Raw genomic sequence first — 72,089 nt, 5'->3', positions numbered from 1 at the left:
TGCTTAGGGTCATTGGGCTCCTGAGTGGCGCAGTGGTCTAAGGCACTGCATCGCAGTGCAAACTGTGCCACTAGAGATCCTGGTTCGAATCCAGGCTCTGTCGCAGCCGGCCGCGACCGGGAGACTCATGGGCGGCGCACAATTGGCCCAGCGTTGTCCAGGGTAGGGGAGGGAATGGCCGGCAGGGATGTAGCTCAGTTGATAGAGCATGGCGTTTGCAACACCAGGGTTGTGGGTTTGATTCCCACGGGGGGCCAGTATAAAAAAATATGTATTCAGTAACTGTAAGTTGCTCTGGATAAGAGCGTCTGCTAAATGACTAAAATGTAAATGTAATGTAAATGTCATTGTCCTGTTGGAAGGTGAACCTTCGCCTCAGTCTGAGGTCCTGAGCACTCTGGAGCAGGTTTTCATCAAGGATCTCTCTGTACTTTGCTCCGTTCACCTTTCCCTCGATCCTGACTAGTCTCCCAGTCCCTGCCGCAGAAAAACATCCCCACAGCATGCTAATGCCACCACCATGCTTCACCGTAGGGATGGTGCCAGGTTTCCTCCAGACGTGACGCTTGGCATTCAGGCCAAATAGTTCAATCTTGGTTTCATCAGACCAGAGTATCTTGTTTCTCATGGTCTGAGTCCTTTAGGTGCCTTTTGGCAAACTCCAAGCGGGCTGTCATGTGGCTTCCATCTGGCCACTCTACTGTAAAGGCCTGATTGGCGGAGTGCTGCAGACATGGTTGTCCTTCTGGAAGGTTCTCCCATCTCCACAGAGGAACTCTGGAGCTCTGTCAGAGTGACTATTGGGTTCTTGGTCATCTCCCTGACAAAGGCCCTTCTCCCCTGATTGCTCAGTTTGGCCGTGCGGCCAGCTCTAGGAAGAGTCTTGATGGTTCCAAACTTCTTCCATTTAAGAAGGATGGAGGCCACTGTGTTCTTGGGGGCCTTCAATGCTGCAGAATGTTTTTGGTACCCTTCCGCAGATCTGTGTCTCGACACAATCCTGTCTCGGAGCTCTACGGATAATTCCTTTGACCTCATGGCTTGGTTTTTGCTCTGACATGCACTGTTAACTGTGGGACCTTATGTAGACAGGTGTGTGCCTTTCCAAATCATGTCCAATCAATTGAATTTATCACAGGTGGACTCCAATCAAGTTGTAGAAACATTTCAAGGATGATAAATGGAAACCGGATGCACCTGGGCTAAATTTCGAGTCTCATAGTAAAGTGTCTGAATACTTATGTAAATAAGGTATTTCTGTTTTAGTTTTTTTAAATAAATTTGCGACGATATCTGCAAACCTGTTTTCACTTTGTCATTATGGGGTATTGTATGTAGATTGAGGATTAAAAAAAAATACATTTACATTTTTGTCATTTAGCAGACGCTCTTATCCAGAGCGACTTAGTTAGTGAGTGCATACATTTTTATTTAGATTTTTTTTCCATACTATTTAATCAATTTTAGAATAAGGCTGTAACGTTACAAAATGTGGAAAAAGTAAAGGGGTCTGAATACTTTCCGAATGCAATATCTATACTGTGTTTGTTGTCTGTCTGTACACCTGTGTGATGGCCCAGATCAAAAAGAAGCAACAGGATGTGCTTGGATTCCTGGAGGCCCTGAAAGTGGACTACGCTCCATTGGACATTGCCTGCAATGAGGACAACCGCATGTGGATGAGGGAAAATGTCCCTGTGGAGAAAAAGCCCACCAACGGGATCCCCCTACCCCCTCAGATCTTCAACGAAGAGAGCTACTGTGGGGTGAGCAAAACAAGATAATGTAGAAGGTGTGGTAACTAATAGGCCAGGTAGAGGGGGAACATTTCCATTAAAATGCTGAGAGAACGATTGGAGTGTCTCATTTGTCTTTTACCACAGGACTACGAGACATTCTTTGACGCCAAAGAAGACAATGCGGTATATGCCTTCCTGGGTCTGCCACCTCCTCCAGGATCCAAGGTTGGAATTCAACTTTCACTTACTTTTCTAAAATGAAAATGATGTTTATATAGCTTTTGAGCTTTAGATTACAACCACACAACCCTTTTTTCCACTCAATGGATTTTATAATGCAAATAAATGGTTTACTTCCATGTCAGGCTGTTTTAATGTTTATTTAGCTGAAATGCTAGTTTGTTTTTGCTCAGACATGGCTAAGTGCACTCCATACAGTGGGGGAAAAAAACGATTTAGTCAGCCACCAATTGTGCAAGTTCTCCCACTTAAAAAGATGAGAGAGGCCTGTAATTTTCATCATAGGTACACGTCAACTATGACAGACAAATTGAGATTTTTTTTCTCCAGAAAATCACATTGTAGGATTTTTTATGAATTTATTTGCAAATTATGGTGGAAAATAAGTATTTGGTCACCTACAAACAAGCAAGATTTCTGGCTCTCACAGACCTGTAACTTCTTCTTTAAGAGGCTCCTCTGTCCTCCACTCGTTACCTGTATTAATGGCACCTGTTTGAACTTGTTATCAGTATAAAAGACACCTGTCCACAACCTCAAACAGTCACACTCCAAACTCCACTATGGCCAAGACCAAAGAGCTGTCAAAGGACACCAGAAACACAATTGTAGACCTGCACCAGGCTGGGAAGACTGAATCTGCAATAGGTAAGCAGCTTGGTTTGAAGAAATCAACTGTGGGAGCAAATATTAGGAAATGGAAGACATACAAGACCACTGATAATCTCCCTCGATCTGGGGCTCCACGCAAGATCTCACCCCGTGGGGTCAAAATGATCACAAGAACGGTGAGCAAAAATCCCAGAACCACACGGGGGGACCTAGTGAATGACCTGCAGAGAGCTGGGACCAAAGTAACAAAACCTACCATCAGTAACACACTACGCCGCCAGGGACTCAAATCCTGCAGTGCCAGACGTGTCCCCCTGCTTAAGCCAGTACATGTCCAGGCCCGTTTGAAGTTTGCTAGAGTGCATTTGGATGATCCAGAAGAGGATTGGGAGAATGTCATATGGTCAGATGAAACCAAAATATAACTTTTTGGTAAAAACTCAACTCGTCGTGTTTGGAGGACAAAGAACGCTGAGTTGAATCCAAAGAACACCATACCTACTGTGAAGCATGGGGGTGGAAACATCATGCTTTGGGGCTGTTTTTCTGCAAAGGGACCAGGACGACTGATCCGTGTAAAGGAAAGAATGAATGGGGCCATGTATCGTGAGATTTTGAGTGAAAACCTCCTTCCATCAGCAAGGGCATTGAAGATGAAACGTGGCTGGGTCTTTCAGCATGACAATGATCCCAAACACACCTCCCGGGCAACGAAGGAGTGGCTTCGTAAGAAGCATTTCAAGGTCCTGGAGGGGCCTAGCCAGTCTCCAGATCTCAACCCCATAGAAAATCTTTGGAGGGAGTTGAAAGTCCATGTTGCCCAGCGACAGCCCCAAAACATCACTGCTCTAGAGGAGATCTGCATGGAGGAATGGGCCAAAATACCAGCAACAGTGTGTGAAAACCTTGTGAAGACTTACAGAAAACGTTTGACCTGTGTCATTGCCAACAAAGGGTATATAACAAAGTATTGAGAAACTTTTGTTATTGACCAAATACTTATTTTCCACCATAATTTGCAAATAAATTCATTAAAAATCCTACAATGTGATTTTCTGGATTTTTTTCTCTCATTCTGTCTGTCATAGTTGACGTGTACCTATGATGAAAATTACAGGCCTCTCTCATCTTTTTAAGTGGGAGAACTTGCACAATTGGTGGCTGACTAAATACTTTTTCCCCCCACTGTATATCATATTCCTTTGTAGGGCAAGCAGGGGTTAGTGATGTTAATTGTGTGAGAGGGATACGATGTGACATGTATGCTAAGCTAGTTGAGGATGATGCAACTGTGTTAAACAACCTGCCAATTGTCCTTGGTGCAGGAAGCGAAAGAGGCGGAAAAGGCATTTATCCTTGAAAATGGGACTGTTGAGAGTGAGACCATTGAGAACGGAACTGATGATGCTGAAGATGAAGAGAACCTTGAAGCTGAGGAGGTTGAGGAGGAGAACCTTGATGATGACTCACTAGTAATGCCTTTCTCTTATCCCCTCAGTCCCTGTCTCACCTTTACCATTTCTCCCCCGGTTTCTTCCTATCCAGCGTAATCTTAACCATTTCTCCAGTTAACTCCTGTTGGTTTCATTTTCCAGTTACCCAGTTAACTCTTGTTGGTTACATTTTCCATGGATGATTACCAAGTAACCAGTAATGTTGCTAATCCTCTCATTGCATGGATGAGTGTCAATTTAGAGTTTAAAAACAATTTAGAGTTTAAAAACAGTGTAACCATCTCTCATTAATTAACATGTGTACATTTCTCCCTTTAATAGTGTGTCATTATCTGTAGTTTTTACAAAGCATATAAAGTATTTATAATCATTCTAGATATTATATATGATTTCTATTCAATAGAAAGCAGATGATTGGGAATCAGTTCATTCTTTTTCAAATTAATAATTTGTATAATAGGACTGTTCTTACAGAAGAGCATGCTGATGCTGTTGTAAAAAATGGTGATATGAACGTTTATATGGAGATATATTAAGAAAAAAGTACATTAGGCAAACGTAAACTTCTCAGCTCACTTTGGGATGCTGCCAAACCGGAGAGATTGACCTGGTGCATGAGCATCACAGAGAAATGAATTGTATCTTTTTTTCAAGGAGGTGGCCAGGGACAGCAGAGAAATATTGCCCAGTGGAACCTGTGATTTTCCTCTTATAAATCCCACAGGCTTTTAGAGGGTGCTGTTTCGAGAAGAGTGCAAATTGAGTTATTTTTACTGGACCAGCTTCATGGGTATTTCTGGGAAATGAGTTCAGCCGCCCCCTGCTTTCGTTGTTCTCCAGAGTACCAGGCCGGTTTATTTTCCATTTAAGCTGCAATGTTGTGGGAATGACAGTTATTTTATTGATACTGTTGACTGTACTGATTTAGCTGGCTTCCGGCAGAGGGATAATATGCAGTCTTCCTCGCTACACCATACACCAATGCAAACCTCTCATTTCTCTCCACAGCACCAATATGCTGCTATTCATCACCTTGTAACCATATGTAATTTCCCTTCATTTATTCATGCATTTTCCTTTACTCAGAGGAGCTGCTGATGCTGATGCCTTACTCTGTGATGTCTTTGAACATGTGACTCCAGCATTAGGGCTGCTCCCCTCCTGGTGTTTGTGTGCCCATGACAGCTGCTGTGTCATTACTATTCTAATACATAGTTTTTTCCCCCTTGATGGCACATTGTTGATTCACTCTAGAAAAGAGAGGTTCCGATGGAGGAGTTCAATGGAGATGAACACACAGAGGAGGTGGGAGGAGAAACAGGAGAGGAGGCAGCAGAAAAGGCTGCAGAAGAAGACGTCGCCGCAGAAGAGAAGGTGGCAGAGGAGGAGGAGGCGGTCGAAGACACAGAGGAAGCCAGTGAAGACACTGTAATTGGCTCCCAGAATCCCGTGCTGTGTCCTCCCGTGGCATCTCCTCTCCTCCATCTCTTTAATGTTGTCTTTTCCTCTACCTCAGGGTTTTGTTTCCCTCAAGGTCCTGTTGTCCTCGTCTCCTTCTCAACTCTGGACCATACTAACCCACCTGTATACTGTTTCTATTGACTCTTCTGTAACTGTTTCTATTGACTGTTCTGTAACTGTTTCTATTGACTGTTCTGTAACTGTTTCCGTTGACTGTTCTGTAACTGTTTCTGTTGACTGTTCTATTTGTTCCTCAGATCGGTTGGATGTTTAACCACTTCTCTGTTCTGTAGCAGATAACTGTAATCTCTTTGTATGCTGTTTAGTTTTTTAGTTTTTATTGACTCCATTTGCAGCCTTTGTGTCATCTCAATGACTACATAATCATTGGTCTTGATTTTCCTTGATATGTACTATGTCCTTTGTTCCACAACAATGTCTAGGTGTGTATGTGTAGTATGTGTCTCCATGTCTAGGTGTGTATGTGTAGTTCCACTGTCCATCCATGTCTAGGTGTGTATGTGTAGTTCCACTGTCCATCCATGTCTAGGTGTGTATGTGTAGTTCCACTGTCCATCCATGTCTAGGTGTGCATGTGTTGGTGTGGGTCCTCTGGAAATCCCCACATGTTGTTGTTCAATGTGCCTGATCTGTGAGATCTGTTCAAGTTGCACGACCTCCAATGTAGAAGTGTCTCATCCATTTTTGAGGAGAGGTTCTCTGTTAGCCTCCTTGAGGTAATGCTGTCATTGTAAAGATACTGATACACAATATTTTCTATTTTCTCCCCTTTCTGTCAAAGGCCCCCGTGAAGGAGGAAGAAGCCCAGGTAAAGTGTTTTTACATTTCTGAAAAGTATTGAAATCAAATAGAAATGTGGGAGTCATGTCTCAGTCTCACAGTTTTTCTCTCTTATCCTAAACAGGAAGAACTAGAGGATGAGGAGGCTAAGGTAACAGGCGACACTGTGTCCACCGGAGTAATGCCTGATATGAAGGGCATTGTCATTAATAATAACTGCCACTGGTCTCTGCATTGTGCCATCTGCCCCACTAAGAAAGCCCTTAGCCTGGATCCAATAGACCTGGCACATGGTTCCATACTACATTGTGCCTTTATTTGACTCTCTAATATTCTAGAATTAAGTAAATTATTAACTTGTAGATATTTTAGTCATTCAACTATTCTAAACAAAGCATATACATGTAGGTCTAAAAGGGAAATACGTATGTTAGGTCTAAGTATTCCTGGCCATAGTCACTGATTTATAAATCAGTACTATGAAGTTTCTCTGCCAATGCCCAGGCCCAGCTATGTCTGCTAGCCATTGTAACAAAACATGATTACATCATACATGCTTAATAACATGCTATCTATATACACTTGCAAAGTTTCCCAACTCACCAGCAGCTTAATTCATTAATAAATACTTTTATTGTGACTTGAAAGCTGTATTGAGAATGGTAAAGGTCAAATATCACATTGTTTTAATGTCTCATACCACTGTTGTGTTCTGTTGGGCTCAGAAGTGCCTCAGAAGCCAGTGCTGGTATTGAATACAATGTGCTGTGGCACAAACAAACAGACGCAGAGTAAACCGAGACGTGTTAGTGTTACCCAGGGCACTGTTGTTCACTACAGAGTAAACCATTATAAACTTGTTATTGATAAGATATAAAGTTATATGCTGTTGAACAAGTTCAACTGAATATATCCATCAGTATTTATGTGCAATGTGTCAATAGATATCAAAGCACTTGTGATGTTATTGTATTGTAGTAATAATCAATTGTCACGATCGTCGTAAGCAACGGACCAAGGCGCAGCGTGATATGCGTACATCTTTTAATGAGTACTTAATGACACTACAACAAAACGATACGTGAAGTCCTAAGGTTAACAAACACAAACTTCTCCGGAACAAGATCCCACAAATAACTAGTGCCAACAGGCTGCCTAAGTATGGTTCCCAATCAGAGACAACGAGAATCAGCTGCCTCTGATTGGGAACCACCCTGGCCAACATAGATATAAATGATCTAGAACAAAACATAGAAAACTATAACATAGAACCTACACACCCTGGCTCAACATAAAAGAGTCCCCAGAGCCAGGGCGTGACAGTACCCCCCCCCCCCAAAGGCGCGGACTGCGACCGCGCCAACCAAAACCAACAGGGGACGGGCCGGGTGGGCATTCCGCCTCGGAGGCGGATCCGGCTCCGGGCGTGACCACCACTCTCTTTCTACCCCCCCGTAGCGCCCCTGGTCTGGTCTGGCCCCGCTGGCCGGAGCTGGACTGGACACCGGTGGAGCGGATTGCTCTGGCTCCGGAGTGGAGCAGCTGACCGGTGCCGAACCAGGCACGGGCCGTGCCGGACTGACGACGTGCACCACTGGCTTGGTGCGGGGAGCAGGAACGGGCCGGACCGGGCTGACGACGTGCACCACTGGCTTGGTGCGGGGAGCAGGAACGGGCCGGACAAGGCTGACGACGCGCACCACTGGCTTGGTGCGGGGAGCAGGAACAGGCCGGACCGGGCTGGCGACGCGCACCACTGGCTTGGTGCGGGGAGCAGGAACGGGCCGGACCGGGCTGACGACGCGCACCACTGGCTTGGTGCGGGGAGCAGGAACGGGCCGGACCGGGCTGACGACGCGCACTACTGGCTTGGTGCGGGGAGCAGGAACGGGCCGGACCGGGCTGACGACGCGCACTACTGGCTTGGTGCGGGGAGCAGGAACAGGCCGGACCGGGCTGGCGACGCGCACCACTGGCTTGGTGCGGGGAGCAGGAACGGGCCGGACCGGGCTGACGACGCGCACCACTGGCTTGGTGCGGGGAGCAGGAACAGGCCGGACCGGGCTGGCGACGCGCACCACTGGCTTGGTGCGGGGAGCAGGAACAGGCTGGACCGGGCTGGCGACGCGCACCACTGGCTTGGTGCGGGGAGCAGGAACGGGCCGGACCGGGCTGACGACGCGCACCACTGGCTTGGTGCGGGGAGCAGGAACAGGCCGGACCGGGCTGACGACGCGCACTACTGGCTTGGTGCGGGGAGCAGGAACGGGCCGGACCGGGCTGGCGACGCGCACCACTGGCTTGGTGCGGGGAGCAGGAACGGGCCGGACCGGGCTGGCGACGCGCACCACTGGCTTGGTGCGGGGAGCAGGAACGGGCCGGACCGGGCTGACGACGCGCACCACTGGCTTGGTGCGGGGAGCAGGAACAGGCCGGACCGGGCTGGCGACGCGCACCACAGGCTTGGTGCGGGGAGCAGGAACAGGCCGGACCGGGCTGGGAACACGCACCATTGGCTTGGTGCGGGGAGCAGGAACAGGCCGGGCTGGACTGGGAACACGCACCATAGGCTTGGTGCGGGGAGCCGGAACGGGCCGGGCTGGGAACACGCACCATAGGCTTGGTGCGGGGAGCCGGAACGGGCCGGGCCGGACTGTAGAGGCGGACTGGAGGTCTGGAGCGGAGAGCTGACACAACCCGTCCTGGCTGAATGCCTACTTCCACACAATATGTGTGAGGCATCAGCACAGGACGTACAGGGCTGTGCACTCGTACTGGCGCTACAGCACGTGGCACTGGCGCAGGATATACGGGACGGAGGAGGGGTACTGGAGGCCACGAGCGTTGAGCCGGCACACTCCGTCCTGGCTGCATGCCCACCTTAGCACGACACGTGCGTGGTGCTAGCACAGGACGTACAGGACTGTGCCGGAACACTCGCGGCACAGTACGTGGCTCCGCATAACACGGAGCCTGCCCTTTTAGCCCCCCCCCAACATTTTCTTGGGGCTGTCTCTCGGGCTTCCTCCTCGGCCGGTACCCACTGCGTTGCCGCTGCTCCTCTCTGTAGCGCGCCTCCACAGTCTCCTCCCAAGGACGGCGATCCATTCCGGCCTGGATCTCTTCCCAAGTCCAGGATCCCTTCCCGTCCAGGATCTCCTCCCAAGTCCAGGCTGTCTGTTCCTGGACACGCTGCTTGGTCCTCCTTTGGTGGGATCTTCTGTCACGATCGTCGTAAGCAACGGACCAAGGCGCAGCGTGATATGCGTACATCTTTTAATGAGTACTTAATGACACTACAACAAAACGATACGTGAAGTCCTAAGGTTAACAAACACAAACCTCTCCGGAACAAGATCCCACAAATAACTAGTGCCAACAGGCTGCCTAAGTATGGTTCCCAATCAGAGACAACGAGAATCAGCTGCCTCTGATTGGGAACCACCCTGGCCAACATAGATATAAATGATCTAGAACAAAACATAGAAAACTATAACATAGAACCTACACACCCTGGCTCAACATAAAAGAGTCCCCAGAAACAGGGCGTGACATCAATTTGTTAAAATCTATATTTCCTGGTTACAGTAACCTGGTGAAAGCTAGCGAGTTGATCCAAAGCTAATCATTGCTATTTGTTGTTTTAGGGAGAAGACGATCAGCAGGTTTCTGAGGTAGATCTACTTTGAATGTTCTATAGCTATAATGTTCAGTCCTTAAATCAAATTCATTATATATTGTAGTCTCAATTTCTGTGCTAAGGGCCTTGGGTGTTCAGTTTTAATGTAGTTTGTTTGCATCCTTGTGATTGTGATCTGTGTCTGACATCCAGACAACTAACCTCACATTCTTCTTTGTTGTAGCTTTTCTTGTGCAATATTGAATGCTTGAAATCCGTCTTCCTTCGTAGTCCCATGATTTGCAACTCCAGATCCACTTTTGTTGTTTTTGCCCCCTTCCCATTTTCCAGAGGCCTCCTGTGGAGAGATTGCTGTATGTTTGGATGCATTTCATCTTAATCCTTGACACAGTTTTGAACACTACTGATCTTTTCTATGACATGCCACCTTAGAGATATAATCATTAGATACCCAGGTCAATAACATTCATATTTGTCATTTGATAAGATTGTTTGATGATTTTATTTAGAAATATGTCATGCTCCTTTAGCTGCTACTCTGTTTAGTGTCTACATTTAAAGAGATCTTGTATAATAGTTAATACAGTAATACAGATACAGTAACAAGGATCGTATGTCTAAATAAATCCAACAAAGTCACAGAAAGATAATTAAGTTTAACTAAATATTTTAGGGCTCCAGCTTGGTTCATGTTGAATCATGCATGTAAAGCTATCTGCAAGAGGGTCTCCTCCTCCAGAAACTCCTTGTACCTCCTCCACACATTGACCCCTCCCCCCTTTGCCCTTTTCCCCATCTCTTGGTTTGGTTTTCCAGGGAGAAGAGGATTTGGGGTCGGAGGTAACTGGGCATCTGCGACTGTCAATTTATCTGGTTGTTCCCCTAGTTACCAGCTGTGTGGGTTTGTCTGGCGGAGATCAGAAGGCTTTGTGTTGTAGGACGGAAGAGCTTGCCTTGTGTGATCTGTCTGCTGTTTGTTCCCTCATCAGTAGCCCGTGTTCACTCCCTCCGAACCTCTTGTCTGTCTGTCTCCCCTCTCTTTTAGCTTTCCTCTTCCTCATTTCTTCCCTAGTCCTGTAGCTGCTTCCTTCCTTCCAGCCTGATCTATCCCTGTAGATTCCATTTTTTTTAAACAGACTTTTCCTATAGCGCATGCCTCTGGTGTCACCTCTGACCTCCATCCACACCACTGACACTTAATCTCATCCTTTCTAGGAGGAAGAAGAGCTGCGACAGCTTGAGGTAGATTGATGTGTTTTTTTTTTTTTCCAACTACATTCGTCCCCCCTCTACCTCTCCACCATTCTATCAATGCTGCTTTTCTTGCTTCCACATCTTGCTGTTTATTCAGCATTCCTTCAATTTCCTCCTTCACTACTTTCTATGTAGATTAAACAGACCCTATCTCACCTATGGCATCTGAACAGACTGTAGCCCTTACTATATGTCTTTATCCCTCTCACTCATGCCAGATAATGATATCTCAATCGTTGGATGAGCAACATGGTAACTCTGGTAGCCATCAGAACACAGACCATGATAGAGAAACCCAGCACTGTCATTCATACTGATTTTAGAATATTCCTCACTCACTCTCTCTCTCACACACACACACACACACACACACACACACACACACACACACACACACACACACACACACACACACACACACACACACACACACACACACACACACACACACACACAGAGAGAGCCTCTCCAACATTCCAAACTGCCACTGCCTGCCCTCCCTCCTTTTCCACACAAGCTTCACTGCCTTTGCTCTCTCTCTCCCTCTCTGCTCTCTTCGTCCTCCCCTCTCTTGCTCTCCTCCACCTCCTCCACCCCCTCCTATACCTTCATTGCAGGAGCAAGAAGAGGCAGTCAGTGAAGTTGAGATAGTTTCCTCTTGTTGTAATTTGTGACATCTTCTGTGGATCTTAGATTGGAAACACCCTCTCTCTGTATCTCTCTATCTCTCTATTTCTGTCTGTGCTGCTGCTTGGGTTGTGGTCTCTGTGGTACGGATAACTGATGGTGTGCAGCATGACAGACACAACAGTCATTTGGTATACTTATGGTAATAATAATAATGGGAACATTAAGTAACAAAGGGCTTTCCACCCTCTTGTAGTCTCCTTAGTGACATGCCGTTTCACTTATCTCAAATATAGCCTGTTGTATCTCTTGCCATTGTTCCCTCTTTGACATTGAAATGCTCAAAACCCCTGATATCCCCATCCTTAGGAAGAAGAAGAGGCCCCAGAGGTAACAGAGGTATATTCTGGCTGTGCTCCCAGCCCATTGCATGGTGTGGCCCCTGACGTGGAGTAAATGGATCTTATGCATGACCCTACTCCTTCATATGTGGATTTAGTGTGGGGTTGTGAAGAGCTCTCTACCCTCTTATTCTCCAAGGCTGCCAGCATCACTCCTGTGCTATGCTGTCTATAATGTTTGGAAATTATTGGACTCTCTCTGGACTCTGGTTGTGGTTTTGATGCAGTGTGACTGGGATGAGGTCATTGCCCGTTGGTTTATGTGGAGGCTTGAGTATTCTGCAGCATTGTGCCAGTGGATGTTTCATAACAGGTGACATGCATCGTTTGGTGTCAAGATCTGCCTCTGCGCACATGAGCATAAGTTTGACACCTAGATGTGCTTGTGAATTGGATCTTACAGTGTTTCATAGGGATCCCTAGTGACTTGACCAGAACTTGATGACAACCGGGATGTTTAAAAAGCCATTGGCATGGCTTCTCTTTGCAAGGAGTGTGTGGACAGTGTGGACAGGACAAGCACATCAGAAGATTAATGGACTGTTTGTTATTGTGCAATGCTCCTCCACAACAAGATCTTGGCAGTGTCAGATATGTTGCACCAGACTACGCTGCTTTAAATAATTTGTTACCGTGGACATCATTTATCAAATCTTGAATACACAGCAAGCACTATATCCACAAGCAAGTTGTCCGTTACTTAGTTATTAAAAACAGTGAATTACTTGGTCACAGGACTAAATATTTTTAATTTATTTAACCCATAGGCTATTTACATTTGTAGAAATGTAGCTAATTGTATTAGCGCAACACCATGATCAACCCAACAGATGCACCTTGGAGTGAATGTGGTCTGATGATTTGTGAAGTGTGCAGTGCCTTGCAGTTTCACGTCATATGACACCACCTCATAGAGGGCCTTGCTTAAAGGCCCACACTACTCTTACTACTTCACTAGCAGTTAAGGGAATGATGCCTTATCCCTGTGGATAACTTGTTCCCTTGGCCTAAGTAGTGGATATATTCCTAGTGTTCCTAGTGTCTTCCCATCCTCACCTCTCCTACCTGTTTTCTTGATGCCTCCCCTGGTTTGTAATATGGTTTTACTCCCTTTTAACCCAACTGGACCCTTCCCTTAAAAAAAAAACAACGACAACATATGTTTTTGTATTTTTTGTTATGCCAAGGATGAAGAAGAAAAAGTGACAGAGGTAGAGGAAGCAGAGGTAGTATAGCAACCTGCAAACACACTGATGTTCCCACCAGTGTTCACCTTGGTGCAAATACTCTTGTACCACTTTGAGAAGGATCTGAGCATTCTACTGAATATTCTAGTGAATCTTTCTTATGGTTATTGATGATGATGACTGCCTTATCTGAATTAAATCCGTTTCTCCGCTTCTCAGTAATCCTGTTAAACTGTAATCAAGCACAGCTGAGCGATATCACTTAATTGGAGAGGGAAGCTTTGTTCGGGCTGCTCTCTTTGTTAAACTAGCACTTTAAGATGAGTCATCTGTGCTCTTTAAAAAAAAAGAAACTAAAATGGAGTTAAACTACAGTTTGGCTCATATATTGATATTACTGAGTGGGATATCAAATTCAAATGTTATTTGTCACATGCCCCCGAATACAACAGGTGTAGACCTTACAGTGAGGGGGGACAATGCAAATAGTCCGGGTAGCCATTTGATTAGCTGTTCAGGAGTCTTATGGCTTGGGGGTAGAAGCTGTTAAGAAGCCTTTTGGACCTAGACTTGGTGCTCCGGTACTGCTTGCCGTGCGGTAGCAGAGAGAACAGTTTATGACTAGGGTGGCTGGAGTCTTTGGCAATTTTTAGGGTCTTCCTTGGATATCTTGGTTCTCCTCTCTTCTGATGTCTTGCTTTACCTTGTCATCAACGTTGTCATTACTCAGTTTTCTTTTCTCAGCAGGAAGAAGAGGACGAGTAGTTACAGCCAGGAAAGGTTTAGGATGTGGTTTACTACTGCCCAGGTAAAATACACTACTTTATTACTTAATCAGAATTCTCTTGTCTGCCACTGGGTGGCAGTATGAGAGTATGTAGTTTGCAGTGAACCGATGGCTGCATCGTATACCTCATAAACATTTCTTCTTGTTACTGAATGTCTTTCTAGAGTAATTTAAAAAGAAAACTATTCAGTACATGTATTACTCTGTGCCTTTTTGACCCTTTTATCAAATGGCTCTTCTTACTGGCATTATTAAACCATTGTATTGTATTATTTATTGCCCTAAAAATAGCTGTGTGTTTTCATAAGTGTTCTGTCAGAGAAGCTAGAGAGAACAGAGCATTGGGCTATTTAACAGGGACTGTCATCAGTTTTTTTACACAAAAAGCTTCATTGAGCACAGAATGCCTGAAGGATCCAAAGAACAGCCATATAAAACGATATCTCATGAATTCTCTTTTCTTTTCCTGCGGCAGTAATGAAGATAATAATAATAATAATCGTAATCTACAAAGCCGCACTCATCGCCCCTCTCCAGTAGTGTAGGAAATGGCTCTGCTCTCTCCAGGAGATATTTGGGTTGAGGAGAGGGAACAGCCTGAGACTTTGATTGGATGGCACAGACCACCGCACCCCCTCCCCGAAAAACCCCAAACCTGTCACGCCCAGTTAGAGAAAGCCGTTAAGTGAGCTTCTGAAGAGCCTCGGGAGGGACTGGCACTCAGGGAGGCATGGGCAGTTTGGGCACAGTGGTGATTGAAAGCTTAGGACCCACAGCCTATAGCAACGACGCATTGGTGACCTCTTTTTGTTGTCTTCCAGCCTAGAGAGACCCCCTGTTCCGGCCCTTCCTGACCCCTCAGACAATCCCCCACCCATCCCACTACCCACGATGCCCTCAACTGCTCACTGGGAATGCACATGTCCCCCTGCTAGACCCTGCCGGCTGAAACCTGCCAATCACACACTGTCTGTACGGCCCACCCATACTCCAGAGATAACCCCCTGTTTTACCAGATGTTTATATTGCGTAGGGGACTAGGACTAGAGAAGATGTATTGCTGTACTTCATTTGTATAACATTGTTAGTTTATGGTAGCTTCCATCCAGTGCGTAGCTCAATGACATAGTGTTATCAGTTTGTTGTTATTAGCAATTTTTCTAAGTGTACATACACAGTCATATGTTAAGCGTTTTAAAGATTTCAGACATACTTCATGTTGCCAATTGAAAATTGTAGTTTTATATCACAGTTTGTATAGGATGATGAGCATGTCACCACTGATATCTTAGCAGTCAATGACTGACAGCTATAACCCTGTGAGTATCTGAGTGAAGATCACTACTGTGAACTGCAACCAGTGAATGGACTTATAATCTCAGACTGAAACAGATCTATCAATGCAGTGCCTCTCACTCGATGCCGGCAAAGATGTTAGATCTACGTGTGTGAATGCAACCCAGTGACTATCTATGCCTCAGTCCAACATGAGAAAGACCCTTGTGTAGGCTTTCCACTAGCTTCCATAGCCACAAAGTCAGATTCCACAAATTGTTTTTTGATCTTATTCTAAGGTTAGGGTTAAGCATAATGTTAGCAGTGTGGTTAGCAGTGTGGTTAGGGTTAGGTTTAAAATCAAATTTTAAGAAGATCAATTGTAGAAATGGGTGGGGTTTAGCCAACATTATGACTTTGTGGCTGTGGAAACTAGTGACGACCCTCATGTAGCGTGCCTTATGACTGTGTTTGCAGCTACTGGACACCATTCACTGAACATTACTGTCTGCTGATCTACTGTGCACTTTGTTGAATGTAAAAGGAAGTAGATGACTGAGATCCCCCTAGATGTAAGAGAAGTGAAATGCCAATAAAGTAGAGTGGTGTAAACAGCTCCCCATGGCCTATTATGCTCTATTTTCAATTCATTGTGTTTTATTTATAGATCAATGTACAATGTTAGGGCTGGGCAGTGCAAGCTCAAGTCAACAGGATGTAGCTCAGTGTAAAGCCTATCTCTGGGGACTCCAGAAAGAGGTATGGAGGAGGGTATTGCACAGTGAGAAGAATTCGGTGGAAAAGAAAACCAAGAACACATTTATGTCTACATTTGTATTATAAGTGCGAGTTTTGTGAATTTGTCCTAGAAATTTGATATTTGGTGCTCTCTTTTGAAGACATAACTTTATTGAAAGTTATATGCATTTGAATGGAAGAGACCTGACAAATCAAAATCGGCTGAGGTCTCAGAGGCCTTAACAGATGTGCTCTCCCTTGGAACACAGCATACTTTTGGTCGGTTGGCATTACAGTGATCAATGTTCTCCCTCTAAATTCACACAAAGGTCATCATGTCTGTCCTGACCCATTCTCCTGAAGAGGGAGGGGAGCTGCCATGAAGCCTCTGTAGACTGGGGGAATTTCAATGGCATTGTTCTCACTGGGACTGTGGGAGTGAGTCATGATGTATGTTTGCCGCCATTTGTTCGAAGCAGGGAGCAAAGTTCGCATTCGTCTGTGGTAATGTTTAACAGGCTGGTTTTGGGTGATATGGTAGCTACAGTACACAACTGCCATACTGGAGGAGATAGCAGCAGCATTGTCAATAGTGTTCCTTAGCTCACAGCCTGTGGTGCAGAAATCCACAAAGTCACACTGAGGTAAGTGAGATAAATACTGTAAAAAATATGTATTTTGTTCAACAATACATTTACCCAGTCAACATATTTCTGTGGGAGATAACAGCTCTGTGGTATCTAGCATATACAATAGGAGGACAAACATAGCATATTACCATAAAGATCCTAGAATTAATGAATTATAGGACATCTATGATTATTACAACATATACGTTTGTTGCATCACGATTACAGTTGCATCACGATTACATGATAAAAATGTTATAGTACAAATTTGTGTGTATCTCTTCAGTATATTTTTGGGACTTACTGTACTTATTTTACTGAGTTCTTCTCGAGCTATACCGTAAGGAAATGTTTGTTTAATCCTTGTAAGTACACTTAAATTCAGGTTGGTTGAAATTGAACTATTCAAAGGAACAATTAGAAAACAAACTTTAGGGATGTGTTTTTCTTATTTTAGATAATTAAGTCAATTTCATTTATATGTGAAGAACGTACTCTGAAGTAGAAAAACTTTTTTTAGATTTATTTTTTGGTACATTTAATCAGAGGTAGTAGGTGTTTACATTTCAATTACAAATTCATTACAGAAAAGAAATTCTGTTTTTCCTGCCAATTTAGAAAAGAAAGCAATCAAGATTACTGCTTTTGACTGCCAAAAATGGTGTGCATAATTGTATCTGTAACTCACTGCCACATCCAATTCTGAAATGAATTAAGGTTTACCATCAACACACATTCATTAATGTCGTTTTTATCTCACTCTCTTGTCTCTGTGTCCATTCAGCTTGGAACAATGGTTTGACTGTTCCCTGGGCAGTATGGGCAACCTCATCCCCTTGATACTTCTGGCCTGTGTGGCTCAGGGTAAGACTGCCATACCAACAAGGGCTCCACTTGGGTTAGAATCTTATATCAGAAGCCAGTAATTTGCCTGTGTATCCCCCCTACCACAATGTGCTTGATCATTGAACCCCTTGATATTAAACCCACAGGCACACTAATTAACTTCCTAATGATATATGTGCTCTGCATAATTAATTTCCTCAAAATGCTGGTGTTTCTTGTTAGTGGGAAGATATAGTGGTGAGGGACAAGAGTGTCACTGAATCCCATCTCAAATTAGAGCATGAAAATGTTCATTACTTAAATCATTCTCCCATTCGGTGGAAAAGTATGAGCTATATAAGCTGCCCTAGATATTTCTCAGACCTAATTTCCCAAACGGATACATCATTTATGACTCCACACAGGCCATATCGGCTAACACATTTAGCACTGCACAAACAATTTATACATCACCCAGATTACTTGGAAAGAGCATATTATTTCATATTCCAAAGTTGCACCAGACCCTGTCACGCCCTGACTCAGGGGACGCTTAAATGTTGAGTCAGGGTGTGTATATTCTTTGTTGTGTGTTTTCTATGTTTCTATCTATTATGTGTAGATCTATGTTGGCCGGTGTGGTTCCCAATCAGAGGCAGCTGTAGCTCGTTGTCTCTGATTGGGGATCATACTTAGGCAGCCTATTGGCACTAGTGGGTTGTGGGATCTTGTTCCTTGTAAGGTATGTTGTGTGTGCGCTACCTTGGACTTCACGTTTCGTTTCCTTTGTCGTGTGTTTAATAGTTAAAATAAACATGTACGTATATCACGCTGCGCCTTGGTCTGACCCGTCCTTAGACGAACGTGAGAGACCCATTCATATTTTCCCCTTTACACCTCCATTTATCAATGGAATTAAGTTGTGAAGCACCACTGAAATTCAATTGGGGGATGACTTTTCTAAAGGAGGAGAGCAACGAAAATGCCTCACAGCAAGGTATAGAGCTTCTCTCCTCACAGACTATACAGTCTATCTATTCTTAATCAGGTACACGGTCTTGTGGGTAATTAAATCTAACATGGCACTTCAGCTGTTAATGTGTTTGTTTACCCATCCTAACGTAGTGCTACTTATAGAGTGCCCATCCACTGCCTGCTGCTGCTATGGGCCCTAATTTACACTGTCCTTTTTGTCTGTACTCTACTCTGTAAATTCTGGTTGCCCGAGTCAAATCCTGCTCGCCATCTGGACAGCTCGGCACAGATTTAGAGTCGCTCTCCTCATTTGGACCCACTGGTTTAACATGTGTTTGTCTGGAGCCGACAAGCATGTGACTAATGTATTTTTTTTATTTTTTTTAAATAAATATATTTTTTTGGGGGGGGGTTGTTGTTTGGGGGTAGATCAGCTTTAATATTGCAGGTAGATTGTAACTTCCATCAATGTAATTGTCTGAATCACTTCCAATCCCCCATGTTTTCTTTTTCTTGCAAAAAAATATATATATATACAGTGGGGAGAACAAGTATTTGATACACTGACGATTTTGCAGGTTTTCCTACTTACAAAGCATGTAGAGGTCTGTAATTTTTATCACAGGTACACTTCAACTTCGAGAGACGGAATCTAAAACAAAAATCCAGAAAATCACATTCTATGATTTTTAAGTAATTAATTTGCATTGTATTGCATGACATAAGTATTTGATCACCTACCAACCAGTAAGAATTCCGGCTCTCACAGACCTGTTAGTTTTTCTTTAAGAAGCCCTCCTGTTCTCCACTCATTACCTGTATTAACTGCACCTGTTTGAACTCGTTACCTGTATAAAAGACACCTGTCCACACACTCAATCAAACAGACTCCAACCTTTCCACAATGGCCAAGACCAGAGAGCTGTGTAAGGACATCAGGGATAAAATTGTAGACCTGCACAAGGCTGGGATGGGCTACAGGACAATAGGCAAGCAGCTTGGTGAGAAGGCAACAACTGTTGGCGCAATTATTAGAAAATGGAAGTAGTTCAAGGTAACGGTCAATCACCCTCGGTCTGGGGCTCCATGCAAGATCTCACCTCGTGGGGCATCAATGATCATGAGGAAGGTGAGGGATCAGCCCAGAACTACACGGCAGGACCTGGTCAATGACCTGAAGAGAGCTGGGACCACAGTCTCAAAGAAAACCATTAGTAACACACTACGCCGTCATGGATTAAAATCCTGCAGCGCACGCAAGGTCCCCCTGCTCAAGCCAGCGCATGTCCAGGCCCGTCTGAAGTTTGCCAATGACCATCTGGATGATCCAGAGGAGGAATGGGAGAAGGTCATGTGGTCTGATGAGACAAAAGTAGAGCTTTTTGGTCTAAACTCCACTCGCCGTGTTTGGAGGAAGAAGAAGGATGAGTACAACCCCAAGAACACCATCCCAACCGTGAAGCATGGAGGTGGAAACATCATTCTTTGGGGATGCTTTTCTGCAAAGGGGACAGGACGACTGCACCGTATTGAGGGGAGGATGGATGGGGCCATGTATCGCGAGATCTTGGCCAACAACCTCCTTCCCTCAGTAAGAGCATTGAAGATGGGTCGTGGCTGTGTCTTCCAGCATGACAACGACCCGAAACACACAGCCAGGGCAACTAATGAGTGGCTCCGTAAGAAGCATCTCAAGGTCCTGGAGTGGCCTAGCCATTCTCCAGACCTGAACCCAATAGAACATCTTTGGAGGGAGCTGAAAGTCCGTATTGCCCAGCGAAAGCCCCGAAACCTGAAGGATCTGGAGAAGGTCTGAATGGAGGAGTGGGCCAAAATCCCTGCTGCAGTGTGTGCAAACCTGGTCAAGACCTACAGGAAACGTATGATCTCTGTAATTGCAAACAAAGGTTTCTGTACCAAATATTAAGTTCTGCTTTTCTGATGTGTAAAATACTTATGTCATGCAATAAAATGCAAATTAATTACTTAAAAATCATACAATGTGATTTTCTGGATTTTTGTTTTAGATTCCGTCTCTCACAGTTGAAGTGTACCTATGATAAAAATTACAGACCTCTAGATGCTTTGTAAGTAGGAAAACCTGCTAAATCGGAAGTGTATCAAATACTTGTTCTCCCCACTGTATATATATATATACATATCCTTAAAAATATATATATTTCCCTTTATTACTTTCCAACCCCACCACCCCTTCCCTAATTGGAGTAAACTAGTGAACAACAACGCTTAGGCCTCTACTTCCAGCTAATACATACTATACATTTTATGGACACAGTCAATTTTACAATAATTCTATTTTGTAATTTTTTTACTCCTGAACTTCCTCTACCCTCAACCTCTCCGATAATTTTCATGATGTCCATCCGGTTTGCTTCTATATGCCATATCTTTCTAACTGTGCTCTTTCACATAAGCTCTCAACCTATATACAGTGGGGGGAAAAAAGTATTTGGTCAGCCACCAATTGTGCAAGTTCTCCCACTTAAAAAGATGAGAGAGGCCTGTAATTTTCATCATAGGTACACGTCAACTATGACAGACAAAATGAGAATTTTTTTCTCCAGAAAATCACATTGTAGGATTTTTAATGAATTTATTTGCATATTATGGTGGAAAATAAGTATTTGGTCAATAACAAAAGTTTCTCAATACTTTGTTATATACCCTTTGTTGGCAATGACACAGGTCAAACGTTTTCTGTAAGTCTTCACAAGGTTTTCACACACTGTTGCTGGTATTTTGGCCCATTCCTCCATGCAGATCTCCTCTAGAGCAGTGATGTTTTGGGGCTGTCGCTGGGCAACACGGACTTTCAACTCCCTCCAAAGATTTTCTATGGGGTTGAGATCTGGAGACTGGCTAGGCCACTCCAGGACCTTGAAATGCTTCTTACGAAGCCACTCCTTCGTTGCCTGGGAGGTGTGTTTGGGATCATTGTCATGCTGAAAGACCCAGCCACGTTTCATCTTCAATGCCCTTGCTGATGGAAGGAGGTTTTCACTCAAAATCTCACGATACATGGCCCCATTCATTCTTTCCTTTACACGGATCAGTCGTCCTGGTCCCTTTGCAGAAAAACAGCCCCAAAGCATGATGTTTCCACCCCCATGCTTCACAGTAGGTATGGTGTTCTTTGGATGCAACTCAGCATTCTTTGTCCTCCAAACACGACGAGTTGAGTTTTTACCAAAAAGTTCTATTTTGGTTTCATCTGACCATATGACATTCTCCCAATCCTCTTCTGGATCATCCAAATGCACTCTAGCAAACTTCAAACGGGCTTGGACATGTACTGGCTTAAGCAGGGGGACACGTCTGGTACTGCAGGATTTGAGTCCCTGGCGGCGTAGTGTGTTACTGATGGTAGGCTTTGTTACTTTGGTCCCAGCTCTCTGCAGGTCATTCACTAGGTCCCCCCGTGTGGTTCTGGGATTTTTGCTCACCGTTCTTGTGATCATTTTGACCCCACGGGGTGAGATCTTGCGTGGAGCCCCAGATCGAGGGAGATTATCAGTGGTCTTGTATGTCTTCCATTTCCTAATAATTGCTCCCACTGTTGATTTCTTCAAACCAAGCTGCTTACCTATTGCAGATTCAGTCTTCCCAGCCTGGTGCAGGTCTACAATTTTGTTTCTGGTGTCCTTTGACAGCTCTTTGGTCTTGGCCATAGTGGAGTTTGGAGTGTGACTGTTTGAGGTTGTGGACAGGTGTCTTTTATACTGATAACAAGTTCAAACAGGTGCCATTAATACAGGTAACGAGTGGAGGACAGAGGAGCCTCTTAAAGAAGAAGTTACAGGTCTGTGAGAGCCAGAAATCTTGCTTGTTTGTAGGTGACCAAATACTTATTTTCCACCATAATTTGCAAATAAATTCATTAAAAATCCTACAATGTGATTTTCTGGAAAAAAAATTCTCAATTTGTCTGTCATAGTTGACGTGTACCTATGATGAAAATTACAGGCCTCTCTCATCTTTTTAAGTGGGAGAACTTGCACAATTGGTGGCTGACTAAATACTTTTTTTCCCCACTGTAGCTGTACTATGATATTTGCATTGCTACTAAGTAACCCTCCAATTGTTCTCCACTATTCCCCCCGCTAAAGCCCCTCCCCATCCCAAGTTGGGTTGTCATCCCAGTGATCGGCATACCACCCCTGTCCCCCCGGATCCCTAGGCCCCCCGAGAGGCCACAGGACCCATCCTTCGAAAACAGCACACAGTGCCACCCAGAAAACAGAAGCAGGTCAACCGCCAAAAGCATTTCCAATACTCTCACCTCAATATATATATATATATATATATATATATATATATATATATAGCTATTAAAAATATATATCTATTCAAATATCTTGCATATCTTAATTTCCATCATTATCAATTAATATGCGTAATAATGTCGGCAGCATGCGAAGGATTGTTACCTATAACCCGGATTGCCATTGTATTACATTACATTTTTGTCAAGCAATTATTATTTTAGCAAACAATTATTGTGGTTCATCTTATATTCTCCCTAACATCCTTACCCCCTTGCAACAGATGTGGGATACACACACACGCACATACTCTAACACACTCAATCCCTTTCCTCCACAATCAACCATAAGCTCAGATGCTCAACGGTTGTTACAACCCAGAGGCCAACTCAAGAAAGGACCTGATTTACGAATGCATATACAGTTACAATGGGGAGAACAAGTATTTGATACACTGCCGATTTTGCAGGTTTTCCTACTTACAAAGCATGTAGAGGTCTGTAATTTTTATCATAGGTACACTTCAACTGTAAGAGACGGAATCTAAAACAAAAATCCAGAAAATCACATTGTATGATTTTTAAGTAATTAATTTGCATTTTATTGCATGACATAAGTATTTGATACATAAGAAAAGCAGAACTTAATATTTGGTACAGAAACCTTTGTTTGCAATTACAGAGATCATATGTTTCCTGTAGGTCTTGACCAGGTTTGCACACACTGCAGCAGGGATTTTGGCTCACTCCTCCATACAGACCTTCTCCAGATCCTTCAGGTTTCGGGGCTGTCGCTGGGCAATACGGACTTTCAGCTCCCTCCAAAGATTTTCTATTGGGTTCAGGTCTGGAGACTGGCTAGGCCACTCCAGGACCTTGAGATGCTTCTTACGGAGCCACTCCTTAGTTGCCCTGGCTGTGTGTTTCAGGTCGTTTTCATGCTGGAAGACCCAGCCACGACCCATCTTCAATGCTCTTACTGAGGGAAGGAGGTTGTTGGCCAAGATCTCGCGATACATGGCCCCATCCATCCTCCCCTCAATACGGTGCAGTCGTCCTGTCCCCTTTGCAGAAAAGCATCCCCAAAGAATGATGTTTCCACCTCCATGCTTCACGGTTGGGATGGTGTTCTTGGGGTTGTACTCATCATTCTTCTTCCTCCAAACACGGCGAGTGGAGTTTAGACCAAAAAGCTCTACTTTTGTCTCATCAGACCACATGACCTTCTCCCATTCCTCCTCTGGATCATCCAGATGGTCATTGGCAAACTTCAGACGGGCCTGGACATGCGCTGGCTTGAGCAGAGGGACCTTGCGTGCCCTGCAGGATTTTAATCCATGACGGCGTGGTGTGTTACTAATGGTTTTCTTTGAGACTGTGGTCCCAGCTCTCTTCAGGTCATTGACCAGGTCCTGCCGTGTAGTTCTTGGCTGATCCCTCACCTTCCTCATGATCATTGATGCCCCACGAGGTGAGATCTTGCATGGAGCCCCAGACCGAGGGTGATTGACCGTCATCTTGAACTTCTTCCATTTTCAAATAATTGCGCCAACAGTTGTTGCCTTCTCACCAAGCTGCTTGCCTATTGTCCTGTAGCCCATCCCAGCCTTGTGCAGGTCTACAATTTTATCCCTTATGTCCTTACACAGCTCTCTGGTCTTGGCCATTGTGGAGAGGTTGGAGTCTGTTTGATTGAGTGTGTGGACAGGTGTCTTTTATACAGGTAACGAGTTCAAACAGGTGCAGTTAATACAGGTAATGAGTGGAGAACAGGAGGGCTTCTTAAAGAAAAACTAACAGGTCTGTGAGAGCCGGAATTCTTACTGGTTGGTAGGTGATCAAATACTTATGTCATGCAATAAAATGCAAATTAATTACTTAAAAATCATACAATGTGATTTTCTAGATTTTTGTTTTAGATTCCGTCTCTCACAGTTGAAGTGTACTTATGATAAAAATTACAGACCTCTACATGCTTTGTAAGTAGGAAAACCTGCAAAATCGGCAGTGTATCAAATACTTGTTCTCCCCACTGTATAGCTGTTTGAGAAAGCATGCAAGATTGAGCAAAAATTGACAAACATTTTAGATTTGATTAACCTATGTCAAATCCTAGGTGATGGAGATCAGATACACCCTCTTCCCCTGAGACACAAACACTCTGGTCCCCCGTTGTAACCATTTTTCCCAAGCATCTCCGTGCAGTCAGACCTTTGATTATTTTGTGCCACCAGGGCCACAATAATATGCCCCCTCTATGATTGTCCGAGTGTGACCCCCTCCCCATGGGTTACTGCAGCCAGTGTTGCCAGCACTGCCACTACCTGGGTGGGGGTACCCCACTGGAATCCCCACCGGCTAGGTACAAGGTCTTCAAGGTTCTCATTAGCAGCTTTGAGAATTTCCTTGTATATTATGCTCTCCCACCAGGGTGCTCTGGCTTTGTAGGACCAACCCTGCCAGGCAGGCTCAGAATCTTGAGGGTCTCTGACCGCATTTATCTTTCTGTTTTGGCTGCATATAGGCAACTAACAGCAGGGCCATAAAACAGATGGGGATTTCTCTTTGGTGTATGGGTCACTCAGGTGGGTGTCTAGGATATAGGGTTGGGGACAGTTCCATCATGATAGGACAATAAAAAAATAGATTAGATGTATAATAATAATAAATAATGTATACTTTATTTTAAAATGTATATCCCTCATCTGCACAAAATTGAAAGCTCTCTCTCATAACCCCTGCTCACAGATACACGTTGGTTCTGGGATATGCAACCATTTCCTTTCTCCCTCACTTAACGCCACACTTTTCCAAACACAAAAACGCACACCACACCTTCTATCACAATACATCCACACATACCCACATACTATGCCTTCTATGTCTAATGTTTTACCTCTGTCTGCATTCAAAAGATTTATACGCAAATTTGGGGTAAGAAAGAGAGAGATAAGTTTGTGTAGGTCACATTTCAAAAGTCTTCTCGACTCAGTTTTACGCAATGTTTTTTTGAGGATGAGTTTTATAGTCAGATCTTGCATGTTTCTAACAGCCTTACAATCAACCAAGACAGTCACACCTCATGTACCATATCAGAGAGTGATTCAGTGGGATTCAAATGTGTTATTGGTTTCCATTATAACTCAATCATGATTATATCACAACACCCCAATGTCACCCACATTTTCCGTGCACCATGCTTCTGACGCCCATGTCTCTGTCTGTCCCTGTTAGTGCTGGAGGCCCGGATGCAGCTGGAGCCCAGAACCATCACTGTGCTGCGAGGTGACACGGCCCGGCTGATCTGCAGCACGGCTGAGCCCTGGCAGGTCATGGTGTGGATCCTCAACGGTGGCTCTGTGTTGACCATCTCAGCCCAGTACGGTATTCTCTCAAACAACCCCAATGTGACCGCCATGAACCGCTCCACCAATCAGCTCTCCAGCTGGGAATTTGCACTGAAGAGAGTCCAGCGCAGCCACCAGGGAGAGGTGACCTGTGACCTCCAAAACATCCAGAGGCAAACTGCCGATCTGTTTGTTCAAGGTTTGTGTGCTTTTCTCATTTGGCTGTCCTTGAGGTGGCTGTCTACTGGCAGGCTGACAATATTCAGTATGGCAGAGAAACAAAGGAGCCACGGTTACTGTACGGCAAAGGTTTTTCAAGAGAGGATTTCAAAAGCCAGCTGTGAAGTGGGATTTTCTATTCTTATGGATTCTCTCTCTCTCTCCTTGTCTCTCACACATGTACGCACACTCACGTGTACACGTTCATACACACACAAAGAAAACGAAACAGATGGAACCCCTTTTGAAAACAATGGCAGAATGAAAGAAGACAGAAAGGGGAATTTAACCTTGACTAGGAGAACAAAAAGTTGAACCTCATCCTTGATGATGCCACCCACACACTCCCTGACACAAGAGACAAAAACTAAATGTTTTCCTAAGCCATATTGGCTTGTTGTTTTAATTGAATGCTTTTGTTTTAACTTGTTTGGGGTTTCATGCATGCAGCAGATTTTCTCCAGTTTTTCTCAAAGCAGCTGATTTGGTTGTTGGGCATCGATCCAGGTGTATATCAATGGAGGGAATTTATTTGGGGCCTGTCTTAGAGTAAGACTGCTGCAGTGGCTGTATGACATTGTTGATGCCAGGGTTGGAGGGTGTGGGATGGAAATCGATTGGGCCAGTTATAAATACAGGGTGGAGGGCACTCTCCTGAGCGCCAGTCATACACCAGCCGGGATTTAGAGTATGTCATCCCTCACCTGATACGCCCTCCCTCTATCCCTGTATTCCTCTATTGCTCTATCCATCTTTTCCTGTTTCCCTCTTTCCCTGTTTCCCTTTTCCCCCCTCTATCTCTCTTTCCATATGTTTCTCCATCTCTGTTTCTTGACTTGGATGCCGATTAAGGCAGCCCCCCGCACCTCTCTGATTCAGAGGGGTTGGGTTAAATGCGGAAGACACATTTCGGTTGAATGCATTCAGTTGTACTGTCACGGTTTCGGCCGAGGCTGCCTCTCTCCCTTGTTCGGGCAGGTTTCGGCGTTCGTCGTCTCCGGAATTCTAGCTGCCACCGTTGCATGTTCCATGTTTCCTGTTTGATTAGTTTTGTCTGTTAGCCACACCTGTCTTGTGTTATGTCTCATTAAGCACCCTATTTAGTTTCCTTGTTGTTAGTGTAGTGTTGTGTGTAATTGTTTCGTGTCAGGTGTTTGTGCGTTACCCGTGTTTCGGTACGCCAGTTACGATTTATCTTCCTCCTCGGTTGAGGAGAGTTTTTGCGCCCTGTGTTTGTGCGCTCGTGTTTGACGCCTGTGTGCGTCTGTTGGCCTCTGGCCGTGTTTGGATTATTTTGCACTCGCTAGTAAAGTCTTGTTGGACTGTACATCTGCTTCTGCGCCTGATTCCACACCTCACCATTTCTAACACCGTGACAGAATTACACACCTTTGACATGGAATCAGCATGAGCCGAAGCAGCCCCGACGAGACTGGAGGTCCAGGTTCGGGAACAACAGGACCAGATACAGCAGATGGGGACCGCCCTGCAGGAGGTGATCACCACGCTCCGAGGCTGGGGAGCGCCTCCACCACCTCCCTCCCTGCCAGCACCATCGGCCAGTCCGCCCATTCCAGCGCCAGAACCCCGAGGAATCCGACTCTCTCTCCCGAGGGCCTACGACGGAACCGCGGCTGGGTGTCAGGGATTCCTCCTCCAGGTGGAGCTGTACCTGGCCACCGTACACCCGGCACCCTCGGGGCATGAGAGCGTGTCCGCCCTGATCTCCTGCCTGTCCGGGAAGGCGTTGGAATGGGCCAACGCGGAGTGGAGGAAGATCGACGCCGAGACTATCACCTACAACGAGTTCTCCCGCTGCTTCAAGGCGGTGTTTGACCATCCCCCGGAGGGGAAAGCGGCGGGGGAGCGTCTGGTCTTCCTCCGGCAGGGGAGGAGGAGTGCCCAAGAATTCGCTCTCGAATTCCGTACTCTAGCGGCAGATGCAGGGTGGAATGAGCAGGCCCTCGTCGATCTATACAGATGTAGCCTACGAGAGGACGTCCGTCGGGAGCTGGCTTGTAGGGACACCAGTCTCTCTTTCGACCAGCTGGTCGACATGTCCATCAGGCTGGAGAACCTATTGGCCACCCGCGGACGTCCTGAGGGGGGTCCGTCCATTTCACCCTCCAGCGCCTCCGAGCCGTGTCCTATGGAGCTCGGGGGCGCTGGCGCTAGAGAGAGGAGGAGTCGGTTGGTTAGGGGGTCCATCCACTGCACCAACTGTGGTCGGGGAGGACACACCGCGGCTAGGTGCTGGGGATGGCCTCCTAGGGAGGATGACGACAGGTCCCGCACTGGGGATTCCCTCCAGGTGAGTAGGCGCCCCACTCACCCAGAGCTCACTGTTGCCCATTTTTGGATGCATGTGCGTTCACCACAGGTAGCACCTCATTCCCAGCATAAGGCGCTGGTAGATTCAGGCGCGGCTGGGAATTTTATTGATAAAAAGTTTTGTTTAGCGTTAGGGATTCCCCTTATTCCTGTTGATGTTCCTTTCCCCGTTCATGCCCTAGATAGTCGTCCGTTGGGTACGGGCTTAATCAGGGAGGTCACGGCGCCACTTAGGATGTGTGCGCAGGGGGATCATCAGGAGATGATTCAGCTGTTCCTGATTGACTCTCCTGCGTATCCGGTGGTGCTGGGCATGCCCTGGTTGAGTACCCATAACCCAGCTATTTCGTGGCAGGAGAGGGCTCTGATGGAGTGGTCTGCTCAGTGTGTGGGTAGATGTTTGGGCGTTTCCGTAGGGGCTACCTCGGTGGAGAGTCCAAACCAGGTGCCCGCATTGCACGTTCCCCCTGAGTATGGGGATTTGGCTATTGCGTTTAGTAAGGCGAGGGCGACGCGGTTGCCACCCCATAGGCAGGGAGATTGTGCGATAGACCTCCAGGCAGGAGCTGCGCTCCCACGGAGCCATGTGTATCCTCTGTCTCAGGAGGAGAAGAAAGCTATGGAGATTTACATAGACGAATCTCTGAGACAAGGATACATACGGCCTTCCACTTCCCCTGCGTCCTCGAGTTTCTTTTTTGTGAAGAAAAAGGATGGTGGTTTGCGCCCGTGCATCGATTACCGTGGTCTCAATCAGATTACGGTGAAGTACAGTTATCCACTCCCGCTGATTGCGACCATGACTGAGTCGTTGCATGGGGCGCGTTTCTTCACTAAATTAGATCTCCGGAGCGCGTACAACTTGGTGCGCATCAGGGAGGGTGATGAATGGAAGACAGCCTTTAATACCACCTCGGGCCATTACAAGTATCTGGTCATGCCATACGGGTTGATGAACGCTCCGTCAGTTTTCCAATCATTCGTGGATGAGATCTTCAGGGACATGCAGGGGCAGGGGGTGGTTGTGTACATTGATGACAATCTCGTGTACTCGCCTACCCGTGTCGAGCATGTGGCCCTGGTGCGTAGAGTGTTGCGGAGGCTGGTGGAGCACGACCTGTATGTGAAGGCAGAGAAGTGTCTGTTTTTCCAGGAGTCGGTCTCCTTTTTGGGTTATCAGTTGTCTGCGTCAGGGGTGAAGATGGAGGTAGACCGGGTGTCGGCCGTGCGTAATTGGCAAACACCAACCACTGTGAAGGAGGTGCAGCAGTTTTTGGGGTTTGCAAATTACTACAGGAGGTTTATCCGGGGTTTTGGACAGGTGGCAGCTCCCATCACGTCTCTTTTGAAGGGGGGTCCGGTGCGTCTGCAGTGGTCGGCCGAGGCGGACAGGGCGTTTGGGAGGCTGAAGGACCTGTTTACCTCGGCCCCGGTGCTGGCGCATCCGGATCCCTCTTTGCCGTTCCAGGTAGAGGTGGACGCGTCAGAGGCCGGTTTAGGAGCCGTGCTTTCACAACGGTCTGGCGCGCCACCTAAACTCCGCCCCTGTGCTTTTTATTCTAAGAAGCTCAGTCCGGCGGAGCGGAACTATGACGTAGGGGACAGGGAGCTGTTAGCCGTGGTACAGGCTCTAAAGGTATGGAGGCACTGGCTTGAGGGGGCTCAACACCCTTTCCTCATTTTGACGGACCACCGTAACCTGGAGTACATCCGGGCGGCGAGGAGGCTGAACCCTCGCCAGGCAAGATGGAGTATGTTCTTGACCAGGTTCACTTTTAAGATCACGTACATCCCTGGGTCACAGAATGGTAAGGCAGATGCGCTGTCTCGGCGGTATGACACGGAGGAGAGGTCCGTGGAGCCCACTCCCATACTGCCTGAGTCGTGTCTGGTGGCACCGGTAGTGTGGGAGGTCGATGCTGAACTCGAGCGGGCGTTACGCACCGACCCTAGTCCACCACAGTGCCCGGAGGGTCGGAAGTACGTTCCGCTCGAGGTTCGGGATCGATTGATCTATTGGGCTCACACGTCACCCTCCTCTGGACATCCGGGTATCGGCCGGACAGTGCACTGTCTTAGTGCCATGTACTGGTGGCCCACGTTGGCAAGGGATGTGAGGGTTTATGTTTCCTCCTGCTCGGTGTGCGCCCAGTGTAAGGCGCCTAGACATCTGCCTAGGGGTAAGTTGCTACCCCTGCCCGTTCCACAACGACCATGGTCCCACCTCTCTGTGGACTTTATAACAGACCTTCCCCTCTCCCAAGGGAATACTACCATCCTGGTCGTTGTGGACCGGTTCTCTAAGGCCTGTCGTTTGCTCCCCATGCCGGGTCTTCCTACTGCCCTACAAACTGCCGAGGCACTGTTCACCCATGTGTTCCGGCACTACGGGGTACCCGAGGACATTGTGGCTGATCGGGGTCCCCAATTCACCTCCAGAGTCTGGAGAGCGTTTATGGAGCGGTTGGGGGTCTCGGTGAGCCTCACCTCGGGGTACCACCCGGAGAGTAATGGGCAGGTGGAACGCGTAAACCAGGATGTGGGTAGGTTTCTCAGAACATACTGCCAGGACCGGCCGGAGGAGTGGTCAAGGTACGTTCCCTGGGCCGAGATGGCCCAGAATTCCCTACGCCATTCCTCCACTAACCTAACTCCATTTCAATGTGTGTTAGGTTACCAGCCGGTTCTGGCACCCTGGCAGCAGAGCCAGATCGAGGCTCCTGCGGTGGATGAGTGGGCGCGGCGCTCTGAGGAGACTTGGAACGCTGCACACGTCCACCTGCAGCGGGCCCTCCGACGTCAGAAGGCGAGCGCTGATCTCCACCGCAGTGAGGGACCGGTGTACGCACCTGGTGATCGAGTCTGGCTCTCTACCAGAAACCTGCCCCTCCGCCTGCCCTGTCGGAAACTGGGTCGGCGGTTTGTAGGGCCATTTAAAGTCCTGAGAAGGTTGAACGAGGTATGTTATAGATTACAGCTACCTGTGGAGTATAAGTGTATTAACCCCTCGTTCCATGTGTCCCTTCTCAGGCCGGTGGTAGCAGGCCCGCTCCAAGAAAATGAGATAGGGGAGTCTCCCCCGCCCCCATTGGACATTGAGGGGGCACCGGCGTACTCCGTGAGGTCCATCTTGGATTCGAGACGTCGGATGGGGGGTCTCCAGTATCTAGTGGAGTGGGAGGGGTACGGTCCGGAGGAGCGGTGCTGGGTGCCGAGGAGAGACATTTTGGACCCGTCGCTCCTGACGGAATTCCATTGGGGGTATCCGACGCGCCCTGCTCCACGTCCTCCGGGTCGTCCCCGAGGCCGGAGTCGGCGCACGTCTGGAGCCGCGCGTCAAGGGGGGGGTACTGTCACGGTTTCGGCCGAGGCTGCCTCTCTCCCTTGTTCGGGCAGGTTTCGGCGTTCGTCGTCTCCGGAATTCTAGCTGCCACCGTTGCATGTTCCATGTTTCCTGTTTGATTAGTTTTGTCTGTTAGCCACACCTGTCTTGTGTTATGTCTCATTAAGCACCCTATTTAGTTTCCTTGTTGTTAGTGTAGTGTTGTGTGTAATTGTTTCGTGTCAGGTGTTTGTGCGTTACCCGTGTTTCGGTACGCCAGTTACGATTTATCTTCCTCCTCGGTTGAGGAGAGTTTTTGCGCCCTGTGTTTGTGCGCTCGTGTTTGACGCCTGTGTGCGTCTGTTGGCCTCTGGCCGTGTTTGGATTATTTTGCACTCGCTAGTAAAGTCTTGTTGGACTGTACATCTGCTTCTGCGCCTGATTCCACACCTCACCATTTCTAACACCGTGACATGTACAACTGACTAGGTATCCCCTTTCCTTTTCCCCTCTGTCCCTGTTTCCCTCTATCCTTCTGTTTCCCTCTATCCCTCTGTCCCTGTTTCCCTCTATCCCTCTCTCTGTTTCCCTCTATCCCTCTGTCCCTGTTTCCCTCTATCCTTCTGTTTCCCTCTATCCCTCTGTCCCAGTTTCCCTCTATCCTTCTGTTTCCCTCTATCCCTCTCTCTGTTTCCCTCTATCCCTCTGTCTCGGTTTCCCTCTATCCCTCTCTCTGTTTCCCTCTATCCCTCTCTCTGTTTCCCTCTATCCCTCTCTCTGTTTCCCTCTATCCCTCTGGCCCTGTTTCCCTCTATCCCTCCCTCTGTTTCCCTCTATCCCTCTGTCCCTGTCTCCCTCTATCCTTCTGTTTCCCTCTATCCTTCTGTTTCCCTCTATCCTTCTGTTTCCCTCTATCCCTCTCTCTGTTTCCCTCTATCCCTCTGTCTCTGTTTCCCTCTATCCCTCTCTCTGTTTCCCTCTATCCCTCTGTCTCTGTTTCCCTCTATCCCTCTCTCTGTTTCCCTCTATCCCTCTCTCTGTTTCCCTCTATTAATTTGTCCCTGCATCCATCCTTTTGTTCCATTGGGAGGATTTAAACCACTGTTTCACATAATGGATTTCCTAGTCAGGCATGGTTTCCAAAGTATCACTGTCTGTGCTTTGAACTATTGGTTATCTTGTTCAAATTTATTCTATTGATATATTTGCAGCAAGTTCATTAATGACTGAAAATTATCTTCTTGAACTTTTATTTGGATCTTGAGGACATTACTGTTTGTCAGGTCGTGTTGTAGGTGTGGTGTAGGAATCAAACGCAGGAAGCAGACTGAATTCCAAAAAGCTGTATTCCTGCCTAAACACAGGCAACAGGACAAAATAAGCCTGACAGCAAAATACGCACGAAGGCGAAAAGACAATGCGCACAAACAGGTGCGTCAGGATGAAATAAGTGCACACACAAGTGCAACGAACGCTCCAGCAAACAGTGGAGAAAATAACGCTCAACCGAGCAATACACAGACTGACGGTAACAATCACACACAACACAAGACAAACACAACGAGAAACTTATAGGACACTAATTACTACAAAACAGAAACAGGTGTAGAAACAAACAGACAAAAGCAAACGAACATGAAACATCAATCGGTGGCAGCTAGAATTCCGGAGACGACGAACGCCGAAGCCTGCCCGAACAAGGGAGAGAGGCAGCCTCGGCCGAAACCGTGACAGTACCCCCCCCTTGACGCGCGGCTCCAGACGCGCGCCGACTCCGGCCTTGGGGACGACCCGGAGGCCGCGGCGCAGGGCGCGTCGGATACCCCCGATGGAATTCCGTCAGGAGCGACGGGTCCAAGATGTCTCTCCTCGGCACCCAGCACCGCTCCTCCGGACCGTACCCCTCCCACTCCACTAGATACTGAAGACCCCCTCTCCGACGTCTAGAATCCAAGATGGATCTCACGGTGTACGCCGGTACCCCCTCGATGTCCAACGGGGGCGGGGGGGTCTCCAAGATCTCATGTTCTTGGAGTGGGCCTGCTACCACCGGCCTGAGAAGGGACACATGGAACGAGGGGTTAATACATTTATACTCCACTGGCAACTGTAATCTATAACAAACCTCGTTCAACCTTCTCAGGACTTTAAATGGCCCTACAAACCGCCGACCCAGTTTCCGACAGGGCAGGCGGAGGGGCAGGTTTCTGGCAGAGAGCCAGACTCGATCTCCAGGTGCGTACACAGGCCCCTCACTGCGGTGTAGGTCGGCGCTCGTCTTCTGTCGACGTATGGCACGCTGCAGATGGACGTGTGCAGCGTTCCACGTCTCCTCCGAGCGCCGCACCCACTCATCCACAGCGGGGGCCTCGATCTGGCTCTCATGCCATGGTGCCAGAACCGGCTGGTACCCTAAAACACACTGAAAAGGGGTTAGTTGGGTGGAGGAGTGGCGGAGAGAGTTCTGTGCCATCTCAGCCCAGGGCACATATCTCGCCCACTCCTCCGGCCGGTCCCGGCAGTATGTTCTGAGAAACCTGCCCACATCCTGGTTTACGCGTTCCACCTGCCCATTAATCTCCGGGTGGTAACCCGAGGTGAGACTCACCGAGACCCCCAACCGCTCCATAAAAGCTCTCCAGACTCTGGAGGTGAATTGGGGACCCCGGTCAGCCACAATGTCCTCGGGCACCCCGTAGTGCCGGAACACATGAGTGAATAATGCTTCGGCGGTCTGTAGGGCAGTAGGAAGACCCGGCATGGGGAGCAAACGACAGGCCTTAGAGAACCGGTCCACAACGACCAGGAGTGTAGTATTCCCTTGAGAGAGGGGAAGGTCCGTTATAAAATCCACCGAGAGGTGGGACCATGGTCGTTGTGGAACGGGCAGGGGCAGTAACTTACCCCTAGGCAGATGTCTAGGCGCCTTACACTGGGCGCACACCGAGCAGGAGGAAACATAAACCCTCACATCCCTGGCCAACGTGGGCCACCAATATTTGGCACTAAGACAGTGCACTGTCCGGCCGATACCCGGATGTCCAGAGGAGGGTGACGTGTGAGCCCAATAGATCAATCGATCCCGACACTCGAGCGGAACATACTTCCGACCCTCCGGGCATTGTGGTGGACTAGGGTCGGTGCGTAATGCCCGCTCGAGCTCAGAATCGAGCTCCCACACCACCGGTGCCACTAGACACGACTCCGGCAGTATGGGAGTGGGCTCCACGGACCTCTCCTCCCCGTCATACCGCCGAGACAGCGCATCTGCCTTACCGTTTTGTGACCCAGGGATGTAGGTGATCTTAAAAGAGAAACGGGTCAAATACATACTCCATCTAGCCTGTCGAGGGTTCAGCCTCCTCGCTGCCCGGATGTACTACAGGTTACGGTGGTCCGTCAAAATGAGGAAAGGGTGTTGAGCCCCCTCAAGCCAGTGCCTCCACACCTTAAGGGCTTGTACCACAGCTAACAGCTCCCTGTCCCCTACGTCATAATTTCGCTCCGCCGGGCTGAGCTTCTTAGAATAGAAGGCACAGGGGCGGAGTTTAGGTGGCGCGCCTGACCGTTGGGACAGCACGGCGCCAATACCGGCTTCAGACGCGTCCACCTCTACCTGAAATGGTAAAGAGGGATCCGGATGCGCCAGCACCGGAGCCGAGGTGAACAGGTCCTTCAGCTTCTCAAACGCCCTGTCCGCCTCGACTGACCACTGCAGACGCACCGGGCCCCCCTTTAAGAGAGACGTGATGGGAGCTGCCACTTGCCCAAAACCCCGGATAAACCTCCGGTAGTAATTCGCAAACCCCAAAAACTGCTGCACCTCTTTCACAGTGGTTGGTGTTTGCCAATTACGCACGGCTGACACTCGGTCTACCTCCATCTTCACCCCTGACGCAGACAACTGATACCCCAAAAAGGAAATCGACTCCTGGAAAAACAGACACTTCTCTGCCTTCACATACAGGTCGTGCTCCACCAGCCTCCGCAACACCCTGCGCACCAGGGCCACATGCTCGACACGGGTAGGTGAGTACACGAGAATGTCATCTATGTACACCACGACTCCCTGTCCCTGCATGTCCCTGAAGATCTCATCCACGAATGATTGGAAAACTGACGGAGCATTCATCAACCCGTATGGCATGACTAGATACTCGTAATGGCCCGAGGTGGTACTAAAGGCTGTTTTCCATTCATCATCCTTCCTGATGCGCACCAAGTTGTACGCGCTCCTGAGATCTAATTTCGTGAAGAAACGCGCCCCATGCAACGACTCAGTCATGGTCGCAATCAGCGGGAGTGGATAACTATACTTCACCGTAATCTGATTGAGACCACGGTAATCGATGCACGGACGCAACCCCCCATCCTTCTTCTTCACGAAAAAGAAACTCGAGGACGCGGGGGAAGTGGACGGCCGTATGTATCCTTGTCTCAGTGATTCGTCTATGTAAACCTCCATAGCTTTCTTCTCCTCCTGAGACAGAGGATACACATGACTCCGTGGGAGCGCAGCTCCTGCCTGAAGGTCTATCGCACAATCCCCCTGCCTATGGGGTGGCAACCGCGTCGCCCTCGCCTTACTAAACGCGATAGCCAGATCCCCATACTCAGGTGGAATGTGCAATGCGGGCACCTGGTTTGGACTTTCCACCGAGGTAGCCCCTAAGGAAACGCCCAAACATCTACCCACACACTGAGCAGACCACTCCATCAGAGCCCTCTCCTGCCACGAAATAACGGGGTTATGGGTACTTAACCAGGGCATGCCCAGCACCACCGGATACGCAGGAGAGTCAATCAGAAACAGTTGAATTATCTCCTGATGACTCCCCTGCGCACACATCCTAAGTGGCGCCGTGACCTCCCTGATTAAGCCCGTACCCAACGGACGACTATCTAGGGCGTGAACGGGAAAAGGAACTTCCACAGGGAGAAGGGGAAACCCTAACTCTAAACAAAACTTCTTATCAATGAAATTCCCAGCCGCGCCTGAATCTACCAGCGCCTTATACTGGGAATGAGGTGCCACCTGCGGGAAACACACAGGCATACAAAAATGGGCAACAGTGAGCTCTGGGTGAGTGGGGCGCCTACTCACCTGGAGGGAATCCCCAGTGCGGGACCTGTCGTCATCTCCCCGAGGAGGCCATCCCCAGCACCTAGCCGCGGTGTGTCCTCCCCGACCACAGTTGGTGCAGTGGATGGACCCCCTACTCTGCCGACTCCTCCTATCTCTAGCGCCAGCGCCCCCGAGCTCCATAGGACACGGCTCGGATGCGCTGGAGGATGGAATGGACGGACCCCCCTCAGGACGTCCGCGGGTAGCCAATAGGTTATCTAACCTAATTGACATGTCGACCAGCTGGTCGAAAGTGAGACTGGCGTCCCGACAGGCCAGCTCCCGACGGACGTCCTCTCTGAGGCTACATCGGTAGAGATCGATGAGGGCCCGCTCATTCCACCCTGCATCTGCCGCTAGAGTACGGAATTCGAGTGCGAATTCCTGGGCACTCCTCCTCCCCTGCCTGAGGAAGACCAGACGCTCCCCCGCCGCTTTCCCCTCCGGGGGATGGTCGAACACCGCCCTAAAGCGGCGGGAGAACTCGGTGTATGTAATAGTCGTGGCGTCGATCTTCCTCCACTCCGCGTTGGCCCACTCCAACGCTTTACCGGCCAGGCAGGAGATCAGGGCGGACACGCTCTCATGCCCTGAAGGTGCCGGATGGACTGTGGCCAGGTACAGCTCTACCTGGAGCAGGAATCCCTGACACCCAGCTGCGGTCCCGTCGTAGGACCTCGGGAGAGATAGTCGGACTCCGCGAGGTTCCGGCGCTGGACTGGGTGGGCTGGCCGATGGTGCTGGCAGGGCGGCTGGCGGTGGAGGCGGACCCCAGCCTCGGAGGGTGGTCATCACCTCCTGCAGGGCGGCCCCCATCTGCAGGAGCTGCTCTTGCTGTTCCCGAACCTGGGTTTCCAGTCTTGAATGTGCTGCTTCGGCTCCTGCTGATTCCATACTGTAAGGTGTGTGATTCTGTCAGGTCGTGTTGTAGGTGTGGTGTAGGAATCAAACGCAGGAAGCAGACTGAATTCCAAAAAGCTGTATTCCTGCCTAAACACAGGCAACAGGACAAAATAAGCCTGACAGCAAAATACGCACGAAGGCGAAAAGACAATGCGCACAAACAGGTGCGTCAGGATGAAATAAGTGCACACACAAGTGCAACGAACGCTCCAGCAAACAGTGGAGAAAATAACGCTCAACCGAGCAATACACAGACTGACGGTAACAATCACACACAACACAAGACAAACACAACGAGAAACTTATAGGACACTAATTACTACAAAACAGAAACAGGTGTAGAAACAAACAGACAAAAGCAAACGAACATGAAACATCAATCGGTGGCAGCTAGAATTCCGGAGACGACGAACGCCGAAGCCTGCCCGAACAAGGGAGAGAGGCAGCCTCGGCCGAAACCGTGACACTGTTTTCCTTGTTGTTATTCAATTTCTTATCGTTGATGCAGTGCTTTCCCCACTGTAATCACAGTGCATTTCTCTGATTTCCAGTATGCAGATAGACTCTGTTCCACAGGGGCGAAGGTGTGGAGAGATTGAGTGGCACAAATATTGAATAGTGTTCAAAAGTCAGGGCAGGATAACAATCAGAGCTCCTCCACAGTTTTTGCTGAAATTGTTATCTCTCCAAGCCAAAAGTATCCCAGTGAATCATCTCAGAGAGTTTGCTGGGGATGCCCTGCATGGCAAAGAATTACCACAGAGAATACTCAGCCAGAAATGAAGAAAGATGAAGGATGATTACAAGCCATACTCTGGGACAGGATTCACCAAAACTGATAAGCTGGTATGGACAGTAGCAATGCTAGGAGGTGTTGCTGATATCTCCTCTACATTCTACAGTCATATAATCTTATTATAAACTCCACTCATATTGGGAAGTTGGACCAAAGACAAATTGGTTGTAAACAAGAAAAGCTGTGAAATGAATAATTCATTTTGCGATAAAAACATAAATATTGTATTAATGTTTACTCTGCAACGTTTTAGCATAAACATGAATGAGATGGTTATGATGATGATATGTAAAAAAACAACAACATGATGATGACATATCGCCGGGTGATGAATCTCTATTACACCATACAGGAAATTCAGATAGTCCCCTTTCCTTTCTCATTATTCAGCTAATTTCGCCCTGCTGTCCTCCATGCAAAAAGGAGGGAACAAAGCAATGACCCATTGCCTTCAATATATTACAGGAGTCCTCCTTTATTACCAGAGTTACACATTATCCCTGACATACACTGAGTATACCAAACATTAGGAACAGCGTCCTAATATTGAGTTGCACAACCCCTTTTGCCATCAGAACAGACTCAATTCATCGGGGAATGGACTCTACAAGGTATCGAAAGCGTTCCACAGGGATGCTGGCCCAGTTGTGTCAAGATGGCTGGATGTCCTTTGAGTGGTGGACCATTCTTGATACACACAGGAAACTGTTGAGTGTGAAAAACCCAGCGGTGTTGCAGTTCTTGACACAAACCGGTGTGCTACTACCATGCCCTGTTCAAAGGCACTTAAATATTTTGTCTTGCCCATTCACCTTCTGGATGGCACACATACACAATCCACGTCACAATTGTCTCAAGGCTTAAAAATCATTATTTAATATGTCTCCTCTCCTTCATCTACACTGATTTGAAGTGGATTTAACAAGTGACATCAAGAGGGATCATAGCTTTCACCTGGATTCACCTGGTCAGTATATGTCATGGAAAAAGCAGGTGTTCTTAATGTTTTATATACTCAGTGTATGTAACCACTACCCATTAACAATAGTGCATGGTGGATCAAGCCCTCCAGTGTGGATGCAGAGGATCTCAGAGCCTTTTAATTAATAGTGCATCTAGGCGTTTTCCAGTTACCAGTCAGCAACTCTGCTGGTGATTTGTGGCCCGTTGGTCCAAATATACCATATTCACTGGAGACTGGCCCCTTGCTCTCCTCAGCCCTCCATTCTAATTGTCCAATATGAATGTGATGTAAACACACCCACACAGAACGTATACACACATACTGCTTGCAGACACACAAACAAACACACACATACATGCACGTACACACGCACGTGTACACGCACACGCACACACACACACACACACACGCAGACACACACACACACACACACACACACACATATTCTCTTGAACAAATCAATATGTCTGTATGGGGTTGTTGAATATGAACAGAATGTGCTGTAAGGGCCAGAGCTGAGGATGAGGCCACTCTGATGTAAATCAGAGACGAGTGAGTGTGCCTTTCGTGATTGGGCTGGAGAGCCGCAGCATGCTGTTCATCAGAATAAATTCACACACAGACACACATACAAACACATGAATAACAACTAGTGCTTTTGGAACATACAATACTGCTAATCCGAGCAGAAAGTGCCCATACTTCTTCCAGATTAAATACTATCCCTCAGAGTTGCAATTTCCCTGCCGAGGGCCCTGTTGAAAAATCACAGGAATTAAAAAGAGCTGTACTCCTCACCAGCATCTTCTCTCAGGGAACAGTCACAAAGCCTGTCTAAGATGGCTAGGCTTACTGTGATTAACAAACCTTATGAAACCTTATTTCAGAGATCATTTAGATTGGAATGATGGGGGAGGAGCCTCATGTTGTAAGGGACTGACTATCTTTCCTCAAATGTTTCAATCTTCCATCCATGATTAGCTGCAGTAGTTTATTAGTCCATGGAAGTGAGATGCTGTTTTCTTCTGATCCTTATTCCTTTATTGCACTGCTGAGATTTGCTTAGAGCTTTAAATGGCTTCCTTTTACAGCCTTTTCAATGGGGGAGACAGTGTAATCAAAGTTACATATCAACTTACGGTATATAACACCAAATCAAATATCAAGACGCAGCCTATGATGAACGGGGGAGCAGTCTTTGTGCACAGAACATTGAGGGCTTTGATCCTGAATCAACAGACATGTAATTCAGTTAGACGAAGCTTCAGTAATTATCTATCTATAGCAATTCTCTGCTGCACCGTCTGCTTTTCACTCTGCCAGACAATAGACTTCACAGAAGATATTGCCCAGTCTAAGTGTCTTATTTGGCTGCCAGTGTATAAGGGGGGAAAGAGGCATTCTCCGATCAGCTAATTGAGACCTCGAGGCACATGTTCAATCATTTAGGAAGAGTAAGAAGCCTCTATAAGTGGCTCGGAGAATCCCTATCAGTCTCAGGATACACATGCATACAGTATACACGCATACTGCGTAATGCACACAGTGCCTTCCTGTAATCCATAAACGTGACAGAACTTGCTAAATACTACACACGCTCTTGCAAAATAGCACAATGGACTAGAAAGAAAATACATTCAGTATCCCAAAACGATTAATATTTTATTTCCAGAGAGGGGTAATGTGGCCATCACAGGGGGGAACGTGACTGTGCTGAAGGGGGAAGAGGTCCTGTTCCAGTGCCTGGCTGTAGGCTGGTACCCAGAGCCCAGTCTGACTTGGCTGGTGAACGGCAGAGAGGTGGACCAGGGTCAGTACAACATCAGCACTGAAGGGCCTGTTGGTGTGGATGGGCTCTACAACCTGACCAGTGATCTCAGCGTCCAGGCAGCAGAGAGCTCTCATGTGGAGTGCCTAGCCTCTGTCTCTGCCCTCCCCACGCCCCAGGCCAGCAGTGTGCGTCTGACTGTGGGTGAGAAACACAAACTCTCTCTCTCTCGCTCTCGCTCTCGCTCTTTCTCTCTACTCAGAGCTGGGGTTTGTCTATGTCCATATATTCATCAGTGAAAGCAGACGGTGGGGGGTTGTTATTGGTGATGAGAGAAATTACAAGAAAGGCATTGCAAGATAGACACAAGGCTTTTATCACCAATGAAGTGGAGCAAAGTGTTCCCAATCTCTCTGAAGTCATCCTACATAAATAGAGTATTGGGAGCTGCAGGATTTGGTTTGCTAACGGTGTTATGTTGCATACTGAGTTTCCCCTCTGTGGTTTGGGTAATCTTAAAATACATTAAATAGCGTAAACAAAAGACAGCAAACCCTGATAATAGACTGTATCAATTAAAATATTAATTAAAGAATGACATTTTTCAGCTTCTTTGGGACTAAACCTCATAAATTACATTATTTGTTTAGTTGCAGAGGTGGTGGCGGAGAATGTATGCGACGACTGCACTGTTCTAATTGCAGTAACAGCCTCAGTGTCCACCGTCCTCCTGCTCCTGCTACTGAGCATCTGCATTGTCCTCTGTTACAGACGGAGGAGAAGAGCAAGTAAGCACCTTTCTTTTCTTTTTATATGGCTCAGTGAAAAATGTCCACCCCCCCGCCCTCACGAGAATAATGATTAAAGTATAATGAAGGAGTTAGGCTGTCACACGCAGTGATTCTGCAGTGTGCCCCACGCCTGCATCGGCAAGGGCATGGGTTTTTGAATGCATACAGAACTTCAACTGTCAGCAGAATACTCCAGTTCTAAAGTGCTGGCTTTGGCCTAACCTCCCACCTGTCCATAAAACACAGGAGCACCACCATGGAGAGACAGTTGTCCAGGAGAGACACACTGGACAGAGCACCTCCTGGTGGTCACTCTATGGAAATGCAGTTATTCTGTCACTAAGTAAGGAACACAGGTAGACAGACTCATGAATATGGGTGAGAATTACATTAAGCAGGAGTTAGCCTATCATATTGTTTATTTTCCATTTGCTAGGTTGAATAATCTGAGAGTTATGTCAATCATCAAACTGTCTTATGATCTGGTGTTACATATACCAAGACCAATTCAAAATGACTCTAATAGGGGCCACAATCCACAAACATGTCTCTGAAGTGACCCCAAAAAATCTTCAACTTCGTACTCCTGGAATTAATGTCTTACTGGGTTACCAGCAGCCAGTGAAAAGAAGGTTTTGTGAGTCTTTGGCGGCTTTAGGAGTAGAGATGGTTGGTGAGGAGTTTTTGGAGAGCCATCTCAGAGGGGATCGTTGTTGTGGGCGACGAGGCAGCCGTCTGGCTGTTTGTTTGTGATAACAAAACCTGCCCCTGAGTCATACATTAGACTGCTCTAATCCCTGTGACTGATTCAGATTAGTGCAAATAAGGGCCATTATTTGGGAGCTGTAGGATTATCTTAATAAGGCAGGTGTGCCCTCTTTAGTACATTTACAGTATTCACCCAATAGTCTGGTATCTTTTTCACTGTCCTTTATTTTGTCCAGTTCCTTTCCCCCCGCTTTCCTTATTGTAAATCCCAGGAAGCAAAGCGTCAAATCAACATAATCAGGATTTTTCACATTTAAGAAAATGGTATGGTTCCAAGTCAGTCCTGCTCTCTGTGAGCTAATCCAACACACTAAAGAGTTATGTGTGCATTGCAATTATTTGAACAGAATGGGGATGAAATATATTCACCTTAATAACTTTGGACAGTATGGGTTTAACATAAAACATAAAGACAGAGGCAATTTCTCCTCCTGTAAAACCAGGAGGAGCCCGTCTGGTGTTCAACCTTCCCAAGTTCTCTCATGTCACCCCGCTCCTCCGCACACTCCACTGGCTTCCAGTTGAGGCTCGCATCTACTACAAGACCATGGTGCTTGCCTACGGAGCTGTGAGGAGAACACCTCCTTACCTTCAGGCTCTGATCAGACCCTACACCCAAACAAGGGCACTACGTTCATCCACCTCTGGCCTGCTAGCCCCCCTACCTCTACGGAAGCACAGTTCCCGCTCAGCCCAGTCAAAGCTATTTGCTGCTCTGGCACCCCAATGGTGGAACAAGCTCCCCCACGATGCCAGGACAGCGGAGTCACTGACCACCTTCCGGAGACACTTGAAACCCTACCTCTTTAAGGAATACCTGGAATAGTATAAAAGTAATCCCCCCCCCCCCCATTAAAAAAAAAAGAAGAAAAAAAAAGAAATGGTTGTCCCACTGGCTATCATAAGTTGAATGCACCAATTTGTAAGTCGCTCTGGATAAGAGCATCTGCTAAATGACGTAAATGTAAATGTAAAAGAGTCTGGTTTATCCTTCTCCTGGGCCGGCACCATCTGTACCACCATTGTTATAGAATAGTTTTGGCTCTGGCCAGGGCCTTGGGCTAAGAAAGATAATGATGTTGTGTAATAATATTCATTAACAATAAGCTCAGGCTTTCATTCTAACATTTCTAAAGTGACCTCAGGCTACAGTGAGTGTGTGCTGGCCCAAAACGAGTGAACGCTGCATTTACAGCTGTCATACATACACTCTTAGAAAAAAAGGTGCCATCTAGAACCTTAAAGGGTTCTTCGGCTGTCCCTATAGAAGAACCCTTTGAAGAACCCTTTTTGGTTGCAGATAGAACCCTTTCTTCATGGAACCCAAAAGGGTTTTACCTAGAACCAAAAAGGGTTCTCATATAGGGATAGCTGAAGAACCCTTTTGGAACCCTTTTTTCTAAGAATGTATTTTGGAGCTTCAGACACTGAGCAAACTAAATTATGCTGTGGTCTATGCAACCACAAGCAAGGTCAGGATTACTCTATTGGTCCAGATTGAGCATTGAGACAGTGAAAATCCTGGATGATAGCCATAATGTAAGATCACATAAGATCATGACTGTTGTATTTTTCTGTATTTGGTTGTCTTTCAGAATCAAGCCAACCGGAGGCAATAAGGTGAGAGTTTGATGCTCTTTGTGCCGTTCTTTCTAACCTCTCAACCTGCTTGTTAATGTGGGATTATACAATGTTTGAAAAGGTACAGACCTTGGTGTTTCTTTTATTGGCGAGAGCTGACAAATGAAAATACAGGATCAAATGTGGCTACTTTAGAGGATGTGACTAACCATCCATAAAACCATTTATGGAAAACATTTGTGAGAGGGAACTAATACAGTCTCATCCTATTGATTCAAAATTCCATTAGTCCTTTACACAAGTTACTGCTGGGTCTCAGCATAAATCTTAGTAAATAAGTCAACCCAAAGGCATGTATTTATATGGCTCTGAGTCTGCCTTGTGTCTGAGAAGAGACTGGGATTTTATAGTTAATTAAAATAAAGAATTTAGAATAATTATTTGGAACATTAGATGGTTATTAGATTATAACATCCACTTTAAGATTGAAACTCTAGTTTACTCAAAAATATACACATGGCAGTCAATGCAGTCAATTAAACAGAAATACATGGATATTACAATACATACACAATAACACTTTCAAGTTGAAATCACAAGTGAAATTCATGACAGTATGTAATTTGCATAGGTATAGAATGGGCGACTTTTTATATCTCTCAGTCCTGGCCTGTTGAATTGAAAGCAGGTGTGTACTGCGAATGGAGCTGCCTGACACTTGTCCTCGGCAGGCAGGTAACCAGTCTCTGAAGGGGGACTTGAAGCAAAGGCACAGTTTCTCTCTTTTCTCATGAAATGAGGGCAGTGATAGTGACGTCAGAGCATTGTTGTATCCAGGATATGCCGTGCCAAGGATGATTCTGCAAGTATGCTTCTGTATTGGTCAGAGAGGGCTTGAGTCAAGGAGCTGTGCCAAGCTGGTGCTGCATTCTCTAGGCAGGGTCAAACATAGCTAGTAGATAACGTTTTATACCATTTGTCAGCAGTTTTAATGTCCCTAATGATACCATTCCACTATTGAAGCAGTGAACACGCTGACTTAAGAGTGGTTAAGTCTAAATAAATTGAATAATGATATGGCTCTTTTTTTTTCATAGGTATCAGCGCATTACATTGGGGAAAAAACACTAAAGCCTGTACACTGCAGTCACAAGACAAGACAATTGATAGGACCAACATAAAGCTCACAAAACTGTTGCTTCTTTCAAGGTTGCACCATTTTCCTGCTGTAGGAAACTGGCTCAAATTAAGATCCTACATCTGTAGGAATAGGTCATATTTTCCATTGGGCTTTTCCTCTGGGTTTCCACAGGATAGACGAATCAGAGAGCGGGAGAAGCTCTATTGCCGAGGCAACAGGAGGGAAGGTCAACCTGGGATACACAACAGAGGGCCACTCAGGTGAGAGTCAGGGTGACAAATACCCCTTCTCCTCATTAGGACACATTATCTTCAACATCTAATGAGATTAGTGTGGTAGGTAAGCATAGAAAATCAGAATGGATAGGCTATTGTATTTTATCTGTTATTTTTAGAATTTAGTATTTTTTAGTATTATAGGCTACTAACAGCATTAGAGGCTATAATTGACAATGATGTAATCATAATGCCATGTTCTATGTTGGAGCCGCTGTACTATACTTCCCCTGAGCATACAGTGTGGTACAGTGAAATGGTCAGAGGGGATGTCAGGTCAGGTAAACGCCTGTTCTCACTCGACAGACGCTGGCCGCAGTGACCTCATCGTCACTGGGGGAACCCACAGCCAGATGAGGTCCATCAGAGCTCACAAGGTAAGGAGAGAGAGAGAGAGAGAGCAACTTACCGCAGCTGAATAATGCAGAGTCAGTCTCCATACTGCAGCCGGAGCCCCTGACACCTCCCAGGCTCTCACATTGACGGGGACAGCAGGGATCCTCCCCTGGCCGGGGGACAGCTAACTTTCAATGGCTGCAATCGAAATGGCATCCTATTCACTCTAGAGTGCACTAGTTTTGACCAGGGCCCATGATTCACTCATAATGAACCTACTGTACTGTATATGATAACAGTCTAACCAACTGACTGTTCAAAATGTGATTTGCTGGATATATAGATTAAAGTTAGTTGTCAATAATATATTGTATATTAGTTCATCAATGTTGATGAGCTAATGGAGCTTCTTAGATGCTTTTATAAAGATTGTTAAGAAATAACACCAGTAACTGATTGGATTATTGATCAAAGGAATGTTCAGAGTTGTTGCATGATCAGTAATGGTGATGGGAGAACGATATGGCAACCACACTCTCCTTGCCTTGTTCTTCAAGTAGCTTTACACAAGGTCAGAAGTTCAACTGTCACAAAATATTCACCTTTTGTTCTATATTCCAGATCCCAGATGTTGTCTCTTCCAGTAACTTCTCGCTAAACACTAGTCAGAGTAATGTCCCAACTGACCACAGTGGAGATGGCTCCAAGAACGTCAGAAGAGTGACTACGGTGTGATTGTCGTATGGGGTCCAAACAAGACATGCTGGATTTTGCTGTTACATTAGTGTATCATTGCCAATTATGCTACACAACATGCTTTTCATGACATGAAATGTATCACACTTTTATCTAAGATATTATTGTACATACTGTATGTATATTCACTTGATGTAAACTATTTTAACATTTTTGTACTGTCACTGCATATTGAGGATACCTAATCCCATGGAATTAACTCTCAACACATTGTTTGTGGGGTTTTGGGATCACACAGACCAAGGTATCAAATGACTGACTCTCTCATACCTCTTTGTTCTCACTCACACATTCTTCCAAGGTTTTAGGAGTAGTAAACCACCATCCACCGGCTATAGTGATATGGATTAAGAAAGCCAATAGCCTGGACCCTACTGAGTCATGGGTTCATCATTGAGATCTGTTGTGTAACTCTATGTTAATCCTCCTGTCAACAGTTACATGGCCAACTCACCATCATCACAATGCTCAGCTAGGTTTCACATTCTCATAGGTGACAGGGATCAGAAAAGATAAAGCATGGGACAATTTTCGGCAATGTAGTGGCATGGTACCAAGACCTCCTTGTAAGTAGATGTTATCCCGGCAGATACATGGGTCTGTATTGACCAATCATCACATTGGTCAATGGCAAGGCCTGGGAAGTGAGTGACAGCAGGTATTCTAGTGGCATTTTCCTCCAGTTGAGGTGTTATAGGATAGGGATACCTTCCTGTTCATCGATGAATGATGCCAACATTAATAATGTATGCTATCCCTTCCTGTGAAAATGGATACAAGTGATATTCAACAAAAAGGAAAACAGAAATAGCTTTTTATTACATGCAATATGTAAACTTGCTCTTCAAAAGCTGCCTATGATATAAAAAATAAAGCATGTCCTATATTACACTACCAGTCAAAGGTTTTGACACACCTACTCATTCAAGGGTTTTTCTTTATATTTACTATTTTTTACATTGTAGAGTAATAGTGAAGACATCAAAACTATGTAATAACACATATGGTTAGTGTCATGATTCCTCTGTTGACGCAGATATAATAATGACGATTTTTTATCTGTGGTTCCTGTCGTTTTCTGTCTAAGTGCTGCAGAGATTCCTTCTGTGTGACCAAAATTGCCGGTTTTAGGAACAAACTAAATGAATCGACAATAAACTGAGAACGGGATACATCTCTCTGAATATAAATATATCTAAACACATTTCTATATTATATGAAGGGTGAAAATGTGCTATCGAGCAGAGCCAGTTGTTACGGTCTCAAGAGTCTGCTGTTAGTGACGGTGTCTGTGTAGGAGACTCAGTTGAGCGGATCTCTGTGTGTGTGTTGCTATTCTTCCCCAGGACCACGATCTGCTCAACATCTTTTAGGAGTCTGGAATTCTGGCTGTAAATTCATTTGTTCTGATCCCGACTGGAATTCTGACCCTCCCATAAGCTTTACATTAGCATGGGTATATTTCTTGGCCAGTTAGTTCACCCAAATTGCAATGACATTGGTTTCCTTACCCTGTAAGCCAGTCTATGGACAAGGTATGACAACAACATGCTTTGGTTTGGTTTCCCTTGCACTGTTGTCACATGGTAGCGTTTTGGCATTTGTGGCACAAGTCTCATTCAAGTCATTTGACCGATATTGGCATTTCTCACACATCAATATGAAAAATGAATGCTAAATGACTAAAATGTAATGTAATGTAAAAATATGGAATCATGTAGTAACCACAAAAGTGTTAAACAAATCCAAATATATGTAATATTTGAGATTCTTCAAATAGCCACCCTTTGCCTTGATGACAGCTTTGCACACTTGGCATTCTCTCAACCAGCTTCATGAGGTAGTCACCTGGAATGCATTTCAATTAACAGGTGTGCCTTGTTAAAAGTTAATTTGTGGAATTTATTTCCTTCTTAATGCGTTTGAGCCAATCAGTTGTGTTGTGACAAGGTAGGGGTGGTATACAGAAGATAGCCCTATTTGGTAAAATACCAAGTCCATATTATGGCAAGAACAGCTCAAATAAGCAAAGAGAAACGACAGTCCATCATTACTTTAAGACAGGTCAGTCAATACGGAACATTTCAAGAACTTTGAAAGTTTCTTCAAGTGCAGTCGCAAAAACCATCAAGTGCTATGATGAAACTGGCTCTCATGAGGACCACCACAGGAATGGAAGACCCAGAGTTACCTCTGCTGCAGAGGATAAGTTCATTAGAGTTACCAGCCTCAGAAATTGCAGCCCAAATAAATGCTTCACAGAGTTCAAGTCACAGACACATCTCAACATCAACTGTTCAGAGGGGACTGTGTGAATCAGGTGTTCATGGTCGAATTGCTGCAAAGAAAACACTACTAAAGGACACCAATAAGATGAAGGGACTTGCTTGGGCCAAGAAACACGCGCAATGGACATTAGACAGGTGGAAATTTGTCCTTTGGTCTAGAGTCCAAATTTGAGATTTTTGGTTCCAACATCCGTGTCTTTGTGAGACGCGGTGTGGGTGAACGGATTATCTCCACATGTGTAGTTCCCACCGTAAAGCTTGGAGGAGGAGGGGATATGGTGTGGGGGTGCTTTGCTGGTGACACTGTCTGTGATTTATTTAGAATTAAAGGCACACTTAACCAGCATGGCTACCACAGCATTCTGCAGCGATACACCATCCCATCTGGTTTGGGCTATTATTTGTTTTTCAACAGGACAATGACCCAAAACACCTCCAGGCTGTGTAAGGGCTATTTGACCAAGAAGGAGAGTGATGGAGTGCTGCATCAGATGACCTGGCCTCCACAATCCCCCGACCTCAACCCAATTGAGATGGTTTGGGATGAGTCGGACGGCAGAGTGAAGGAAAAACAGCCAACAAGTGCTCAGCATATGTGGGAACTCCTTCAAGACTGTTGGAAAAGCATTCCAGGTGAAGCTGGTTGAGAGAATGCCAAGAGTGTGCACAGCTGTTATCAAGGCAAAGGGTAGCTATTTGAAGAATCTCAAATATAACATTATTTGATTTGTTTAACACTTTTTTGGTTGCTACATGATTCCATATGTGTTCTTTCATAGTTTTGATGTCTTCACTATTATTCTACAATGTAGAAAATAGTAAAAATAAAGAAAAACCCTTGAATGAGTAGGTGTATCCAAACTTTTGACTGGTACTGTATATTAGAGGAAAGGTATGTTACGCAATATGACCATGCTGGATGGAACTCAAGGGATTCAATAATGTATGTATTCAATACACACTACTGCAATTAATAGGAAGACCATTCACTGTCTCTATCTACCCCTGAATAGAATTAAGCAACTAAGGAGCAACCAAACCCCAGTTAACTTGCAAAGCCACAGTGTTTGGTCAGTCATTGTCCCTCACAAATTAAATGAGGAGGAACCAGAGTGTCATAAAATGTTTAAGCCGTTTTCACCAACAATAGCTAGTCAGAGAACATTGTTCCCCCTCTTCCCTTTGCTTTATATAATCATTTTGACAACTAAACCGTAATCCAATATGTGTCAGCACCTCTCCCCCTGCCTCCTTATTTCTCTAACTAAATTAATTCCCTTATCAGGAGAGGAAACGGTTACAACAGCCATGGAAAAGCTTGGAGTGGTATGCTGCTGCTGAGAGAGAGGCTCAGCAATGCATTGGAAAGTGGATATTCTTACAGAAGGGATGATATAACATTTGCATTTTATAATGGTAAAGGAGAATAGTCGCGAGTGGCAGAGGTATATGAACCTGTCATAGCAATTCTATAGTCACACTGGCGTTACTGTCCTTACAGAGTCGGCATGCATACAAATAATGACATGCCTATGACTTCTATCTCAGAGGTGCTTGATTTGCTACATATTTTAACAGCATGGGGATGCTGTCAGTGGCTTATGCCAATCAGTGGCTTATGCTTTGTGAATAGAAAATATACTGACATCTCAGTTTATTTATGCATTCTTATAGACCTGTTTAGCACATTGATTTGTCTTATCAGTGTCTGTGACCTTGATGGAGAAGAAGGGGCCTGAAACATTTGGTGATTGGCGTAATAATTACTATAAAATTGTAAGTGCTACTTCAACTGGACCTAAAAACACCACAGAGCAAAATGTTTGGGCCCTGACCTTAATACCTCTTTATATGCAGATGATGTGGTTTTCTAGTCTAGTTTGTCTGTCTGTAAATGGTACAGTAATTGTATCTGTGCAGCCTGCAGCTGGAAGATTACACTTGGTGTCAGAGAGTGAGTAAGAACTTTTAATAGAAAGTAAATGAAAGACATAACATCCTTATTGGGTGGAGTCTGAGGGAATATGTTACCCTTATTGTCAGTTATGCAGGGACAACATCCACTGCATTATTGCAAATAGCATTTTGTTCATTGTAATTCTATTTCACCAGATGGGTGATAGTACAGATCTTCTCCTTCTTAAAAATCCCATAATGCCTGAGAGGAAAGTGGCCTAGCCCTAGCGTGTTTATCCTCTCCACACCAAACGCCTGCCGTGCAGTCAAAGCAGTGGCTATTAAATAAATGAAACATCCTCCAGTGGGTTCACAAAGAGGGGCTGGATATGAGAGGCCTATTACATGACCCTGTTCTGTGTTTTGTTTTCTAGACTAATGTTACCCTCCCTTGAGCTCCAAGGTTTTCAGTTACCCTTCACCAACGGTGTATTCATATCGCTAGGAGCCATCTAAAACCCCAAGGTGTGCCTTTCCAGCATCAACGTCTTGGCAGTCTTTTAAGCCATCTCTGTCTCTCCCTCACTCATTCTCCATCCCTCCTACTCCTTACTTTCTAGGCTCTCCACCTGCTCAGGTTATTGTGTGAGGCAGCAGTCACGTTGCACAGTCTCTCTCAGGTGCCGTCTCTGAGCCTTTAGGGGCAACTCTTACGTAATAAACACTCCTCTCTTCAAAGGGCTTCTGTCGTTTCGGCAGGGTGTTTTTTCCTCCTTCTCGAACAGAACACAGGAGATCTCAGCAGATGTTCCACAATTAAGAGACCAATGAGGAGAAGCAGTGATAAGGGTTTAGCTCCCTTTCATAGCTTGCCCTCGCAATTAACCAGGGTGCACAAGCCGTTTTCTAATGTATGAATAAATAAATGGAGCCTTTGCTAATGGCTCTCTGGCTCTCTATTTCAGGCTTGTTTAAACAGTGTGCATACAGTAAGTATCTCCTTAATCTTGAACTGCTGGTGTCGGAGAGAAACAGGGCATGCACAGATATAGGAACACAGATTATTCTATTGAGTCAACACAAGGCAAGGTGGCACCAGATTCATCTCTACTTATTGACCCATGAATGTAGATACATGAGTGCAACTCCGTCACTCCAATATTAACATAATAATAGGATAATAATAGGATGTAAAGCCTGAGAGCTCTTCACCATTTCTATAAATATTTATTCATGCATATTAGACCCCAGTGACATAAAATACTTTGCCTCTTCAGGAGGGGTCTTGAGTTTATGTAATTGGCTTCAATGAAATGGTCCCTCTTGGCATTGGTCAGGGCAAATTAAACAATTGTGCTTGGTTTGTGCCTCTCAGGGTCAATGCTGATGAATAACTTAGCACGGCCTCCCTCTCATTATTGAAAGCCAATGCACTCAAGTGCATCTTTCACTGGCCTGGGCACGAATGAAGGGCTTCCAAAACCAGACCTTTGCTACTGTAATATGTGTCTGGGCTATTAAAGGCAACTGGAGCAAAAAATCCTTGACGTGACCCTGTTAACATAATTAAGGCTTTCTTAATTAGCTGATTAGTGCAATTTAGAAATAGATGCCGCAGCCCTTTACCAGAGTACAAGAGAGTGAGAGCTGCATGTGGCTGTCATTTCTCTGCGAGAGGCAGACTGGTACACGTCTCTTCGCTTCGCTCCAGGCCCCAGTGGCTGATTGAAGATGTAGTCCGGGATCTTAAGCACTTAGGAATTCGTACCATATCATACCATTTGCAAAAACAGTTACAAAAAATTATCATGGACCCATTTTGACTCGTGAGCACTACTTTAAAAACTGATGGCCGAAATTATACAAAAGCTCTGGAGCATCACTTTAACTGGTTGTGGCTGAATTTGGAGCAGGGTCAAGGTATGGCCACCGTCTGAATCCTAGCTAAGCAGAGCACTTCCACTTTTAAGCCTCTGAAGCGTCTCCAATCCTGCCCTGCCTTCCCTCTCCATCCAGTATGTGTCTCTGACTCACTGTGCATTCACAGTTTCATATCCTATCATATCCTATCATTAACATTAGCCGTAGCCAAACACACATTTTTAGTTGCACAAGGGTTATCACCAGAATAAAAACAACAAGCCCTCTAGTGGGATACATCTTGGAAGAGCATGGAATGAACATCAAGGTCACCTTTTAGCCATTCTAGGAAGAATATTATTATACAGTATAAAAACAATATAGTGTTCCCTATAGAGTGGCTTGCGAAAGTATTCACCCCCCTTGGCATTTTTCCTCCTTTTCTTGGGGTATGTCTCTATAAGCTTGCCACATCTAGCCACTGGGATTTCTGCCCATTCTTCAAGGCAAAACTGCTCCAGCTCCTTCAAGTTGGATGGGTTCCGCTGGTGTACCGCAATCTTAGGTCATACCACAGATTCTCAATTGGATTGAGGTCTAGGCTTTGACTAGGCCATTCCAAGACATTTAAATGTTTCCCCTTAAACCACCCAAGTGTTGCTTTAGCAGTATGCTTAGGGTCATTGTCCTGCTGGAAGGTGAACCTCCGTACCAGTCTCAAATCTCTAGAAGACTGAAACAGGTTTCCCTCAAGAATTTCCCTGCCATCATTGCTTTAATTCTGACCACTTTTCCAGTCCCTGCCGATGAAAAACATCCCCACAGCATGATGCTGCCTCCACCATGCTTCACTGTGGGGATGGTGTTCTCGGGGTGATGAGAGGTGTTGGGTTTGCGCCAGACATAGTGTTTTCCTTGATGGCCAAAAAGCTCAATTTTAGTCTCATCTGACCAGAGTACCTTCTTCCATATGTTTGGGGAGTCTCCCACATGCCTTTTGACGATCACCAAAAATGTTTGCTCATTTTTTTCTTTATGCAATGGCTTTTTTTGGCCACTCTTCCGTAAAGCCCAGCTCTGTGGAGTGTACGGCTTAAAGTGGTCCTATGGACAGATCCTCCAATCTCCACTGTGGAGCTTTGCAGCTCCTTCAGGGTTATCTTTGGTCTCTTTGTTGCATCTCTGATTAATGTCCTCCTTGCCTGGTCCGTCAGTTTTGGTGGGCGGCCCTCTCTTGGCAGGTTTGTTGTGGTGCCATATTCTTTCAATTTTTTAATAATGGATTTAATGGTGCTCTGTGGGATGTTCAAAGTTTAGGAGATTTTTTTATAACCCAATCCTGATCTGTACTTCTCCACAACTTTGTCCCAGACCTGTTTGGAGAGCTCCTTGGTCTTCATGGTGCCGCATGCTTGGTGGTGCCCCTTGCTTAGTGGTGTTGCAGACTCTGGGGCCTTTCAGAACATGTGTATATATACTGAGATCATGTGACAGATCATGTGACACTTAGATTGCACACAGGTGGACTTTATTTAACTAATTATGTGACTTCTGAAGGTAATTGGTTGCACCAGATCTTATTTAGGGGCTTCATAGCAAAGAGGGTGAATACATATGCACGCACCACTTTTCCGTTATTTATGTTTTAGAATTTTTTTAAAGAAGTAATTTTTTTCATTTCACTTCACCAATTTGGACTATTTTGTGTATGTCCATTACATGAAATCCAAATAAAAATCCATTTAAATTACAGGTTGTAATGCAACAAAATAGGAAAAACGCCAAGAGGGATGAATACTTTTGCAAAGCACTGTACTCTAATGGTGCATTGCTAATCATAGCAATAGCATTGCATGACAACTCTTACATCTTAGCTTTGTTTTTCTCCTTTCCCTATGTGTCAACAGACTGTAATCACATTAATGACTGAATGGAGCTGGCAAGAAAGCGCTATTCGACTTATGTGGTACAAGTTAAGCCTTGGGGTCGATTCATGTCATGTGCACTCAAATAATTATTTGCCGTCAAATATTTTCTGGTCCATTTCTTCAAGGATGAAAGTATCTTTTTTTTTGTTGCAGCATGTGTTTATATCACCTCTGGCGATTCTCAGGGAAGCATAAGTAAACTGGACAGAAGTCTTTTGTTTCTGGAGACAGGCCTAATATCTTGATTTGGGGAATTGCTTTGTAGTGTGTTGTTAAGGGTACCCTACTATTTCAAACCAGGGTGTAGAATTGATTATATCACCAGCCAACCAAGGATGGAAATCATTTTTATATCAGTGTAAACTGTATCTGATTCACATTATTCTGTCGTTTTTGATCACTTCAATTGCAGCCATTTTGGGCAAATAGAACATATTTTATCTAACAGATGTTATTTCCTGATGTCCAGTCTATTGTATTTTTTACCCTGTACTTATTCCCTGTATGTATTCCCTGTACCTATTCAAATATTACCACGGTTAGTTTGGGTGCATGGGCACTTCAATGAAATCTCACTTTTCCATATGTCCCGACCTGCCCATCTGTCACTGCTGGGCTCAGATGGCAAGGACTTGGGCAGAAAGGGGGCAGCAGTTCACATCCCCTGACAGCTCTCGTCCTGATAAATGACACCCAGCCGTCACTGGGCAGCAGGCAAAATACTTATGCAACACTAGAACCCCTCATCGTTGCTCACTCTCACATCACAGAAGTAGCTTAGTAAAACAACTCCCATACGGAGACCTACAGCATTAGGTAGGATGTTAGACCTCATATGTGTGGATTAGTTTGCTAACTCCGGTATTAGCCCATGAGCAACAGATTAGAGACATACCATGACCAATACTGGCACATACCAATACCTGGATTGGAATTATCTACATTTACATTTAAGTCATTTAGCAGACGCTCTTATCCAGAGCGACTTACAAATTGGTGCATTCAACTTAGGATAGCCAGTGGGACAACCACATCTTGATCACAGTAAGTACACTTCTTCAAACAAGCAGCTGTGAGCAAAGTCAGTGCAATCATGGACAACTACATCTCGATCACAATAAGTACATTTCTTTAAACAAGTCAATACTAGCAGGTGAAATAAGTCAGGTGTTAGTTTAGACAAAAGACAGTGGTAGTAAAGGGGGGGTAGAAGGATTACTATTCCAGGTATTCCTTAAAGAGGTAGGGTTTCAAGTGTCTCCGGAAGGTGGTCAGTGACTCCACTGTCCTGGCGTCGTGGATGAGCTTGTTCCACCATTGGGGTGCCAGAGCAGCGAATAGCTTTGACTGGGCTGAGCGGGAACTGTGCTTCCGTAGAGGTAGGGGGGCTAGCAGGCCAGAGGTGGATGAACGTAGTGCCCTCGTTTGGGTGTAGATTCTGATCAGAGCCTGAAGGTAAGGAGGAGCCGTTCCCCTCACAGCTCCGTAGGCAAGCACCATGGTTTTGTAGTAGATGCAAGCTTCAACTGGAAGCCAGTGGAGTGTGCGGAGGAGCGGGGTGACGTGAGAGAACTTGGGAAGGTTGAACACCAGACGGGCTGCAGCGTTCTTGATAAGTTGCAGGGGTTTAATGGCACAGGCAGGGAGCCCAGCCAACAGAGAGTTGCAGTAATCCAGCCACCTGGTTATCAGAAGGAGGAAAGGAGAAAATGAATTGTGTGTCGTCTGTGTAGCAATGATAGGAGAGACCATGTGAGGATATGACAGAGCCACATGACTTGGTGTATTGAGAGAATAGGAGAGGGCCTAGAACTGAGCCCTGGGGGACACCAGTGGTGAGAGCATGTGGTGCGGAGACAGATTCTCGCCACGCCACCTGGTAGGAGCGACCTGTCAGGTAGGACGCAATCCAAGAGTGAGGAGCGCCGGAGATGCCCAACTCGGAGAGGGTGGAGAGGAGGATCTGATGGTTCACAGTATCAAAGGCAGCAGAAAGGTCTAGAAGGATAAGAGCAGAGGAGAGAGAGTTAGCTTTGGCAGTGCGGAGAGCCTCCGTGACACAGAGAAGAGCAGTCTCAGTTGAATGACCAGTCTTGAAACCTGACTGGTTAGGATCAAGAAAGGTCATTCTGAGAAAGATAGCAGGAGAGTTGGCTAGAGACGGCACGCTCAAGAGTTTTTGAGAGAAAAGAAAGAAGGGATGCTGGTCTGTAGTTGTTGACATTGGAGGGATCGACTGTAGGTTTTTTGAGGAGGGGTGCAACTCTCGCCCTCTTGAAGACGGAAGGGACATAGCCAGCAGTCAAGGATGAGTTGATGAGCGAGGTGAGGTAAGGGAGAAGGTCTCCGGAAATGGTCTGGAGAAGAGAGGAGGGGATAGGGTCAAGCGGGCAGGTTGTTGGGCGGCCGGCTGTCACAAGTCGCAAGATTTCATCTGGAGAGAGAGGGGAGAAAGAAGTCAAAGCATAGGGTAGGGCAGTGTGAGCAGGACCAGCGGTGTCATTTGACTTAATAAATGAGGATCGGATGTCGTCAACCTTCTTTTCAAAATGGTTGACGAAGTCATCGACAGAGAGGGAGGAGGGAGGGGGAGGAGGAGGATTCAGCAGGGAGGGGAAGGTGGAAAAGAGCTTCCTAGGGTTAGAGGCAGAGTCTTGAAATTTAGAGTGGTAGAAAGTGGCTTTAGCAGCAGAAACAGAGGAAGAAAAAGTAGAGAGGAGGGAGTGAAAAGATGACAGGTCCGAAGGGAGTCTAGTTTTCCTCCATTTCTGCTCGGCTGCCCGGAGCCCTGTTCTGTGAGCTCGCAATGAGTCGTCAAGCCACAGAGCAGGAGGGGAGGACCGAGCCGGCCGGGAGGATAGGGGACATAGAGAGTCAAAAGATGCAGAAAGGGAGGAGAGGAGGGTCGAGGAGGCAGAATCAGGAGACCGAAGGGAGAAGGATTTAGCAGAGGGAAGAGATTATAGGATGGAAGAGGAGAGAGTAGCGGGAGAGAGAGAGCGAAGGTTGCGATGGCGCATTACCATCTGAGTAGGGGCAGAGTAAGTAGTGTTGGAGGGGAGTTGCAGTGAGATTAGTAGAAGAACAGCATCTAGTAAAGATGAGGTCAAGTGTATTGCCTGCCTTGTGAGTAGGGGGGGAAGGTGAGAGGGTGAGATCAAAAGAGGAAAGGAGTGGAAAGGAGGCAGAGAGAAATGAGTCGAAGGCAGACGTCGGCAGGTTAAAGTCACCCAGAACTGTGAGGGGTGAGCCATCCTCAGGAAAGGAACTTATCAAGGCGTCAAGCTCATTGATGAACTCTCCAAGGGAACTTGGAGGGCGATAAATGACAAGGATGTTAAGCTTGAATGGGCTAGTGACTGTGACAGCATGGAATTCAAATGAGGAGATAGACAGATGGGTCAGGGGGGAAAGAAAGAATGTCCACTTGGGAGAGATGAGGATTCCTGTGCCACCGCCGCGCTGACCAGATGCTCTCGGGTATGCGAGAACACATGATCAGACGAGGAAAGAGCAGTAGGAGTAGCAGTGTTTTCTGTGGTAATCCATGTTTCCGTCAGCGCCAAGAAGTCGAGGGACTCTGCCTTGTTGGCCGCAGAACGGCAGTTCCAGAGGCTGCCGGAGACCTGGAACTCCACGTGGGTCGTGCGCGCAGGGAACACCAGATTAGAGTGGTAGCAGCCACGCGGTGTGAAGCGTTTGTATGGCCTGTGCAGAGAGGAGAGAACAGGAATAGACAGACACATAGTTGACAGGCTACAGAAAAGGCTACAATAATGCAAAAGAGATCGGAATGAAATTAACTAAACATCTGGGGAAGCGAGAGAGCGGGGCCTCCCTCGATTAACTCCCACAGAACAACTTGGCAGAACTGTCTTTGTTTCAGGGACAGTCTTCGTTTTGGGGACAGCTGCCGCAGACAGCTGCCGCTGAACAAAGAGGTTGTGCTAATAACACTAAGCTAATTGCCTAGCACAAGTGTAGCCACTCCCCCTCCTATTGAGTTGTAATATGCAGAGAACAAAAGAAGTGGCTGGCCAGGCGTCCAGTGTGAATGAGTAGCAATCGCTTTTTAAGCAGACTGGGTAGCTTACTAACTATGACAGACAGACAGAACCAACACAGTTTACAAGTTAAAACATTTCTACTTACAGAATCAAGCAGGATCCTTCCAAGACTATTAGTTGACACCTAGTACTATCCCAGAGTTTAAATTCCAAAGCACTTTTTTGTTAAGTTGAGTTGAAAAGCTCTTCCTAAAGCCATCTCTGAGCTGTTTTTGTATTATTTTGAGATGACCAGCAGATATAGCTTGTGTCTTGTACTCTACAGTACAATATGAAGGCAGCCAGCACTTTGGCTTCTTTTTTGGGACCAGGATTCAATTATTTCTTATCTCCAGAGAGACGATTAAGGATACCTTACAGGAGGTTATGATAGAGTTCACCTCTGGCTCGGCGAGGAAAGTCACCCACACACACCATCTGCCTGGAGTGTTGGAGCCAACCTCTGTGTGCTTCAAAAGAGGAGGGGAAAAATCAAAGGTGTGCTCACTGGTATGAAAGAAAGAACACACTTTGGTCTTTTCAGAGAGCTGCGATATTGGAGGGGCCTTTTATAAAAGCAGTGGTGACGTGGTTTCTCTGTGACCATCTGATGAGATATTTCCCATGGATTTAGACCTGGGCCTGTATCCACATAGCGTCTCAGAGTAGAAGTGCTGATCTAGGATCAATTTAGCCTTTTAGATCAAAATGAATAAGATTATATGGACAGATCCTAGATCAGCACTCCTACTCTGAGATGCTTTGTGGATACGGGCCCTGGACACATAGATGCACTGTCAGCAGGGTGCAGACTAAAACCCAATGGGTGAACCTCTCTCACTGACTGTCTTCTGTCACATCAAACAGAAATGAAACCGTGAAGGCAGCTGGGCTGGACACCCCCTGTAAAGCTGTCAGGATAGAGATGCATAAATCAAATCAAATCAAATCTAATTTTATTGGTCACATGCGCCGAATACAACAGGTGCAGACATTACAGTGAAATGCTTACTTACAGCCCTTAACCAACAGTGCATTTATTTTTAACAAAAAAAAGTCAAAATAAAACAACAACAAAAAAAGTGTTGAGAAAAAAAAGAGCAGAAGTAAAATAAAGTGACAGTAGGGAGGCTATATATACAGGGGGGTACCGTTGCAGAGTCAATGTGCGGGGGCACCGGCTAGTTGAGGTAGTTGAGGTCATATGTACATGTGGGTAGAGTTAAAGTGACTATGCATAAATAATTAACAGAGTAGCAGCAGCGTAAAAAGGATGGGGTGGGGGGGCAGTGCAAATAGTCCGGGTAGCCATGATTAGCTGTTCAGGAGTCTTATGGCTTGGGGGTAGAAGCTGTTGAGAAGTCTTTTGGACCTAGACTTGGCACTCCGGTACCGCTTGCCGTGCGGTAGCAGAGAGAACAGTCTATGACTAGGGTGGCTGGAGTCTTTGACAATTTTGAGGGCCTTCCTCTGACACCGCCTGGTATAGAGGTCCTGGATGGCAGGAAGCTTGGCCCCAGTGATGTACTGGGCCGTACGCACTACCCTCTGTAGTGCCTTGCGGTCGGAGGCCAAGCAGTTGCCATACCAGGCGGTGATGCAACCAGTCAGGATGCTCTCGATGGTGCAGCTGTAGAATTTTTTGAGGATCTGAGGACCCATGCCAAATCTTTTCAGTCTCCTGAGGGGGAATAGGCTTTGTCGTGCCCTCTTCACGACTGTCTTGGTGTGTTTGGACCATGATAGTTCGTTGGTGATGTGGACACCAAGGAACTTGAAGCTCTCAACCTGTTCCACTACAGCCCCGTCGATGAGAATGGGGGCGTGCTCAGTCCTCTTTTTTTTCCTGTAGTCCACAATCATCTCCTTTGTCTTGGTCACGTTGAGGGAGAGGTTGTTGTCCTGGCACCACACGGCCAGATCTCTGACCTCCTCCCTATAGGCTGTCTCATCGTTGTCGGTGATTAGGCCTACCACTGTTGTGTCGTCGGCAAACTTAATGATGGTGTTGGAGTCGTGCCTGGCCATGCAGTCAAGGGTGAACAGAGAGTACAGGAGGGGACTGAGCACGCACCCCTGAGGGGCCCCCGTGTTGAGGATCAGTGTGGCAGATGTGTTGTTACCTACCCTTACCACCTGGGGGCGGCCTGTCAGGAAGTCCAGGATCCAGTTGCAGAGGGAGGTGTTTAGTCCCAGGATCCTTAGCTTAGTGATGAGCTTAGAGGGCACTATGGTGTTGAACGCTGAGCTGTAGTCAATGAATAGCATTCTCACGTAGGTGTTCCTCTTGTCCAGGTGGGAAAGGGCAGTGTGGAGTGCAATAGAGATTGCATCATCTGTGGATCTGTTGGGGCGGTATGCAAATTGGAGTGGGTCTAGGGTTTCTGGGATAATGCTGTTGATGTGAGCCATGACCAGCCTTTCAAAGCACTTCATGGCTACAGACGTCAGTGCTACGGGTCGGTAGTCATTTAGGCAGGTTATCTTAGAGTCCTTGGGCACGGGGACTATGGTGGTCTGCTTGAAACATGTTGGTATTACAGACTCAGTCAGGGACATGTTGAAAATGTCAGTGAAGACACTTGCCAGTTGGTCAGCACATGCTCGGAGTACACGTCCTGGTAATCCGTCTGGCCCTGCGGCCTTGTGAATGTTGACCTGCTTAAAAGTCTTACTCACATCGGCTACGGAGAGCGTGATCACATAGTCATCCGGAACAGCTTGTGCTCTCATGCATGCTTCAGTGTTGCTTGCCTCGAAGCGAGCATAGAAGTGGTTTAGCTCGTCTGGTAGGCTTGTGTCACTGGGCAGCTCGCGGCTGTGCTTCCCTTTGTAGTCTGTAATAGTTTTCAAGCCCTGCCACATCTGACGAGCGTCAGAGCCAGTGTAGTACGATTCAATCTTAGTCCTGTATTGACTCTTTGCCTGTTTGATGGTTCGTCGGAGGTCATAGCGGGATTTCTTATAAGCGTCCGGGTTAGAGTCCCGTTCCTTGAAAGCGGCAGCTCTACCCTTTAGCTCAGTGCGGATGTTTCCTGTAATCCATGGCTTCTGGTTGGGGTATGTACGTACGGTCACTGTGGGGACGACATCATCGATGCACTTATTGATGAAGCCAGTGACTGATGTGGTGTACTCCTCAATGCTGTCTGAAGAATCCCGGAACATGTTCCAGTCTGTGCTAGCAAAACAGTCCTGTAGCTTAGCATCTGCGTCATCTGACCACTTTTTTATTAACCGAGTCACTGGTGCTTCCTGCTTTAGTTTTTGCTTATAAGCAGCAATCAGGAGGATAGAGTTATGGTCAGATTTGCCAAATGGAGGGCGAGGGAGAGCTTTGTATGCGTCTCTGTGTGTGGAGTAAAGGTGGTCTAGAGTTTTTTTTCCTCTGGTTGCACATTTAACATGCTGGTAGAAATTAGGTAGAACGGATTTAAGTTTCCCTGCATTAAAGTTCCAGGCCACTAGGAGCGCTGCATCTGGATGAGCGTTTTCCTGTTGATTAATGGCCTTGTACAACTCATTCAGTGCAATCTTAATGCCAGCATTGGTTTGTGGTGGTAAATAGACAGCTATGAAAAATATAGATGAAAACTCTCTTGGTAAATAGTGTGGTCTACAGCTTATCATAAGATACTCTACCTCAGGCGAGCAAAACCTCGAGACTTCCTTAGTATTTGATTTTGTGCACCAGCTGTTGTTTACAAATATACACAGACCGCCACCCCTTGTCTTACCGGAGTCAGCCGTTCTGTCCTGCCGATGTAGCGTATAGCCTGCTAGCTGAATGTTATCATTGTCGTCGTTCAGCCACGACTCGGTGAAACATAAGATATTACAGTTTTTAATGTCCCGTTGGTAGGATAACCGTAATCTTAAGTCATCCAATTTATTTTCAAATGATTGAACGTTGGCTAATAGGATTGATGGAAGAGGCAGTTTACTCGCTCGCCGTCGGATCCTTACAAGGCACCCCGATCTACGTCCACGATATCTCCGTCTCTTCCTCACGCGAATGACGGGGATTTGGGCCTTGTCGGGTGTCTGTATGATATCCTTCGCGGCTGCCTCGTTGAAGAAAAAATCTTCGTCCAATACGAGGTGAGTAATCGCTGTCCTGATATCCAGAAGCTCTTTTTGGTTATAAGAGACGATGGCAGAAACATTATGTACAAAATAAATTACAAATAACGCGGAAAAACACACATAATAGTACAATTGGTAAGAGGGCTGTAAAACGGCAGCCATCTTTTCCGGCGCTGTATAAATGGCGTACATACCAGTACAGTACATAAGGTAACAATCGAGTTGACAGTTTTCAAGCTTTTTTGATGAATTTACTCTATATTCTCTTCTTGAAGATATTTTGGTCTGGAAAATGTTGATGTTTCTGAAAGAGGCTTTCCAGGTTTATCACAACATGCTAGCAGAGCTTAGCAATGGGCAGTATTTTATCAAGAGACACAGCTGTCCTTTTTGATGATCCTCTCTGCTCGCCACTTGAGCAGCACATGCCCAAAGTTCAAGTTTGTCAAAACCCAAAGCCAAAACCCAAAACTCAAACACACCAATCGATGACATTGTAGTGACAAATAAATTCATGGCTGGTGACAGGAAGGGTTATTGCCATAGCAGCCTTATTTATTGTCACAACTTGTCAGTCTCCTAATATTTCATTTCTAAACCACTTTTGACAAGCAACATCCTGCAGCCCTTATTTGACAAATATTCTTAAAAAATTCCATAAGAACAGTATTTGCCTGAAGTGGAAATACAATTGTTTGATTTGATTCCTTTCAGTAGTAAACAATATTATTTTTTATGTACAGTCGCTTACTGTAGAAATTGTCTCCCTCATGGAGAACCAAACCAACTCCTCTTATCCTGGAATAGTATAACAGTTCCTTCTACCCACCCTCCCCCACCCCCCCATTAAAAAAAAAAATAAAAAAAAATAAATAAAAAAAAAATATATATATATATATATAAAAAAAAAAAATAATAATAATAAAAACATATTTTAAAAGGAGGTGGTTGTCCCGCTGGCTATCCTAAGTTGAATGCACCAATGTGTAAGTCGCTCTGGATAAGAGCGTCTGCTAAATGACTTAAATGTAAATGTTAAATGTAAAATCCATTTACAAAATATTTGTGACCAGGTGAACAAGAGTGGCGATCGATATGCAAATGCAGAGCAACTCTTCCTGGGTTCCACATAAAATCTACAAATATATTTTAGAACAGTTATAGACAAGGACATTAAAGGAAACACATTTAAATTAAATAAAACATTACAAAAATGAAAAGAAATACAAATAAAACAAGAGTTATATATTGGAAATGTATAATTGATCCAGTAGTTACCAATTGCACTAACCAGAGAGAGTTGATAAATTGCTGTCAAAGTCAATTTTACATTGTTTGTGTAGGTATTGGTTTCAATACACCTCCCCTATGCTATGCAGACCATCGTCAAGGATCAGCCTAAGTGTGAGGCTGCAGGGGAGGGGCTGGGGTCATCCCATCTCTAGCCATTAGCAGACAGAAAGAGAGATAAAAAGCAGCACCCCTGGGTGAATCCCATTCCACAGTTAATCATCAGCCTCAATTATTAATACATAGTTAAATAGACAATTTGCATGCATTAGACATGATTCCAGGGCATTAGACATGATTCCAGGGATGAGTACCTTAGATTAGGCCTCTCCCTTTAGCATCACCTCTGCCTCCTATGCTAGGTCTCAGCCCTGGTTCTGAAGACATGCAACCCTATAGCCCTTCTTCCACAGATGAGCAGACAGAGCTATTGACGACAGCGGCTGAGTAATGGGGCAAGGAGGACATGATTGACTCCCAAATGTGCCGTTCCTTTTACAGGACCCATTGGAGCCATCGATTACCGCGGTCTCTGTGTTGCTCCTTTTACCGTCTGAGGTCTCATTCGGGCTAAATAGACTAGCCTTGTTGCTAGGACGTATATATTCTCTCCCCTTTCTTAGCGAAGACAATTGTCAGGGCAGCAGGGAATGAGAAATGGCTAATGGCTATTGATAGACCATCAGTAATGTAACCTCTGCTCGCCAAGGCTTTTTAACTCCTGGTCTGGGTCTTTGCTTACCTCAGTATTTTCACATCTCATAAAAAACTGCTTAAAGTAATCTTCAGAAACAGTTTTCAATAAAGTAATTTGGATAGTGGATAACCCCAAGGTATTCTGGCTGTGCAGTAATTAAGCATTGACCTATCTTTCCCTTTGATCTCACTATGCTGACTGGGAGATGGCAGTCGTTGCTTCTCTCTGTCAGCACTGCATGGGCTTTGTGTTCAGCTGTACCAGAACTAGAAGTAGGAGGATGAGATAGGTAGATAGTCTGTGTTTTTTTCTCTCCATCTCTGTCCTTCTCTCTGGTGATAACTTGATAGCACACCTCCATAGTTACTCTGCCTGGACTATCCACTTCAATGTGTACATTTCACACCATGACCCTTTATGGAGGAAATTAAAAGCAAACATTGGAGCCATTCCCTCGGTAACAGTGGATGAGCAGACTTGCTCTAGTCTAACCTTTCCCTCTCTCTCCTGCTCCCTCTCTCCTACTTGGTAACCTTAAAGGTGCCCTCCAGTGGAAGTTTCCACCCCTATTTCGAAGTAATTCCTATCCTAGAACGGAAATCCTTGTTTAGTTGCACCTCCGAAGAATGGCGCAGACTCATACATCAAATCAAATCAAATTGTATTTGTCACATACACGTGTTTAGCAAATGTTATTTCGGGTGTAGCGAAATACATATTCACAAATTGGGGGTGTGAACGTTGTTGTGAATTCCATGTGGAGGGGAGAGACACAACAAGAAATAGGGCAATGACAGCTGTCAGTGTAGCTAGCTAGCATGCTAACCTTATCTAGCTAGCTGTTATCTGTTGTTGCTGTTTTACATAGTATTCAAAAGATTAGCGAGCTGGCTATGGCTGCTTCTGAAGCTGGATTTGTCATAAGCATTTAGGGAAAACCTTGCCACAGATGAAACCACTAACCTATCTTTGACTTCGTCATCTATTGTTATCTCCAAAGTTTTGGCATCTTCCATAAATTGTGGCCGCGAATCCGCCATAGTCATATTTAGAAAGAATAAGATCAAGCTCCGGTAATATGGATAACTATTAAATGGTTTGGGCTAGACATGCGGTTTTCTACATTGTAAGGGACAAGGTGCAACCTTTGGTTGGATGCTGGTAGGCTATTCGGCTGCGGTACAGCAAAGCCAAGTCAGCCCGTGCTCAAGGTTCCCACATGGGAAGTGAAATGATATGCTACAATGACTTTGCACACCGCTCAAATGATATGTACAGTTGAAGTCGGAAGTTTACATACACTTAGGTTGGAGTCATTAAAACTAGTTTTTCAACCACTCCACAAATGTCTTGTTAACAAACTATAGTTATGGCAAGTCGGTTAGGACATCTACTTTATGCATGACACAAGTAATTTTTCCAACAATTGTTTACAGACAGATTATTTCACTTATAATTCACTGTATCACAATTCCAGTGGGTCAGATGTTTACATACACTATGTTGACTGTGCCTTTAAACAGCTTGGAAAATTCCAGAAAATGATGTCATGGCTTTAGAAGCTTCTGATAGGCTAATTGACATCATTTGAGTCAATTGGAGATGTCCCTGTGGATGTATTTCAAGGCCTACCTACAAACTCAGTGCCTCTTTGCTTGACATCATGGGAAAATCAAAAGAAATCAGCCAAGACCTCAGAAACAAAATTGTAGACCTCCACAAGTCTGGTTCATCCTTGTACAAACAATAGTACGCAAATATAAACACCATGGGACCACGCAGCCGTCATACCACTCAGGAAGGAGACGCGTTCTGTCTCCTAGAGATTAACGTACTTTGGTGCGAAAAGTGCAAATCAATCCCAGAACAACAGCAAAGGACCTTGTGAAGATGCTGGAGGAAACAGGTACAAAAGTATCTATATCCACAGGAAAACGAGTCCTATATCGACATAACCTGAAAGGCCGCTCAGCAGGGAAGAAGCCACTGCTCCAAAACCACCATAAAAAAGCCAGACTACGGTTTGCAACTGCACATTGGGACAAAGATTGTTCTTTTTGGAGAAATGTCCTCTGGTCTGATGAAACAAAAATAGAACTGTTTGGCCATAATGACCATCGTTATATTTGGAGGAAAAAGGGGGTTGCTTGCAAGCCGAAGAACACCATCCTAACCATGAAACACAGGGGTGGCAGCATCATGCTGTGGGGGTTCTTTGCTGCAGGAGGGACTGGTGCACTTCACAAAATAGATGGCATCATGAGGAAGGAAAATTATGTGGATATATTGAAGCAACATCTCAAGACATCAGTCAGGAAGTTAAAGCTTGGTCGCAAATGGGTCTTCCAAATGGAAATGACCCCAAGCATACTTCCAAAGTTGTGCCAAAATGGCTTAAGGACAACAAAGTCAAGGTATTGGAGAGGCCATCACAAAGCCCTGACCTCAATCCTATAGAAAATGCGTAGGCAGAACTGAAAAAGCGTGTGCGAGCAAGGAGGCCTACAATAAAAGCTTAAATAAATAATTATCTCTAATATTATTCTGACATTTCACATTCTTAAAATAAAGTGGTGATCCTAACTGACCTAAGACAGGGAATTTTTACTAGGATTACATTTCAGGAATTGTGAAAAACTGAGTTTAAATGTATTTGGCTAAGGTGTATGTAAACTTCCGACTTCAATTGTAACAACACCCTAAGCGCATTAGACAAAACACCAATACAAATGTAACAACAGCATAACAAAATAGATAAACCAGTTCCTTGAATCTTCTTTCACAGGTGCCATTTTATTATAGGATAGACACTTGTGTAATAATGTTTTCTAGCTGCACCAATCAAAGAGGTGGCACGTGTAGCGAGCCAAAACGTTTGTGGTCAAAACCATTCATCTTGGGGTGATGGGGGGAGCAGGGATGCAAAATGCAATTATATCATTTTAATACAGACTAGCTAAAAAATATGAACACATTTTCCAATGGATTATGATAATTATCTGGTAAAAAAGTGAAGGTGCAAAAACATGTTTGCACCCCCTATTTTAATCTACCCCAGGGCTCAGACTCCCAAGTGGACATTGAAAGGCTGTTTGGCTCAGCTCAGTCGTGACTCGCGAAGAGGAAGAACTTTGCAGGTGTTTCTGATTAATAAACAATTCCATGCTGGTGGGTGGTAACGTTCAAATAAAACCCAGACCTGAAAAGAAACGTAGTCTGAAAACTATTTGCATGTCATGTCAATAGGGGAACACACTGAACTTACATGGATTTCCACAAAGTTCCCACTTCGGATTTCCCACTTCAAGCCCAAATATATACATGCTAAAGCAATGACTTATTGACTTAAATTGTTGTGCAACATCATGGGTAAGCTCTGGGCATCGTCTTTCAGCTGGATTTTCACTGTTGTGATACTTTAAAGCTGCCTGGAGACTCAACAGTGGTGGGTGTTTGTTTACCTCTAAAGGGAACACTGTCTGTTTACAGTCAGAAAATAATGTAGTGGCTAGGGATGATTTATGCAGATGTTCTCAGTGCTGTTGGTGTATGCATAATGCATTTCATGTAGAGGGAGAACTAGAGGGGAGAGTGGGGTAAGTTGAGCCAACCCTTGTTTCTAGGAAACCATACACAAAATTAATAATGTGACCAAATATTTAGGAAGATGTCATCATTTCATGGAGTCTGTGAAGGAAGAAACCACACAGAAAAAGTGGTAAGCAAGTTAGCTCCCAAAAACAGATTTTCACAAAGTCCCCCCCAAAATGTTATGCATAGTATTTTTGCAATGTGTCATGCATATGAACTCAAGATAGTGCATTTTTATTGTTTCAGAGCAGACATATTCATGCCTGTCACGCCCTGACTCTGAGGACTTGTATTTGTTGAGTCAGGGTGTGCATTTTCTGTGTTGTGTTTGCTATGTTGTTTTCTATGTTTTAGATCTAGAATGTGTAGATCTATGTTGGCCGGGGTGGTTCCCAATCAGAGGCAGCTGTAGCTCGTGGTCTCTGATTGGGGACCATACTTAGGCAGCCTTTTGGCACCTGTTAGTGGTGGGATCTTGTTCCGTGTAAGGTATGTTGTGTGTATGCTACCTTGGACTTCACGTTTCATTTGTTGTTTTGTTGTGGTGTTTATTCGTTAAATAAACATGTATGCTTATCACGCTGCGCCTTGGTCCTTCTCGTTCGTAAACGATCGTGACAATGCCCCATGTATACAGTGAAAGTATTCAGACCCCTTGACTTTTTCCACATTTTGTTACGTTACAGCCTTATTCTAAAATGGATTTTTATTTAAATAATCCTCACCAATCTACCAAAAGCAATAATAACAAAGCAAAAATAGGTCTGTATAAATTTTTGCACATTTATTTAAAATAAAAAACTACCTTGTTTACATAAGTATTCAGACCCTTTGCTATGAGAATCGAAATTGAGATCAGGTGCATCCTGTTTCCATTGATCATATTTGAGAAGTTTCTACGACTTGATTGGAGTCCACCTGTGGTATATTCCATTGACTGGACATAATTTGGAAAGGCACACACCTGTCTATATAAGGTCCCACAGTTGACAGTGCATGTCAGAGCAAAAACCAAGCCATGAGGTAGAAGGAATTGTCCGTAGAGCTCAGAGACAGGATTGTGTCAAGGCACAGATCTGGGGAAGGGTACCAAAACATTTCTGCAGCATTGACGGTCCCCAAGAACACAGTGGCCTCCATCATTCTTAAATGGAAGAAGTTTGGAACCACCAAGACTCTTCCTAGAGCTGGCCGCCCGGCCAAAAGGCACCTAAAGACTCTTAGACCATGAGAAACAAGATTCTCTGGTCTGATGAAACCAAGATTGAACTCTTTGGCCTGAATGCCAAGTGTCACGTCTGGAGGAAACCTGGCACCATCCCTACGGTGAAGCATGGTGGTGGCAGCATCATGCTGTGGGGATGTTTTTCAGCGGCAGGGACAGGGAGACTAGTCAGGATCGAGGGAAAGATTAACGGAGCAAAGTACAGAGAGATCCTTGATGCCCAGAGCGCTCAGGACCTCAGACTAGGGCGAAGGTTCACCTTACAACAGGACCACGATACTAAGCACACAGCCAAGACAACGCAGGAGTGGCTTCGGGACAAGTCTCTGAATGTCCTCAAGTGGCCCAGCCAGAACCCGAACTTGAATCCGATCGAACATCTCTGGAGAGACCTGAAAATAGCTGTGCAGCAATGCTCCCCATCCAACCTGACAGAGCTTGAGAGGATCTGCAGAGAAGAATGGGAGAAACTCCCCAAATACAGGTGTGCCAAGCTTGTAGCGTCATACCCAAGAAGACTCGAGGCTGTAATCGCTGCCAAAGGTCCTTCAGCAAAGTACTGAGTAAGGGGTCTGAATACTTGTGTAATTGTGATATTTCCAGGTTTTTTTTAATACATTTGCAAAAATGTCTAAAAACCTGTTTTTGTTTTGTCATAAAAAAACAAACAATTAAATCACTTTTAGAATAAGGCTGTAACCTAACAAAATGTGGAAAAAGTCAAGGGGTCTGAATACTTTCGAAGGCACTGTACAAACGTACACTGTACAAACGTAAGGCTCTTGAGAGAGCAGCCAAGGAAGTCAGAGAAGGGAAGAAGTCCATTCGAGCAGCAGAAAGGGATGAAAAAATAGACTGAATGACACTGAAGCGGTACATTGACAAAAAAGAAAACGAATATCTACCTGTACGAAAAAGTGGCTATGATAGAGCAGCAGAGGCACACAAGGTCTTATATGATGATGATTATATGATGATGATGAGTCTGAGCTTGCTAAATAAATGTTATATCAAGAATTTCGCAGACTAGTTTCATGGGCTCAGTAGCCTCAAATGCAGAGAACTTGTCTATACATTGGCACATTGAAACAACATCCCTGTCCCAGACAACTGGTCAAGAAATGGAAGGGTAAGTGATATTGAACAGAGATATAGTTTCTATAGCTGAATGTAGGCATACATTTAAGATATACAATATACCACACCCCCATTCCATGAATTAAACTTTGACCTACCAGCACCATCACCCACTGTCACAGGACACCATCACCCACTTACCCCAAGGCAGCTCAACTTACCCATACCCGGGGTAAGTTGTGCAAAGAGACCACTTTTTTTGGACAAGCTATGTTTCTCAAAACTGTTATGTTTACATTCATTCTGATTATTTCCAGGGATACACAACAACCTGAAATATATGTATCTTCGTTAGAAAGAATACTATATTTCCCTTGACATAGTGATGCTGAATGTAAAAAAAATCTCAACTTAACCAACATGTTTTCTGCTTTGCCTTTCATAATATTAATTTTGTTAAATGATAGATGCACATAAATTGTGTGGTCAATGATGCCTTCCCACTGGGCACAGACGTCAATTCAACGTCTATTCCACGTGGGTTCATCATATTTTCATTGAATAGCAACGGTCATCAAAAAAACTATTATAATAAATGCAACAGTTGGACAATGGATGAACTTTTAGAATTTTTATAATCCATTAGATATTGACTGAATTATAGCACATAAAACATAATGACTGGAGTTCAGAGATTTTGATGGGAATTCAGACATTCAATATACTCTTTTTTTTAAATCTTAGAATGCACTCAT

General features: G+C 45.6%; 2 protein-coding genes across 4 annotated transcripts in view; both read left to right on the top strand.

Moving 5' to 3' along the window:
• LOC311101590 (adapter SH3BGRL-like) overlaps window positions 1-16,095 on the top strand; it is a 17,220-nt gene extending 1,125 nt beyond the window's left edge. The window contains exons 2-11 of the mRNA XM_084142721.1: window positions 1,581-1,766; window positions 1,884-1,964; window positions 6,309-6,335; window positions 6,432-6,458; window positions 9,955-9,981; window positions 10,764-10,787; window positions 11,163-11,189; window positions 12,198-12,227; window positions 14,161-14,224; window positions 15,025-16,095. Of these exons, the coding sequence (XP_083998847.1) occupies window positions 1,581-1,766; window positions 1,884-1,964; window positions 6,309-6,335; window positions 6,432-6,458; window positions 9,955-9,981; window positions 10,764-10,787; window positions 11,163-11,189; window positions 12,198-12,227; window positions 14,161-14,181 (450 nt within the window). The 3' untranslated portion in view covers window positions 14,182-14,224; window positions 15,025-16,095. The remainder of the gene's footprint in view (window positions 1-1,580; window positions 1,767-1,883; window positions 1,965-6,308; window positions 6,336-6,431; window positions 6,459-9,954; window positions 9,982-10,763; window positions 10,788-11,162; window positions 11,190-12,197; window positions 12,228-14,160; window positions 14,225-15,024) is intronic.
• Window positions 16,096-16,779: 684 nt separating this feature from the next.
• On the top strand, window positions 16,780-48,265 carry igsf5b (immunoglobulin superfamily, member 5b). Of its 3 annotated transcripts, none has more exons than XM_084142553.1 (9): window positions 16,780-16,860; window positions 17,630-17,709; window positions 26,162-26,473; window positions 41,607-41,906; window positions 42,353-42,490; window positions 44,857-44,881; window positions 46,155-46,243; window positions 46,565-46,635; window positions 47,216-48,265. In XM_084142553.1, the coding sequence occupies exons 2-9, from the start codon at window positions 17,664-17,666 to the stop codon at window positions 47,327-47,329; spliced, it is 1,095 nt and encodes a 364-aa protein (XP_083998679.1). In that variant the 5' UTR covers window positions 16,780-16,860; window positions 17,630-17,663; the 3' UTR covers window positions 47,330-48,265. The 3 variants fall into 3 exon arrangements, with proteins under 3 accessions (XP_083998679.1, XP_083998680.1, XP_083998681.1); XM_084142554.1 differs by lacking the exon at window positions 16,780-16,860 and adding an exon at window positions 22,773-22,912; XM_084142555.1 differs by lacking the exons at window positions 16,780-16,860; window positions 17,630-17,709 and adding exons at window positions 17,740-19,010; window positions 22,773-22,912.
• The last annotated feature ends 23,824 nt before the right edge of the window (window positions 48,266-72,089 follow it).

Source organism: Coregonus lavaretus, assembly GCF_964263955.1.
Source record: "Coregonus lavaretus genome assembly, chromosome: 26".
Classification (NCBI taxonomy): Eukaryota; Metazoa; Chordata; class Actinopteri; order Salmoniformes; family Salmonidae; genus Coregonus; species Coregonus lavaretus.
Note: the sequence above shows the minus strand (reverse complement) of the source record. Positions and strands in the feature narration are given on the sequence as shown.

Bases quoted from the DNA above. Each gene is read 5' to 3' on its own strand.
- igsf5b (XM_084142553.1), top strand. From the start codon at position 17,664: ATGGGCAACCTCATCCCCTTGATACTTCTGGCCTGTGTGGCTCAGG. The intron at 17,710-26,161 runs GTAAGACTGCCA...TGTCCCTGTTAG, and splicing joins TCTGGCCTGTGTGGCTCAGG to TGCTGGAGGCCCGGATGCAG. The intron at 46,636-47,215 runs GTAAGGAGAGAG...TCTATATTCCAG, and splicing joins GGTCCATCAGAGCTCACAAG to ATCCCAGATGTTGTCTCTTC.